Source organism: Pinus tabuliformis, chromosome 2_1, assembly GCF_031772625.1.
Source record: "Pinus tabuliformis cultivar Carrire ecotype Pingquan chromosome 2_1, CPIR1, whole genome shotgun sequence".
Classification (NCBI taxonomy): Eukaryota; Viridiplantae; Streptophyta; class Pinopsida; order Pinales; family Pinaceae; genus Pinus; species Pinus tabuliformis.
In genome coordinates this window covers 462,539,195-462,611,283 of record NC_142299.1, presented here as the reverse complement: position 1 = coordinate 462,611,283, position 72,089 = coordinate 462,539,195, and the positions used below count along the sequence as shown (strand labels likewise).

At 37.4% G+C, this 72,089-nt stretch overlaps 1 protein-coding gene across 1 annotated transcript; it reads left to right on the top strand.

The window, feature by feature from the left end:
• Nucleotides 1-17,731: 17,731 nt before the first annotated feature.
• LOC149200924 (ubiquitin-conjugating enzyme E2 27-like) lies at nt 17,732-59,152 on the top strand. Its single transcript, XM_089402823.1, has 5 exons — nt 17,732-18,088; nt 20,260-20,308; nt 26,682-26,841; nt 26,964-27,053; nt 58,725-59,152. Exons 1-5 carry the CDS (start codon nt 17,908-17,910, stop codon nt 58,830-58,832), a joined length of 588 nt encoding a protein of 195 aa, XP_089258949.1. The 5' UTR covers nt 17,732-17,907; the 3' UTR covers nt 58,833-59,152.
• Nucleotides 59,153-72,089: the final 12,937 nt, after the last annotated feature.

Below are 72,089 nucleotides of genomic sequence, written 5' to 3'. Positions count from 1 at the left end.
TTAAGAAATTACTTAATAAACCACATTTGCTAAGTAATTTATAATTAAACCCATGAAGAATAATTAAACAAATCACTATTTATTTCATTATCTTCTAGGAATAATTAATTAAATCATTGTTTAATTAATATTCCGTGTCATATTTGACCGAGTTATGAAAAATCAACAAATAAATTATTAATTATCTTATTTTTCTCTAGGAATAATTAATTTATCACTAATTAATTATTATTCCATGTCAAATTTGACTAAATCCCTAAGGATTAATTAAATAAATCATTATTTGTTTATTATTCCCTAACCAATTTCTTGAGATGATAAATAAATCATTTATTTATTTATTATTTCTAAATAAAAATTTTAAATATTTTTTCCCTCCTAACCAAATATAATAAAATATTCCAAGTGGTTATTCTAAGAATGGGGTTAATAATATTTTATTATTGCTCATTATTTGAGGATAACTCAATATTTTGTTATAAATAGAAGGGTTTTCCATTCATTATTAACTTTTGATCATTTTAATTGTTGCACCCATTATTTTAACTCTGATTATTATCACTATCGCACACCATTTTTCTTTCCATTTGAGTTCCCATTGAACTCACTTTTTATTTGTTGGGTTTACACATTATAGAGGAGAGAGACTCTATCAAAAAGCTGAAGACATTTGAGGATAGCCAAGAACCCATCCCATAGAGGGGGACTCGTAACATTTATTTGTTCCCTTCACAGGTGTTATAATAAAATCTATTCTTTGTATATCTAGTTTCCATTGGATTATTGGAGTTATTACTGTTTCATTTTGTTGTTTAACTATGGTTGTGGCATAGATCAGGACTTTGGCAGGTTTTGTTTCTATCATTTGCTACAAATCTACAATGTTTAGTAGCCATTTATATTTTTGAGATTGTTTGTCATCCAAAGTCTTAAGTGTTTTCTTTTCGTACACCTTTGAGGAGAAAACACTACAACAACAACGTGTACACAAAACCACACGCACAACATGTACGCGACACCACACGTACACAACGCCACATGCACGACATGTACACAGTACCACACGCACGACATGTACGCGACACCACACGTACACAACGCCACATGCATGACATGTACACAACACCACCTGCACACAATGCCACTTGTACAACATGTACACAACACTACATGCACACAACATGACTTGTACAATCATGCACACAACACCATATTTACATAGCGCCATATGTACAACATGCACGCAACACCACCTGTACATAGCACTGCATATCCAACATGTTCATAACATCATCTGTACACAACACTGCATACCCAACATGCGCACAACACCATATGCAATATTCGCACGACACTATCTGTACCATCATGTACATAACATTGCATAAACAACATGTACACACACTATATATACACAACACCACATGTACACATACCATAGATGAAACATGTACAACATATACAACATATGCACAACAGTAGTACCACACTGTCTCTACCAAGCAACCTTGCTTCGAGTGCCTTATCCATGCTTGTTCCAGCATGCCGCATACCACATTGCTTTCATTTCACTGATGTATCCCTTGGTATAGCCTGTCCATAACTTAGACATAATATAATCACATGATATCAACTCATAACCACATGATACTGACCTCATAGATTTGTCATGACTACTCTTCCCACTTTATTCTTCATAAACCAGGAATCTCTTCATACCATTCACCTGCATAAGCAATCATTCCTCCACAAGAATGATACCTGACAATCCTGTCAGACGAAGACATAGATACATGCGTATATAATTTTTAGAATAAAAAAATCATCATCCTGCCAGACAACGACATACATATACACATACATGTATACATATATAAACATCAACATAATCATGATCATAACATAATTACTAGATATCAAGGTCAAAGTTAAGAGAACTTCCTTTATTCATGTACAACATGCACGACATTGAGAACAACAGTTCCCAACATAGCCAATGCATCTGACACCTCATATCCATTTACTTTACCTTTTTTGGTTAGCTTTCTCATGTCTATACTGCCACCATCCATTTACCACAATGGACCCATCCAGTCTAACCCACTGCACAGTCTTACCTTATGTTGCGTTTACTCATGCACCGAGCTTCATCCAGGTCTTACATTACCTGCTAGGTTTCGTTAAGCTCTCCCTGAGCTCCATTAAATTTCCTATTTTCGCAACCAATTCCTAAGATTCTCAAAACAATAAAAGGAAAACAAAAAAAAAAACAAACAAGAATAAGACCTTGAAAACCAATAATAACACGACTCCGCAACTAAAGTGGTATGGCCATACACCAGACATAAACAAAGCCACAATCAAACACAACAAATCACCAAAGGACCCAAAGTACAAGACTAACAACTGACACCATGACTCAATCCCCAAGGTTCCAAGTACTCCCAAAGGAAAGCTCAACGTGATGCTTCTTCAAATTTCATGGAAATTTCTTTTGCCATGCAACTCCCTACATCATACTTCCATAAACACATAACTGTCAGTGCATAAATAAATATAACAATACACCATTGATATTAACTTGTTGCATCAAGCACGTTGCTTGCAACTAAACACATCCAAGCCATATCTCAAGGGACTCCAATTCTCTTGACAGATCCACCTATAACTAGAGACTAGTTATTGTACCTATCAAATACATGCTCATGAATATAGCACATATCCACATGATGTCAAAAAATATTAAGGTTAAGAAGACTTCATGTATGTGAAGCACTCATTCATTTGGAATTAGGGTTTCCAAGCATAGCCAAAGGAATTTTTGTCCAATTCCTTTCTTTTACCTTTTTACCTTGTTGCAATCGAGGCTTATTGTGCGTTGTCACGTCACCCTACTGTTAGTTGTGTAAACACATCAACTATTACCTTGTTGTGCTAATACTAAGTGTGTTTCCTACAACTGCTCACACATGTAAACCACATGTTCCAAATATCAAGGCAATCATATCTATCAATTTGAAATCAACCTTTGCCAAGACTAACAATCATGTCATAATCCATAGTCAACTCATTGTCGTTAGACATAACGCTACAACTTTCAACTACATATCAACTGTCTCAACACATATGTGTTCATACAATCATCTCAAAACAAGATCATTAGAACTCATATATTATGCAACTCATCAAACATTCAACCAACATACAAACATACCATGTTAAATAAATCAACTAGATGTCATAATAGGCACCAAACACTCAACACCAAATAGACAACATGATCAAGAATGAAGCACCAAGTATACTACATAGTCAAACTCATACCTTAGTGTACCTCAAGGGAGGCTATCTTATTTGCACAACCAATCTAGTTAGCAAGATATAGCTTTACAACATGTCAACTCAAACATAAATAAGATCACGATATCCATAACATTAACTAACTAACATGTTCACATCATAAATTCATAAGCATTTATTGTTCAGGCATAACAACCATGTGTGCAAAGTCATCACAAATATGTTGGCGCATACCTGAATATTGTAACCATAACCATCTGCATAGTCCAATCCAATTTAACAGGATACATATAACATCAAGATATTGATGTTATAACCTTTATCGTTAAGTTAACTAACCTATAACAAGAATCAATTAACATATAACATGCTCAACAACATATGACCTAATCATCAAGTTATCTAACATAAAACAACAATAGCAATGTATACATCCACAAGTTACTATCATTCTTAACTATCTGACACTTGTGCATATGACTATAATAATCAATTATCATATATCATGTATGTAACCATAACATCAAAAACATGTACATAAACCTAATGCATATAACAATCCTTAACTTACATACCTATACGACAAACATACAATACCTGTATGATGATCTGCTCTTATCCCAAAGTCTAATGCTACAACCTCATTATGGTGATCTGCATCTCCTGCTCTATCTCAGCCAATACATTAGCATCATAACAACCAATAGCATAATGATGACCTAAATTGCATACCATGACTTCACAAGGCATGTTTGACCTACTATTCGTGCATAACTATATCCAAGGCCATACATGCATAACCACTACATATAGACATATACCACATGAGTACAAAACCATATACACATCATTCTAGCTAGGTCCAGCCATCAATGCATGACCATATCGACTACACAAACCATGACCTCATGCATGACAACAACAACCACATCACCACTTGATAACATGTGAACATTAACGTGCATAACAATACATAATCAACCATACACACATGAAGACATACTCCACGTCAACACCTTCAACCTTCACATGGCGACATCACTACAACCATGATCAACACCATGCAAATGCAACAAGCACATGGACTACATGCATAAGAGACACATAGGCAACCAACATGGATGCATGACCAACACATAACCCAAGGACAGCGCAACTCGGCTCTAATACCACTCTGATACACCCTCCTCCCACATCTACCCAAGAAACTGCTAGTTGGGGTAAGCATGTGACTAGAGGCCACTATGATAAGACTCAACCTCCTAGGTAACCTTAAGGAAATGGAGTCGACAAAACAAGACCTTACAAACCTCCCTAAGGTACTTTAGGACCCCCTAGAGCTAATCCACCACTCCAAGTGCCCAACCCCTGAGTTAACTTAGCATTTCAATGAACTAAACCCAAAGTCGCTCCCATGACAAGGCATGCATGTGACTGGAACCCTATAGCCACTCCCACAATGCCTGCAAGGAAGAGACTACAGTCTTTTTCAGCCAGTTCTATGCCAGAGACTACGATATTTAAGCCACTTTTTCAGGGCGTATCCAAACCAATGCGTAGAACTTGATCATACTTTCCAAGACAATAAATGACACCAAGGCAAAGCCTCTAACACAAAACTTGATCAAGGACTTGACCTAATGAAACCTAACCATGACAGACATTTTGTCAAACGCTTAGTAAATATGCAACCTACATGTGTAAATAATAGATATGAGCATAAGGGTCTCATACTTATTTGAGATTCACCATGAAGCATTGTTTCCTTATCACTTTAACTGTCATTCCATCAATTAGGTCATAGATACATTATTCATTCATTTACAAGTAAAAACATGATGAGAGCCATACATAATTGTTGTCATAAAACATATACATAACCAACATAATAGGGACATATACATTAATGAAATCACAACCATATACACCACCTATAATCCATCATAATACTCATAGAAATACTAGGAGAAATAACCTTTCATTAATGATGCAAAATTCAAATCCATGATGGGACTTCCACATTCCACCCGATCGTAGAATGGCTGAGCCAAATCTCTCTTCAACCATTCACCCCCGTGCCATATTAAAACAATGAATGTGGGATATCATATAACACATCAATCAAAAACCATCCAGGGCTTCCAAATGCCATCCACTTCAACCCATCAAACAATGATTCCACCTCACGGTCAAACATCACAAAATCAACATTAGATCGGTCTCTATTCAAGCCTTCCAAGGCTCCAGAGCGTTTGTTCCAACTCAGCTTCCAAGACTAGTAACTCTACCCACAACTTACACCGAGCTCTAGAGTGTTTGTCCAACAAAGTCTCCAGGACTAGTAACTCAACCCACAACTTTTACCGGGCTCCAGAGTGTTTGTCCAACCAAGGCTCCAAGACTGGTAACTCAACCCACCAAGGGCTCCAAAGCGTTTGTCCAACCAAGGCTCTAGACTAGTAACTCAACCCAAGTTGTTCCAGGGCTCCAAAGTGTTTGTCCAACCAAGGCTCCAGGACTAATAACTCAACCCAAGTTGTTACAGGGTTCCAGAGCATTTGTTCAACCAAGGATCCAGGGCTAGTAACTCAACCCAAGCTAAATGGAACATGAGAACCAACCAAAACGAAACAAGTAAATAAACCCACAATCTCCATGGCTATCCAGGAAATGGAAAGGCTAGGCAATCCATTATCAATCCCGACCATCCTCCATGCCAATGACAGGTCACGACCAATAAACCACATGCATGTGCCACGCATGTCAAAACTAGCGAATGAAACATACATGCAACTCAGTATTTGCAAGCAAATTTGATGTGTTGTTGGTCTTGATGCCCTCCTGCACTTTCCTTCTCTTCCCTTGTCTTCTTGCTCCAAGAATCCAAGTATACCACACGAACCAAGAGTGCTCCAAGAAAACTCTAAGTGCCCAAGAATATGAGAGAGAGAGAATAATGAGAGAGCTCCAAAACTGAACTGACCAAGCCTTGCCTACTGATCCTCATAAGCCTTTTTTTATTAATGAGGCCTCTATTTTCTTCATTTTCCTCCTCACATGCAACTTGTGACCTTTCACTTCCTTTTTCTCCTAATTTTCATTATTTTCATAAATAAAATGCCAATAAATGCCTCTTGCCTTTCCAAAGCCTTAGCCATTGCCTTTGCCAATTTACTTAGCCATAATAAACCGAATCAACACCCACTAGGATGTTTCACTCACCATTCAGCTTGGAATATGTGTCCCATCACCGTGGCCTTATATATATATATATATATATATATATATATATATATATATATATATTTACATGGAATTTTCACTTGGGCTATTACAGATACATATTACAGAACTTTTCTTGAAGGTCATCAACAACCCTTTGTAGGGTCTCATGGGCTAATAAACACATAGAACACGCATAATCCTCCATGGAGGAATTCGAGGGAGGAGAGGATGCCTGGCTGAAATAATCCCAGTGAAGATTGAGCCTACTGCATAGACAAAGAAGAAACAAACACCCTAGAATCGATGTAGACAACAAATTACTAGTAGAAGCACAACAAGAAATTCCAAAATCCGCATCCAAATAACACCTAATAAAATCCCAACACCGAGTGCACAAGTGAAATCCCTAATAAACTTTACACCTTTCCTTCACAATCAACTTCCACAATTAAACAAAAGGAAAGTGTCACGAACAACAACTCAAGCCCTAAGAGAATAAATCACTTGACTCAAACTTTCCCTTATATGAACTGAAGCAAGTTTCCCTCACAAAGGAATTAGAGTTACCTTCGGGCCATGGAGCAGAAGCCATAATTAGATTGTTGAACTCGAGAGATCCATAGTTAGCCAGGGAACCTTGCGAGCCTAAAATCTCTTTATACCAAGCAACCCACAAACAAAAGTGTCAAACCCACAAATTCCTAATTTCCAGGTAAAGGACCCGGGCCCTAAGAAGGGTCACCTCACACAACCTCTTAAAGAAACCTCGATTAGACGCTACAACTTAATTCTCAGGTAGAGACTAACTCCCAATCTTCACCCATCGAAGAGGTAAGTAAATTCCTAAGGTTGATGCCTTCATGAATGAATCCATAGAAGAGTTTGACGTCCATTTAAGTTCACTATGCCTATCACACCATACGAATTGCATCATTTTTCCATTAATGTCACTTGTGTGACATCCAAGAGAATCATCATACTTTTGCGTTGAAGGTGATTCCAATGAGTTGGTAGAGGATCAATGCAGCTTTGAACGTGCGAGGAGATATAAAAACCACCAGCCTGACGATGAAATTCCTTTGTTTCCACATTCTTTAATTTCCCGAGGGAAGATATTAACCGAAGCAACCTCCTTTCATGAATTATTTGGGAAGAAAGAATAGTGGCATGAAGAGTTGACATGAAAATAATGATGAGAGGGAGATGGGAAAAGACAAGTGTGAGGGGAGCAGAACAATGAAGTAAGAAGAGGGAAGAAGGGGAGGGGGAGGGGGGTAGGGAAGTGGAGGAGGGGTTGATTAAGGGAGAAGGGGAAAAGGAGGAAGCCCAAGGAGGAGAAAAAGGGATGGAGGAAAACAAGGAGGAGGAGGAGGAAAAACCAAACTTCAAACCAACAAGTCAAAACCAAGAGGGGAGAAAAGGAGAGCCTAATCCAAAAGGTCATAAAACTTAGGGAATTGGATGATATCTGACATTGTCACCAACATATTTTCATCCAGTGTGCAAGTCTTGTTTGCATCCAAATCTGCTTCAACATTATTTATCCTAAGAATGTGATAAACTTCTTTTGAATGAAAATACTTTGCCAAGCCTTCGATTCTATGAAGGATATGAGATAGAGAATTTTCCATAGGTGAAATTTCTTTTAAAATATATAAAAAATAATTAGAGAATCACCAAGGATGATTATATCAGTTATCCCTTTCTCCTTAGTGATACTCAGGCCTTAAAAGTGACTATACATTTATGCTTGGTTGTTAGTATTTTTTTCCCAAACTCCATGCGAACTTGATTTAATTGATTCCAGCAGGATTGATTATAATCCCTCCCCCTCGTTCCACCCCTTTCAAATATAATATTTGAAATCAACAATTAGTTTTTGAAAATTTTGATTTGTATATCATTTTATGATATTAACAAATTTTGAAAAATATTTACAGACATTAAAAATAATTAGATCCAATACTATACTTAAATGAATAAACAATTATATATATTGCTTTCACGAATACTAGTACACATTTAATAAAATACTTTATTTTAATTCCAAATTGAAGGACTACAACTGAAGTGGTAACTAGTGGGTTTAATTCCCTCTCGACCCAGGTTCTATTCTTCGGAGACATGTTAGCATGTGTGGCAAAAGATTGAACATGTTGAAAATCATGACGAGTAATTCCTATAAACTCGAAGGGGTAAGAAAAATTGAATATCTTGACATTGAGGTGAATAAACTCGAAGGGGTAAGAAAATTTGAATATCTTGACATTGAGGTGAATAAACTCTAAGGAGTAAGAAAATTTGAATATCTTGACATTGAGGTGAATAGTGATGGCTATTGTGATTTGATCCTTCCATTTTGGTTGATCCTTCCATCTTGGCTCTTGCTCAAAACAATCCTCGAAATTACTAATTCACCAAATACTATTAAAAAATCCAATATAAGCCTCCAAAGTAATACTATATCATAAAAATGCATAATACTTTAAACATAAACACAATAAAATTTTATACTTTGCCGAAAGAATCACTTCAATGATGAGTACAATGCCCAAGAAAAACATCCTAGTTGGTGACACTTGAGTTAGCGAAGATGTTCGATCCCTCGAGGTCCCAAGTTCGAATCCTCCCTACATGAAAAATGTACTTCAAAGTATAAAAAAAACAAAACAACAACTACTTAAAAATTAAAAACAAAAAAAAGTGATATATACGAAGTCCAAATAAATCTTCAAACCTAACTTATACCATGTCCAAATAAGTCTTCAAAACCCATTTAACTTGTCCCATAAGAATATATAACATTAATATTAAGAATAAGAATATATAATATTAATATTAAAAATAAGTATTTAGTTGGTTCCCTTAAGCTAGGTGTCTCATTTGGTTTTTTTTAATATTAAGAATTAAGAATATATAACATTAATATTAAAAATAAGTATTTAGTTGGTTCCCTTAAGGTTACGTGTCTCATTTGGTTTTTTTCCACAGAAGGGGTGTTTCATTCGGGTATTTTACTATTTATTAAAAGGGTTAAGTGGATGAAAGTGGAATAATTTGTAAAAGTTTAGTTGTTTTTTAGTAATCATTATTCTTTACGTAAGGTGAATTTCCACATCAGGTTCATAATCTAACATGTATTTCATTTGTATGTTATTGAAAGTTTATCTCGACTTATGTGAAGTTTAGGTTAATCGAAGTTAAAAGTTTTCTTCCGGTCAAAGTGTAGGTTGGTTTTCAGAAAAAAGTCGTGACTAAAAGTGATAATTAATATTGTCTTATTTATGTTATTCATTTTATTTTATTTTTTCACTTTGGTTTAATATAAAAAGTATTTACGTTATTTATTTTTATTTGTGATAATCGTAATCTTTCATTATATATTGAAAAATTACATATAGTATATGTTTGGCAGCATATGCGTTCATGTCATTTTGGAATATGTCTAGAATATCTACAATCTCATTCCTATGAATGGTTGTATCAAAAATAAAAAAAATCATCACACAGGATGATGTTGTATAGAGTTCAAAACATATATACACCTCGCAGGGTGACATGCATAAATAAACTAGATATCTACATCATCATATATAGCCGAAAATCTGCAAATTTAGGTGCCATCCACCTGATGATATGTCTGACCTATATAAGGTCTGTGATAGTATTACTGTGTAGTACCCCTCTGTTCATGGATTATCTATTGTCCTCTTGGTAGGTGCGTGGCCTCCTTGGAAAGGCCGTCGGCACAATTGTTATGCTCCCTGTAAATATGATGAACAAGTATGGAATTAAATAGAGATTTTAAATGCTTCACTTCATCTAGAATGTTTATAAGTGTGTGTGCGTGGCATCTAGTGTTATTGTTGATCCAATTTATAATAATATTAGAGTCACCAAAGATCTGAATATCTCTGCATTCATGATTTAGAGCAAAATGTAATAGATGTCAGAGAGTGATTAATTCTGCAAAATTGTTCGTTCCTTCACCCAATCCCATTTTGATGATGTAGTAATGTTGGTCAATAAGGTAGAGAAGGAAGACCCCCTGCATCCTTGTTGTTGGGCTGCTCCATCAAAAAAAGCCCATGGTGAGGAGTGGTTTATTGGTTCGGGAGCAGTGGGTCTGCGCAGGCGAGGCGGAGAGTATTCTGGTAGCTCAAGGTAGGATGCTACGATTTTTGCAGTTATGCTCTGTGATCTAATCATGCTGTCCTTGAAAGTCATTTTATTTTTGGCCAGCCATATAGCCCAGCAAATAATCATGGGAAGGCATGGTAGATTTGTCCCTGTGTGCGCACTGTTCCAGGCTTCCCATGTTGTTGTTATACTATCTCCTTTCCATTCTCCCATGAATAAGATCTCAGCAGCTATAGATCTCCATAACCATTTTGTGATATTACAGTTGAGGAACCAATGCTTTGTCGATTCTAAGCTCTGTTTGCATAGGATGCACCAATGAGGACCATACAAGGATCGATGAGTGAGGATGTCCCCGGTGGGTACTTTGTTTCGAAGGATGCACCACAAGAAAAGTCTGGTTCAGGGAGGAGATTTTAACTTCCATATGTTCTGCCACCAATTTTGTATGTTGTCAGGTTGTTTGTCTTGTAGCAGACACAGGTAGCCTTCCTTTGGAGTGTAGATTCCAGATTCTGCCATGCACCACATGAGCTCATCTGGTCCCTCCTTGATACGGATGTGCGACTCACTCAAAGCATTTGTATAGTTGCTCTAGATAAGGTGCCATTGAGGAGGCATGTTTAACTGAGTGGCAGATTTCCATGCTTGAGTAAAAACAAAGGTATTCTCCTAATCCGCAATTTGAGCAATTACCTTGATGTCTTGTTGATTTAGAAGTAGAGTGAGCTCTCTTGGGAGGAGACATCGACCCCCTCCCCTAGTCCAGGGATCCAGACCAATGCGTGCACTAGTACCTGCATTTATCCTCCAGGCCAGGTGGTTTCAAATGAGAGGGAGCGAGAAAAGAAGAGCTTTCCAAACCGAGGATATGCCTGTCCTATTCCATCGAGGCATCCTTATCCAGTCCATAATTTGGAGAGGCCAAATATATTTGTGGTATGAGATGGATGTCCATAGGTTATGCTTGGTAAGGAGAGTCCATCCCATTTTTGCAGCCAGAGCTTGTGCAAATAAGGTTAGATCTTTGAGGCCCCATCCACCCCACTTTTTGGGCAGCGCAATCTTGTTCCAACTTATCCAAGCAAAGACTCTTTTGTCCTGGCCTCCATTCCATAGATATCTGCAACAAATCTGTTTGAGTTGGGCCAGGATACATCTAGGAATCCATGCTAATGCCATCCAGAATATCGGAGTGGCTTCCAAAACAGATTTGATTAGCACCAACCTGCCAGCTCTAGATAAGAAACGATGGCACCAATGAGAGATTCTTTTCTCTAATTTGATGACCAACCAAGTCCAATCTGCTATCTTTTGACTCATGGGCTTGATCCAGAAACCTAAGTATTTGAAGCCCTGATCAAGTGGGCGAGGGCTATAAGGAAAGTGCTGCGAGGCAAAGGTGGATTCCTGAGCAGAGGTATGGGCCATCGTGATAGTGGATTTTGCATGATTTGCCAACATACCAGTGGCCCTGGAGAAAGTGGCAAGGATCTTGTCAAGGGCAATCGAGTCACGAATGCTTCCATCCAGAAAAATAAGGACATCGTCCACGAAAAGGAGATGAGTGAGGTAGCACTGATCATTGATCTTCAATCCAAATAATCTGCCACTTTGCTTTTCATGATAGATTAGCCTACTTAGACATTCCATGACGATCAGGAATAGGAGAGGGGAAAGAGGGCATCCTTGCCTGAGTCCTCTTTCAGCATGGAAAAAAGGAGAGACAAAGCCATTGATGAGGAGACTAAAGGTAGGCGTTGATATGCAGGCCATGATCCATGTGGTAAAAAGGTGCGGGAAGCCCAGGTGGATAAGAAGCATTTTTATGTAAAGCCAGCTTACCCGTCAAAAGCTTTAGCTAGATCGATCTTGAGGATGATCCCCTTGAGTCTTCTGGATCGAATAGAGTGTATGGCTTCTTGTGCAGTGCCGATGGCTTAGTGGATCTGTTGATCTTCCAGAAAGGCAAACTGTTTAGGGAGGATGTGCTGAGACAGGATAGGCCTAATACGATTTGCAATGATTTTTGAAATAATCTTGTAGAGACAGTTGCAGAGGGAGATAGGATGGAAATCATTGAAGGATGCGGGGGAATTAGATTTGGGGATGAGGGCGATAAAAGTAGAATTGATAGCATTGTACATTTTGCCAGAAGACCGACATTCCTCCACAACCTAGAGAAGGTCCTGGGCCAGAAAATCATAGAAAGCCAGGTAAAACTCGATCGTCCACCCATCTAGACCCGGGCTTTTGTCTTTTTTGAACCACTTTAAGGTCCCTTCAAGTTCCTCTAGAGTGACTGGAGAATTGAGTTCAATTGCTGCCTCCTCCCCCACATATCTAGGAAATTGGCCTGCCACTTGTATGATATCAGCCAGATTGGCTTCTTGAGGGGATCTGAACAGATTCTGAAAGTGAGTGGTACCCAACATAGATAGTTTTTTGAAGGTGTCAGCCATCTCTCCATCTGGAAGAGGCATTTTCCAAATTGTATTGGCTATCTTTCTTCCTTTTGCATAATTTTGATAGAACTTTGTGTTTTCATCTCCTGCCTGTAACCATATTGCCCTACTCTTTAGTCTCCATGTTTCTTCTCTTTCCTTTAGTATCTTGTCTCTCTGTTTTTCGAGCTCAATCAGATTTGCTTTCTCTTCTGCTGTGGCAAAGCCTTTGTTTCTGTCATCCAATAGATTGTTCAACTCAGCTTCAATAGCTATTATGGTCTGATCATCCTTTGCTTTTTTCTCCTTTGCCCATGCAATGGATAAATGTTTAAGCTGAGATAGGTTGTGGCAGAAACCTTCAACCATAGTTCTGTGACCAGAGATGGGGTGGGATGTCCAATAGTCCTTGACCAACTTAGTATATCCCGCATCTTGGAGCCAAACGTGGTTAAATTTGAAAGGGGCCTTTGGCTTGGCATCGGGTCCAAGAATCTCCAAATAGATAGGTGAGTGGTCTGATATTCCCCCAGACCCAACCCATTGTCTATATCTAGAAAATTGTTGAAGCAAAGGAACTTTAATCAGGAAACGATCAAGCCTTCTAGCCAGAGTTGCCTCCCCAACTCTTCTATTTCTCCAAGTGGGCAAAGGCTTGATCATGGGGACATCAATGAGATTGTGCTGGTCCAAGATATCCTTGAAGAAATCAGTCATGGGATCAACTTGGGCTTGTGATCCCCAGGATTCCCCATAACCCAGTGAAAAATTTAGGTCGCCCCCAATGATCACCTGATCCACTGATGTGATATCAGTATGAAGGAAGTGCTGCCAAAATTCCTCTCTCCGTTGACAGGGGCCGTATACATTGATGAATCTGATGGACAAGCCGAGCTCGACAGAGAATAGATCCAGTCCAATAAATCCCACTCCTCCCCAAGTGGCAGATACATTAATGGAGCGAGGATTATATCCTATGGTTAATCCCCCTGATCTACCCATAGCATCCAGAGAATGGAAATGCCAACCAGGGTTGATGGTAGATAGGGTTTGATCAATGGATTCAGTAGTGCCCAGGGTTTCCTGCAACATAATAATATCAACGGGCTCATTTTCAAATAACCTCCTCAGGGCTAGTTTTTTGGAGGCACTAGCCATACCTCTGCAATTAAAGGAGAGGCATTTCATGGTGGAACCCTCCTAGGGGTGTTCAATGCTCTAAGAACCCCTTCCATAGTGGATTGTTTACCAAAGACTACTTCAGCCCCGGCCTTCTGGATAGCTTTGGATAGATTAGATTTGCGGCCCCGGGATGATTGGGTGGTCGGTCCAAGGAAGGTGAGACCAAGACCAGTCTAGATGCAAGGATCCGGTATGAGCCGAGAACGTAAGTTGTATGAGTGGGGCAAAACAGGGTGGTTGGTGCCCGAGGATGGAGGGGAGGGCAAAGTAGGGGCGGTGGTGGCGATGATGGGTGGGGGTAAGGAGATCTCACATGTAATGGTGGGTGGCATAATCAATGCTGAAGTAGATTCAAATGATGCACAAACAACATATGACATAGAAGTAGTGAGAGGTCGGGGTGAAGAGAGAGTTGTACCTGCTTTTCTTGCGACCTCTGCAGCAACAACGGCTCTAGCTCGAGTCAGTGGGGGTGAGGGCGTTCTGTAATGCTCCTCCACAGCCTTTGAGGATTCGCCATGATTATGATCTTTGAGGACCGATACCGGGGTGTTGATCTGATTTGCAGTAGCTTTTCCTTTTTGTGGTGATGGTGAGTCGTGGGGTTCCACTGATTTCGTGAGCATAGGGCATTCCTTGAATACATGCCCTACCTTGTGGCACCTCCTACATCGAAAAGGAACCCCCTCGTAGTCCAGAATCTGGACTCTGGTATAATGCCGCCATTTGAGAGTAATCTTCTCTTCCAGACCCTCCCTTGTGTCCAAATGCACCAGGATTCTTGCCAGCGCTCGATTCTTTGACTGCACATAGGTCTTGTCGTAATCCAGATAAGTACCGAGGGCATTCCTGATCCTTATAAACACAACTTCAGACCAATATTGAAGAGGTAGTCCTGGTAAGCGCACCCATATGGGACCTGCACCTATTTGCTCCTGCTCTGGATCGAATAATGGAGACCAACGCTTGAGAAGGACTGGTGCCATCTCAATATGCCAATATTTCGCGAGTACTAATTCTGTGTAGTCCGCCTTGGAGAAGTGCAGCGCGAACCATCCCCTTGCTAGACTCTGGACTTCTGGTAACTCTTGTAGAGTGCCTCCCCAAATTTCTTTTACCCAACTGGTTAGCCTAGCCGCAGAGTATGCCCTTCCTCTTACATGCCCGATGAGAACGTATTGGCCTTGTCTACTACCTCTCCCATCGGAATGTCTTCACCAAAAGTAATAGTGAGGTCCTTCGCTGTGGCTTTCACGCACTTAAATTTCCTTTTGCCCTTTCGCGGCGCCGATGGGTGTTCTTTTAGTGGATCTGATCCCTCAACCGCTTGTGGGATTGATGCTTTGACCTTAATAACCGGAGAGTCGAAACATCCAGAGGGAAGGGAATTAGGGTTAGGTGAAGATTGGGGGTTTGGACAAGGAGGGGGCGAAGGGTTGAAAGAAGGGAGCGGATCAAATGCGGGCGATGGAGGCGAGACAACAGTGAGCAAATTGAGAGTTCCAGGGGATAGAGGAGGGCAATCAAGGCCCGATGATTCCAGGGAGAGTGAACTGAATCGAATTGGTGATGAGGAATATCCAGGCAGCGAGACGATCAACGCAGATACCAGATTTGAGAGCCTAAACTGTTTAGAGCAGTCTAGGTTAGGGTTAGGGCTACGGCTACTGAAGATAGTCTGTCCCTCATATGGGTCCAGGGAATAATTTATCGTCTCCTCCTTGATATCCATTCTGTCCATAGTCGGAAACCGCCACTAAGACTGCCGGAGAAATAGTTGACTGCGAGCACAAGGGCCGGATGTCGACAGGTTGGGAGAGTTAGCAACAGCTACAACAAAATCCATGGTTTACTGCGGTAAAATTGTTTTAGACTGTCTCTTTGCAAGTACGACGATGCGTGCGCTCCACCTGCTCGCCTGCAGCCACATCAGAGCCCAGAACATCCTTGCTCCAGCTAGTCTTTCTCTTCTACCTGAGACACTTGATTGTCTTATTTATGTTATTTAAATTTATAAAAACATAAAGTATTATATTAATTTTATTATATTTTTAAATGAATTAATTTTAATATTTAAATTTAAAAATAATAATTTTATTTTATAATAAATTTTAAATATTAATTTTGTTTAGGATAGTTTAATTGGTAATGGTCGTGAAAATGAAATCTTATTTGGACGTCTTGGTCTCAAATTTTGTGCTATCCCATGGTGAGAAGTTAGACATGATGAAAATGTCGCCTTACCAAGCTTAAAAAAATGGAGTTGTCTATAATGCGACTTTTTGGAGATTCCGGTGACGGAATCCAGCGGAAAAAATTGAGGTTAAATCTTGATTTGTATTATTTAAAATTGTTTTTTAACTGCATATTTGGATTCAGCACCCTGAAAAACCCCTGGGACGCTTTGATGGTGCAGAAACTAGCTATCAAACTTGCGATTCCAATAAATTGCTGCCGGATTTTGACGAGAAAAACCCACCAGAAAAGCTTCCAAAAAGTCGCATTATAGACAACTGCTAAAAAAACACTACCAAACTTAATTATTAATTTTTTTTTCTTATTATTTTTTTTGAAAATTTAAATTTTAACCTGTTATAATTTTATTTATTTTTATTTATAATAATAATAATTTAGTAAAAAAAAATTATAACTTACCAGTGTTAGATTCCAAAATTAGTTCAATTAATCACAGCGAAATCTCTAAACACTCTCAAACTTGAGTTCCATATTGAACTGAGAGAAAGTAATCCATTCAAATAAATCTACTTAATATAAATATTCATAAACATAATCTCGAAAATCCATAAACCAAGTATACTTAAAAAAAATAATAAACAACTTTCAAATAAGCTCGAGTCAAATTGACCAACCTACTCTTAACCAACAAAAGTTAAATATTTCACCAAGTAAACTAATCTTAATCACTAACCCAACTCTGTAACATTATCCGATAATTAGAGGGTCGAGTTGTCCTCGAATCTTTCAACTAGCCAATTATTATCGTTATAAGTTTTGTACATATTATGCCCCTTTCATGGACGTGTAACCCCCGCTGGAAACGTACTTTTTCATAAAAGTAACATCTTTCATGCCAAGATGCGAGTTAACATGCAACTGGGTTGCAGCCATTTCTTCCCACCCTTCGAAGGCCCCTCCAAAGAAGATGGTACCTGCCACTGACCCCACAGATTGACACAATGAAGACCAATCCTGAGTTCAAGAACCAGAGGCCCACTAAACAAAATTAGGCCTTAACGAAAACTTAGGCCCACTAAAACACAATTAGGCCTTAACGAAAACTTAGGCCTATGCTGCCCATGGTCCCCCTACCCCACACTCGTTCAATTCCACATTTATTCCGCCTTTAGGCCTTAACGAAAACTTAGGCCTATGCTGCCCATGGTCCCCCTACCCCACACTCGTTCAATTCCACATTTATTCCGCCTTTAAGTATCTAATGCGATGTGCTCTGGACACTTTGATGATGAGCTTTTTGATGCGTAGTGTGCACCAGCTGCAGACATCTGTATCTTCCAACAGGGCATTGAGTTTGAGTTCGAAATTTAGAGGCGCAGGGCTTCAGACTTTTCATTCATCCGGGTTTTAACGAGCAACAATGTTGGACGTTTCGAGGATACAGAAGGAGCTTACTGAGATAGAGAGGGATAAGAAGACATCAGGGATAAGCGCAAAGCTCTGCGGGGACAATGATCTCGCACACCTCTGTGGAACTATCGCAGGACCTATGGGCACCCCTTATGAGGGGGGTCTCTTCCAAATTGACATCCGCTTACCCGGTAAGTTCTAAGCCTGCCAAGAATCTGGATTCTTGTTTAATTGGATGGCATTCACATTGCCTCTTTTATTTGAAGAGATTCTTTTCAATTATGCTGGATCTGAGATTTGGGTATTGAGAATCAGTGCAGGATTTGATTAATTTTGCCGAATTACTGATACCCAAAATATTCAGGTGTTGTATTTTTTCAAAAATGGGTTAAATCCGGGTTTTATGCTGTTTACGAGGTAAATGCGAAACTTCAAAATGCACAGATTAAGTTCATATAACTGTTATGCTTTTTATATATTTGTCCGCAAGGTATGGAAGGTGGGCGAATAGTTTGGAGTGTTTTCTGAATTTGGCTTAACAGGATCAGTGATTTTCCCATTGTTTTGCTTTAAATTACACCCAAAATTATGCATAGTTTAGAGAATCCAAGCTCAGAGTTAAAATTAAAAGGTAGAGGTTTGGTCTGGATTGTTTCAGCTGGTCTGAAAGGCTCAGTGTCCAGCTTAACCCGGTAGCTATGTATAGTGGTCAGACAATTTGGCTCCTTTTTTCTTCCAGTGTTCTCATTAATCTTACAATACGTAGGACCAATTTTGCAGCGGTAAAATTGAGGCAAATGCTAAGTATGGAGGCAGTAGCCTATAATGAAGCCGAAGTTGCTTGCTAGCTGACCGCTTGGAGGCTAGTGTTTATAAACAATCTTAATTGACTAACCTGATTTTTCTTTGAGCTGGTGATGGCCAGTGCCGCAACAGAACAACATGCTCACCAGGATGTTCTCATTGCAGCATAGGAGTTCTGCATGGATTGATTATGAATTTTTTTATCGTTATGGTGGAATGGGTTGCGAGGATAATGCCCAGACGTATAGATATATCGTATACCTAGGGTAGGTCTTTCAAGACTGTAAAGTAGAAATTTTTAACCATGCCAGAAAATTTTGATGGTGCTTTTCTTTATTTTTACAAGAGTCATATGTTAGAGGTAATGTGTTGTTTGATTTACTTCCTGGTGGAGTTCATCGATTGGTCTTTGTGAGCTTCATTCTGCATATTTTTCAATTGATACTGGTGTCAGAAGGTCTAGTTTGGTATATAAATATGCCTGTTCAACATATCTGGGGACAGATCCTATCATCAAGAGAGTTCTATTTATTGTGGCTTTTTTGTGGACAATATCAAGTTCAAGATGATTATTTTACTTTGGACTTTCATGTAAGACAGGATAAACTTTTTCTTCATCACAAAGAGGATGCTTGTATTTGATAAAATGAATGTTAGGTACATATTGCAGAGCATTCAGAAAGATGCTCCAATGTCATGGTCCGTGAAAATTGAAGTTGATTAAATTTGTGAAATAAAAATGTTGTTGGATGGATTCTCAGGAAAAATGTTAAATATAATCACCTGGTCTGGTTCAGCAGAGGGAGCTAAGCCCTTAATTGAACATGATTATTTTTTAAACTTTTGCATTATAAGATTCTTGCACATGATTTCTGGCTTTACATTGTCAAGCTGAAAATATAGTAAATCCAGTAATTTAATCTTCTCTTTTCCCCACTATTACGAAATGGCTTTTGGGAGCTATGATGTCTCTCTCCCACAGACCTACAAAAGGCATGGTAACGAACTCTTGTCAGGTCCCATTGTTGCAAACTCTTAAAAATAAGTAAATAATGCACCCCATTGTCCACATTAGAACACATACACGTAATGTAAGCTTTCGCCAGAAGCACGGAAAATTTATAAGTGTAGTTCTGATTCTTTAGAAAACTCTAACAAAATGGTCAAACTACGTTTCAGAAGTACTGTCTGTGCAAATTGTCATGCTGAGTGCTACATGTTTCTATATTCAACGAGGTTCTGTAATATGCAAGGAATGACATGAAAGTATCAGCCCTAAATACCTTCAGATTCATGCATGGTACCTGAATGGAGCAAACAGGAACTTGTTTAAACTCATTTTTTTGCAATTGAGAATACATCGGTTCAATTTGTCTCGCTTGCAGGTTTGGCAGAATTGAAAAGTTTTATTGTTCAGTTATGCATAATTTTGGTGTGGTAAAGTCCTTTGAATAATGTGGAGAAAAAGAAGAAATGTTAAAGCAGAAAGAAAGATAGAAGAAAAATAATATATGAAACTTGGATTGATTCTGACAGGATTGCTAACTTTTATGTGCAGGGGCGTATCCATTTGAGCCCCCCAAAATGCAATTTCTGACAAAAGTCTGGTAAGAGCTTATTCACATACATTATTCATGTTGTAATTTAAGTCATGTATTCAACTGTTTCTGAGCTTGTAGACTGCATTTAGAGCTTATATGTGTTTTTTTGGCATTATATTTGAAAGTTGATTTTATACATGAAAAATCTTTAATAATAGGATTAATAGCTCAAAGACACTAGGAAAGGCTATCTAGGGCGATGCCCATTTGGACACATCACTCAAGCATAATATGAAGCGAGATGTGTCATGTTGATGTGATTACTAGGAGTTGGTTAGCCATAGAACTCGACTAGCAATTTCAAAGGTAAAGTAAGAAAACCTTTTAGCCATGCTCTTTGCCCACGACTACATACTTGGTTGAAACTTGACTCTTCTTCCTCCTCCCCAACAGAGTTCTTCGTTTTGGCTGCCTGTATTAAAAGCAACCTAGTTATGATTGGATCAAATCAATTTTGAGAACAACATAGTATAATAAGAAGTTACTGATCTCACAAGCTTAGTCGTGGAACCAATGTTGTAGAAGTCAGAATCAGACTTGGAGGAATTTAATGTTGGTTAACAACATTTTTGAATTATCTTCTTAACTTTTCAATCGTCTAAGTCTATAAATTATAATCATATGCAAATCCCATGTGGGGAGACTTCTATACTACAACTTGAAATCCCAAACTTCAAAAACATGTATTAGTTGTTGAAATCCCAAGATGGAATCATAGACATAGGTTGTTTGGAAGAAGGTGAATAAGCCCTTGCTTGTTGAATTTGAAAAAGTGGTTTATGCCAAAAACAAAGTGGAATGCCTTAGCCAAGCTCAGGAACCCAATTTAAGGGTGTGTTGCCTGTTACAACAAAATATAGCACCCAATATGATGTAAAGTCCCAAGCATCAAAGAGCTAGTCTTGTGTCACTCTGGAAGGCTACCCATTTTCACCTTAGTAGCTCTTTCATACAAAAATAAACAACACATGAAAATTAAGTTGCACGATGGAAGCCTAACATAGAATAGATGGTATATCTGCAATATTCCATAAAGATTGAAAATATGATGTATAGTGTCGATTGCAAACCAAAGGGAGAGCTCCCCAATCCCCAAATTCCTAGCCACCATCACACATGAAAGGGAGAGAAATCTCCTTTATATAGAGTGTGCTAGTCTCTCTTACAATAAAATACATTATTTTTCTAACTACATGACAAGTTCAATAATAATTAAATAATGAAGTAGTTATACACATCCTTCATCAATGGTTAACCATGTCAAGATATGTGGACATCTCTCCAAAAGAGCTCGTCCTCATTCAAAATAGGAATAAAAAGTCATTACATATCTTCAAGAGAGGTTGCACTGCCAAAATAGCCATAATAACCAAATCAAGATGTTAGAGGTCCACACTGATGGTGCCCTCAAGATGCATTCATGCAAAATATAATAAAATATCTTTAACACGGAAGGATGTGCTCCGAGGTCCACTTAAAAGAGCTTATTAAGTGTGCCTTCCAAGAGACATGAGTGAGAAAACAATATAATAATTCTCCAAGGAGAATGCTAAAAAACAACCATCCCAAAATAGCAAGTGGTCCATAAGATGGATGCAACCAATCCCCATGTGTGAATCCCAAGGCAATCAACTCCATGGATGAATGTGCAAAGTGCCAACTAGATAAAATCATGGAGCATTACACAAGGAAAAATGGTTGATTTTAAAAATAGAGTGGAATGTCTCCACATGTGCGTCTTCAAAGATAACACTCCAAATATAAAAAGTAGACCTAATACATGCTTGCAAAGTCATACATGTGACCTTCCTCAATCCCTTAGTCCATACAAGATGCATGTAAGCAGACAATAGTCCGCTTAATATGCTACACATTCCTTAATAAAACTCCTCCATGATAACCTCCAAATAATTTAGTATATAGACCAAGACAAAGAGGTGAGGGTGCTCTCCAACAGAGGTCAAATGATGCCAAGTGTAGCTGAAATATCCATTCATCAATCATGAGAGAGCACCTAGGAGATGTGTGCCCTAGAAGACTGTACCATGCAACTACTTTAACCAACCATGAAATATAAAATATCTTCCATATGAAGTGTGCCTTATGAAGAAGTGCTAAAGTGGTTGAGCCTCATCAAACCATGTGTTGTTTTGCAAATCTATTAAATAGCTCCTCAAACTATGTGCACAAGGAAAGGGGACCTAAAGAAATGTTTCAAGTTGGTTATTAATAAACAATAAAATACTCCTCCATAACCACCTCCTATAATCATGCTCAACAAACCAATGGAGGTGTGCCCTTGAAAGGTGTGTCATCCTCTCAAAATTAGATAAATGATGCGTAATTGCCTTGGAATTTGTGCCAAAGAGAGGAGCTCTCCACAAAAATCCTTAAACAACCTCCAAATAACCTCTCCAAGTGTGAAAGAATGCCAAATGGAGTAGGGCGCTCATGCAAATACCCTCCATCCAGATAGGTTGATGAATTTAACCAAATAGTTAAATCAACTTCAACATGTGTGCACAAATAATGCTATAATACAAACATAATTTGACCTTCCAATAGTCATGAATTGATTAAATCAACATGAACTTGTGTGCCAATAAAGGGGGGTGCGCTCCAACATTTGTTGTACCATGCAAATATGCTGCTCTCCCTAGCAATAACCCCACCATGATAACAACATAATGATAAAATTTAAGCTCAACCTATGCTTGACCTAGGGCACACCACCGAAGTATTATCACATCATAATTCATCGTCCAACCATAGGAAACAGTTAGATCACCAAAATATATGCAGTTCCCCCACCATTTGACTCAAACTTGGGAAAAAAATGTGTCAACAAGGGCACTAACATCATAAAATACATTCCCCCCAGGTGATGTCTAGAAAATGTTACAATGTGAAGTCATATCAACAAGGAAAATCCCACCACCACAGCATGTATCATTCAACGACATCAACATCATAAGAGAAAGGGACAATAGAAAATGCTAACCCACCCAATCATTAAGTATGCCCCCATCACACATCTATAACATGAGAACCATGTAGAACACCCCCTCCTAGTGACAAACCAACATCATAATATCAACACACCTAGAAACTAGGAAATTCCAACATCATGAAATATCTCCCTCCTAACCAATCAACTAATCCCTCAGGTGGCTAGAACCACATCCATGAACAAGATGTGGCACATCCAACTTCCAAGATAAAAAGTATACCAAAACCACGCCATGATGAGATAACATGCTCCATAACCATCAAATATGCAACAAAGGGGTGACCAACAAGGAAAGCACATGTGAGAAGACCAACAAACCAACAAGCATAATTATCTAACCAAGGAGAGGTGAAAACCCCCCCAACCAAAGACCTCCATCAAATAATCTAATTCCAAGAACAAAACGGCTCCATGAATATGTGTCCCCTCAAGTTGATCTAATGCTTCAAGGTATCAACAACAAAACCCACCAATGTGATGAAAATTACAATGTGGAACCCCACATAATATGAGGTGTAACGTGGTTTCCCCCTTCTAGTTCTTTGGACAATATGCTCATAAGCACAAATTTTCCTTCACAATACCTTGGATCTAAAGGATATTAGCTTTGACTGAGCTTGTGTTGGTGCCAACTCGACTATTTTCATTTGATTTAGGACTCTAGGGAATTGTCTTAGAATCTTTTGGCCTAGCTAAGAGATGACTCTCGCCCTTCCCTTGGAAGATCTTCTTGGATGTTGACCTCACAAGATCTTAATTAATTAAGCCCAAGCATTCCAAAGAACAGGTTATGGCATTTAGGAAAGACGATAAGTGGGTAGTCATTTGGGACTACACTCTCTAAGGTGGTCCCGTCCTTGGCCATTCAAATGATAGGCTCGTTGGGGTGGGAGGTTATCTACTGTTTCTATTGCTTATTGGAACTTTAGTAGCACATTTTGTTATTCTTTGTGTATGCTTTGTGATGTGCTCGAGGCATGTGACATCCTTCTCATTTAGAGTCACATGAGTTTCGAACAAACACCATCCACAATCTAGGGCTATCATTCGTTGTTGATTTGTATATAGTTGCATGCAATAAACTCGACAAGTGGAAACATGAAATAAATGAGATAGAAGTCTGAAATTCTCATAATCCTATAGTATTAGAGAGAATTTGGTAGAAAAATAACTAGATCAATCTACAAAACTAGAAAAATCATGAGGAAACCTACTACGAAGAATTTTATGAATTCTCTTATTGGAGATTGTGAAAATTCCAAACTGGAATTTTATTGTAGCAATCGGAAATTATTCTCCTAATTGTTAATTTAATTTAACAAGCTATTTACTGTTTGCTACAACAAATACTAAATAAACAACACTACAACCTACACAAATAAAACTGCGGAAGAATAAACACTAGAAGAAATGCTAGCACACACACATAAAATAACATAGTTATTTTTGGACAATAGTCCCCAAAAAAACCCAACTTGGGAAAACCGGTGCAACAACTGAGGGTTTTATTATTATGCAACAATGAAATAATCTGAGTACAATTGGACGCTGAAATTGGCAATCCTACAGAGAAATACTGGCAAAAATCTAGTGAGGAAATTTCCTCACTCCATAGGCAAAATTGGGCTTTGACCTCAGCTCCAGGTGAGCCGTCCAAACTGGCTTTGCGCAGTTACTGCGTCACACTAGCGCAATCCCTTCTGCACTCAGTTCAAACCAGCTTCTCCTCAAGCCGTCTGGTCTACTGCTGTCTGGGAAAATGTCTCTCCTGGCCTCTGGAACCTCTGTCCAGCTTCCGGCATTGAAACTTATCTTTCCCCAGACTATAGAGGCTATTGCGCTGCCCCAACGTCAACCTCTTTGTGGTTCTTCTGCCTCTCTACAAATGCACTCACAGGATCTGGAAACCTTCCTCTAGCTTCACTGTCTCTACCCCTCTTTCACTTCTTCGATCTCATTAGCGCTCTCTCCGACAACTCACTGTTGCTACTCAGGAAATGGATCTGCTCATGAAAATCAAACTGCTCAAGTGTCTCTCCATCACCACATCGACCTCATCTTATAATCCTGTGTTGGAGCACCAACGGCCAAGGTTAAAACTTAATCAATGGCTAGGATCATCTTGGAGTCGATCTGTGTGAGTTTCTATATGATTCATGCCTTGACTTAATTAATACTGATTAATTAACCATATTCCCTAAGTTTATACTTAGGAAATATTTAAAAACTGGTTAATAATCTAATTAAGTCATTTCGCGGAATTTCTAGAAATGATTTTTGGGTTTTGGAGATCACATGTATTTTAGCCTCTCCACCAAATTTCAAGGCTAGAACACAAATGATGCTACAAAAACTAACAGAGTCAACATTTCTTTAAGTGGGTTTAGTCTTCCATTTCACTTGACTCTTTTCGTAGCAAGGAGCTAGATTGAGGATCACTTTTCTGTTTTCCTCCCTTGCTATGAACTAAATCATACAACACTTAATCATATGGTTTGGATTGTTTTTGTATACATGGTTCTTGATGATATGGTCTAGAGTGTATTCTTTGCCCTTTGATGTTTTATTTCAATTTTATTTATTTACTAGACAATTTGTTATATGACAATATAACTCTGGGTGTTTTGGTCTAAGCCAGCCCATGTATTTTTCTCTTTTTGCATCATTGTTGTGGGGGCTGCATGCATGTCCTGCTATTTTGTATTAAAGTTTTGTACGAACCATTAATATTAATAAGCAAAGGAAGCTTTAATTCAAAAAATATCATGTTTATATATTGGCAGCATTATTTGTCTCTAATTAGTTCACCTTTTGGAAGAAGCTTAATTGTTGTGTCAACTACTTAGGAGATGAATTCCAAACGATGGCTGAGAAAATTAATCTGATAACCTCTATATCAAACTGCCTTTCGTCTATATGGACATATAATACAAATTCATTGTATGCTCTTGCATTTTTGCTCCCTTGTGAAAACAAAACCGAATAGATTTCTAGATTCTCTACATGAGTGACACTAGTTTGTAATAAATGACAACTCATTGTCCAAGCATTTAATGTTTCTAGCTGCTTATATGAATGGAATGAAGAGAGCATAGTATATTCTGTTTGAACTTTGAAGTGAGTCTATTATTGCTTGTTAGATGTTTGGGAAATGTACAGGTACATGACCACAATCTTTGCCTTTCTTGTGACATGTTTGAGGGACGCTGGGAGTTTGCTTTAGATGTATTTTTTTTCGCATTCCTGAGTTAGCTACTGCAGGATGGCACTGCTATAATTATGCATCATCTCAATTAGAGTTTTATCTTAACTGACATTTGAAAGAGACTATTAACTTGTATTTTGCCGTCAATCATGATATCAATGTAGGCATCCTAATATCAGCAGTCAAAATGGTGCAATATGCTTGGATATTCTGAAAGATCAGTGGAGCCCAGCTCTCACATTGAAGACGGCCTTACTTTCTTTGCAAGCCTTGCTTTCAGCACCAGAACCAGATGATCCTCAGGATGCTGTGGTGGCACAACAGGTGGTGTTAGATTACATTCACGTCATTTTAGTTGTCATTCTACCATTTTACTCTTCATATCGTCTTTTGGTTGTTATGTGGATGCTATTCCTTCGCTGAATGTTTGTTTTTTCCCAATGCAGTACCTTAGAGACTATGCAACATATGTGAGCACTGCGCGTTACTGGACTGAAGCTTTTGCAAAGGGAGCATATCTTGGAATGGAAGAGAAGGTATGATCCTACTATATCTTCCAATCATTCATCCTATCTGAAACTCATCCTTTGTAAGAGGTTCCTGTCATGTTCAAAAGATACTCATTTTGGACATCCAGCTTTTAAGGTACGACTGCTTCGTAACATCAAAACAAAACATGAGTGATTCATGTCTGGATGCTACACCAGCTTTGCGTCATAAATTTTATGTTGGACCAGGCATTTTAGACTGAAAATTTATTTCTCTGTTAGGTATTCAAGCTGAAAACGTATTTTGGTTATTGGGGCTCCTGTTTGGAGCAATGATAATCATGCACACCTAGGGTTAGTTTCCCATAGGCCTATGGCAAAACATGAGTGATTCATGTCTGGATGCTACACCAGCTTTGTATCATAAATTTATGTTGGAGCAGGCATTTTAGGCTGAATTTTGAAAACTTATTTCATTGTCAGGGATTCAAGCTGAAAACTTATTTTGGTTATTGGGGCTCCTGTTTTGAGCAATGATAATCATGCACACCTAGGGTTAGTTCCCCATAGGCCTATGGCTTGTGAGTCTGGTTGGAGAATTAACAACCTCAGTTGATGCCTGAGGTCTGGTCTTCTCAACTGGTTTACTTCCTTGAGTTGCAACAACTAGATGTTGGGGCTGCGAGGCCCTGCATTCTATGGCTACTTGACACAACAAATCGACCAGCATGATTAGCCTGTCTTACTGGAGAAACAGGTTGAGATTGTTTGCATCTCAACTTTCCCCACATAAAGTACACAATCTTTTATCTTTGTCTGGTCTCAGGCACGATAGCAGTCTCTGGCATGAAAACAAGTATTCCAAAGGTTAATAAATTAAATAGGTTGGTGGCATTTTTTCCTCCCTGCCTACATTTCTATTAGTTCGTTCAATGTTAAATTATTCTAAAACCAGCTATCTAAGCAAACAGATCAGATCTAATTACTTGCTGGAATTATTAACTCTTGCCTGCTGCAGAAAACCAGAAAAACAATGACACACAATAGACTCCCTTATAGGGAAAATGGCTCTGAGAATTAATCAAACGAACAACAAACCTGAAAATTTCAGTTTGCACAGAAATTGAGGCAGTGTGCTCTGCGATTCTACATTAGTATGGAATCTGTATGGATGGATATGCGTCATATTTTGCTTGGCTGTGTGACTGCTCTTTTCCTTGCTGCTGACTAGCTGCTTTCTCCTTGCGGAAGACTGGCTGCTTTCCTTCTCCTTGCTGAACTACTGCTGAAATCCTTGCCAATGGCTGAAAATCAGATCTTTGATTTTCTCCTTCTCTCACATGACTTATGAAATGAATGCTGTCTATGTGTCTGTCTTTTGCCCTCTCTTTCTTTTATAACTTCGACATGAGCCAGAAACCTAATCTTCGAGGGTTAAGATCTAACCTTGAGATAAATGGATCTCTTTTAATTAAATCATTAAGTGCCCCACTTTAGTCACTTTATCAATTAAAAGTCACTTTAATAAAAAAAAAGGTTCATTTTATCAATTAATTAATAAAGTGAACTTCTAGAAAAAGCATAGGACACATTTATTGGTGATTTCCAAAGTAGAGACCCTCATGGAAAATACCTGTCTGAACTACAAACATTAACACTCCTTAGCGGGGAAGGTATTTTTCAATAACTCCAAGCTTGTTTCGAAACTAGACAAACTTGCCCTTTACTAATGGCTTAGTGAAAATGTCTGCTAACTGCTCCTCTATAGAAATATATTGGAGCTTGACTGCTTCCTTCAACACCCTGTCCTTGGTGAAGTGGTATTTGATCTTAATGTGCTTTGATCTGTTGTGAAACACTGGATTCTCCGAGAGTTTGATACAACTCTGTTTATCGCAATGAATCACTGTCAACTCAAGTTTCTGACCAATTAATCGTATGAGCAACTTGTGAAGCTAAATGGTTTCACAACTAGCTAGATTGGACGCCATGTACTCTGCCTCAGTTGAACTCGGTGCTACCGAGGTATGCCTCCTGCTGAGCTAACAAATGACTGCTGACGCCAAACTAAAGAAGCACTTGGAGGTGCTCTTCTGATTTGTATTACTGCTTGCCCAATTTGAATCTGAGAACCTGTACAACCTCACAACATCTCCACCATGGTACTGTAATCCATATCCTATTGTGCCTGGCAAATATCTGAGCACATGCTTTGCTGAAATCCACTGAGCCTCCCTCGATTCCTCCAGGAACTTGCTCAGGGTGTTAACAAAAAACCTCATGTCTAGCTGAGCGTTGATCATATACATCGAGCCAATTAATTGCCTGTACTATTTGGAGTTTTCCAACTTTGAAACTGAAGAATCAATTTTCTTTAGGTTGGTCACCATTGGAGTGACCATCAATTTGCTCTCCTCCATCCTGAATCCCTTTAGGATCTCTAGAGTGTCCTCCCCTCTTCGAGGAAGATCTCGCTCAGTTATTGACAAACCTCAATTCCCGGAAAGTAATGCATGCCACCGATATCCTTCATCTCAAATTTTGAGGCTAGATCTGACTTGTAACTTGCAATCAGTCTCTTTGCACTTGGCAGAATGAGATTGTCCACATACAACACCAAAATGAGGGCCTCAGATCCAACCAACAAGAAGTATAGGTTGGGATTTGTCTCACTCTTGGTGAAGCTTATGCCTTGCAGATAGCTATCAATCTTGGCATACAAGGCCCTAGGCACTTGTTTGATTCCATACAGGGATTTCTTAAGGCTGCATACATGTGTCTCTCTGTCATGGAACTCAAACCCATGTGGCTGCTTGATGTAGACTTCTTCCCTAATGATGTCATTGAGGAAGTGGGTCTTCGCATCCATCTGGTGGATGCTCCATCCCATCTTAAAAGCTATTGAAAGAATTGCTTGAATAAAGGAGTATCTGGCTACGGGAGCAAAAGTCTCCTTGTAGTCTACTCCCTCTTTTTGAGAGAACCCACAAGCCACAAATCTGGCCTTGTATTTCTCCACACTGCCATCTGTTGCATGCTTTACTTTGTAAAGCCACTTGGAAGTCACAGCTGACTTCCTCTTTGGTACAAGCACAATCTCTTAGACATCATTCTTCATGATGGAGTTGTGCTCCTCCACCATGGCATCTCTCCACACCTACTGGCTGGCTGCTTCCTCAATGCTGGAAGGCTTTGAGTCTATGATGCTGGTAATCAAAGCCATGTATGTCGGAAACTTCCGCGGAGGTCCACTCTCCTTGAAAGTGGTCCTTGGAGGCTCGACATGCTCTTGAGCATCCCACAAGGTTTGCTCTGCTCACCTGGGCCTCTTGATTGGCGTCAAAGGAGTTGACTGCTCCTCTTGCACTAAAGGTTGGCTATCTCTACTATTGGAATACTTTGCCCTCGGCTCCTCCTTTGGTTCCTCCTCTTGAGCCCCCTTTGCAATTATTGGTAGGCCCTGAAATTTCCTAGATGCCAAGTTCTTGAACTTGACATCTTGACTCAACATTGTCTTTCACTAATTCATTAGGAAGACTCTACAACCATGTTGCTTGGGAGCGGGGAGCGAGAGCGAAAACGGGAGCGGGAGCGACCAGCTCCTGGTTTGGGAGCGAATTTTTAAAAATATATATATTTTTTATATTTTTTAATTTTTGATACATATATGTCAACAAAAACATGTAGAATGATGAATTAGACATAAAAAACATAAAAAACATAGATTGATCATTGAACCATATCACATCAATCATCTAGAAATTATAATCGTCATCAACCATGTCCACAAGTTAGTAAAATACATATTACAACTGCAACATATTGAGTCTCATGAATGATGATTCATCAAATTCAATCTTAAAGTTTCAACTTCAAGCTTTCAAAATTGAAAATTCAATAACATTTATCATCATTGATCACCAAAGTTGTACTTGTAAGCTAAGTTTAACCATTACAAGAAGTAATATCTTAGATATTTCTAAGTCCTAACTTCTAACTGTTAACATGATATGAAATGTTATAAATTTATAAAATGAAACATGAATAATGAAATGAAATGAACCAACTTTAGTCTTTCACGAAGCATCATATTCATAATTCACAATCATTACCAATGAGTTATAATTGCCAAGGCCCAACTTCAAACTTCAAATTTTCATTGTCACAGTGATATATTGTTTACAAAAAATATCATTATGATATGAAAGAGTCAAGAGTCAAGAGTCAAGGACTCAAAACTCAACAGTTATGAAAACTAAGTCTAATAGAAACTAAAAAAGACAAGTAAATTGTAAATCTACATGTGGCCCTTGCCACGAGAGTCTCCAGGAGTATAAGCAGGTCGTGGTGGTCTTCTAGGAGTCTCCCGCACAGACCGACGACCAGAACTAGAACCTCCACGTGAGGGTGTAGATGGAGGTGGCGACAACAAAGGAACAAGACTCGAACCTCGAGCACTGCTACTGGATGGTGGAGGTGGAGGTGGAGGTGGCATGGCTGCTGCAATTGCTTCATCTTCATCCCTTAAGTTCCTCTTCCAGTTCTTCAATATGTACAATGCCATCCTCCAAATTGTCATCCTCTGGGTGATTGTCCCAAATTTTATATGTGGGATCCTCATAAGCCCGATCACAGTAATGACTCAACAACCTCAAGTTGTAGTGCACATAAACCAAGCTTTCTGCTCAGTGTTCATTGAGTCTGTTTCTTTTCACATTATGTATGTAGCTGTAGGTGCTCCAACACCTCTCTGCAGAAGAAGTATTTACAACCTGTGAAAGAACTTTTTTTGCCAATTTTGGCAAAAGTCCCTGGCCGCCATATGTTTCCCACCATGTGAGAGTATCAAATCTATCTCTGTCGTCCACTGCATGGAAGTTACCATACAAACTAGTGCCACTGAAGTATCTGCCTATTTCAAGGCGCACAACTGCACATTCCTCCCTGTCAGGTACCAACTTTTCTAATGCTTCCAAATATCCTCTAGTTACCTCTGGATCTAAATGGGGTTTGGTCCTAACCCCACCCCCTGCTGCAGGTTGGTCCAACCAAGATGTAGAGTAGTATTTTGGCGTAAGGATATACGCCAAGCAATGTAGTGGAAGATTAAGTCTATTCCACCATTCACACACACAATCGTGAATCAGTTTGTACAAGTCGGGATCTCTGTTATGAACAATATCTTTTATTTGCCCCAACATGGTATCCATCTGCTCATACACCTCGCCAATCACTGGTTTGTCTGTATCTGCAAAACGAATCATGTGATACATGGGCTTGGTGAAATCCAATACTTGCCTCACACTTGTCCAAAACTGACCATCAAGAGCGGCCTCCTCCACCATTTTAAAACCTCCCCTGTCAGCTGCATTTGTAGCCCTTTCCTTTAATACCTGTCAATGTGGACTTGATACCATGCTAGCCAATGACTCTCTTACCTTCAAAAGGCGCCTGAAGGTGAGGTAATAGCTACCAAATCTAGTCTTTGCAATCTTCAACAACTCCAATCTCGAGTGATTGCGGAAAAGGCCATGGGTATTGCTATGATTTGTAATAAATTTTATCATTTGTTTGCCTTTCTTGTACAAATCACCAATCCATTGGTATTGTTCATTTTTGCTCTTGACAATATCATGCAACAGAAGGTTCAATGTGTGAACCAAACATCCAGACCAAAATATGTTGGGGTATTTATCCTCAATAATTGCTCTCGCTGCCTTACAATTAGGAGCATTATCAGTGATGACTTGGATGACATTGTATGGCCCGATACGGTCAATTGTTTCAAGTAATGCTTCTGCAATGTTGATGGCGGTCTTGAACTTGTCTGAGTAATCATGTGCAGTTAGAAAGGTGGGACCACTAATGGACACAGCAAGAACACTTATCAATGGCTTGCCTTTTACATTTGTCCATCCATCAGATACAATGGACACCCCATGGTTAGTCCAAGAACTTGTCATTCTATTCAAAGAATGTGATATTTTTGCTTTTTCATGATCAAGGCCAAAGGTTCTTGCCTTGTCATACCCAGGGCTCTTGTATCCTTTAGGGGCATCATTTATGGCAGAAACCATTTCGTGCCAATAAGGTGAGCGAAGAAAATTGAATGGTATCCCACATGCATAGAGAAACCTGTAAACCTTTGAATCCACATCATTCCTACACCCCTCATCAAGGAAATCTGATATGGTTCTACGCCTTAAAGATGATGACCCTGTGCCTCCATATCCACTGCCTTGGGAGGATGTTGAAGGAGTTCTTTGTGATTGTGAGCTTGGTTCAAAGAAACCCCTTGATTTTTTTGATTTGTATTGGGCTTCCTCCTCTTCCCTTATGTATTTGGCTCTATCCGCTGCTGACACCGCTGTACAAGTTTTGATTCCTATTTGTTTGTCTCCATCCCATGGCCTTTTCCCACAGAGGTGTCTTCTAGCACGGGTGTATGAACCTGTGTAATCAGTGTTGCAATGGGGGCAATGAAATTTAGTGGTTCCACCCCCTCTCCCTGTTTCAACCCTGTTTAACATATTTCCACAATGGGGTTTGGTCTTGTTTAGTTTTTTGAGGGTCATGTTCACCCTCCTCCAGCTCCTCTTCACCGGGGTTTCATCAATTCAACTTTCTCCAGCTTCTTCATCCCCCTCTTCAGTTTGGCCCCTCCGTTTCCTACTCTCCAGCACCATAATAACCATAAAAGGGACCAAGAAGAGGAAAATGCCAAGAAATATAGCTAGGTCCATGGTGTTTGATGTTTGTAGGGTTTTGAATCTGCAAATTAATTTAATTTATTGGGATTAATTAATTTAATTTATTAATTTAATTTAAATTCATGGTTTTTAAACTAAATAAACTAAATTACTACCTAACTAAATTAAACTAACTAAATTACTAAGTTACTTTCCTCTGCAGGCTTGCTCCTCGCTCCTCGGCGCTTGCTCCTCGCTTCTCCTTGCTCCTTTGCTCTTGCTCTCCAACAAACTCAGCTCAATGAAGTGATAATGAAGTTTTTTTAAGCCCATTGGGCTTTTAAAACATTTTTTTTTTCTTTTAAAATTTAATTTTTTTTTGACGTCCGCGGAATTTTTTTCCGCCAGATCGCTCCCGGCGCCGCCCGAAATGCTCCCGGAGTGATTTTTAATGCTCGGGAGCGATCGGGAGTGATTGCTCCTCGATCGCTCCCGAAAATGGCAGGGAGCGCAAATTTTTTTCAGGAGTGCGCTCCCGAGCCGCTCCCGCCCGGAGCGCGATTCGGGAGCGGGTTCGAGGGGGGGGTCGCTCCCCCGCAACTATGCTCTACAAGATTTCAAATCTTCATTATATCCCACCAGGATTTCCCTCTCAGTTGAGGGCTGCAACTTTGTCCTCTTTTCCACAGGTATGTGGATGTAGACTGGACAACCAAATGTCCTGAGATGTCCTATCTCAGGCTTCTTGCTTGTGAATGCTTCCTTTGGTGCCCACAGAATCCTATGTGGGCTCCTGTTCTTCAAATACACAACTGTGGTGCATGCCTCGACCCACATAAACATTGGAAAACTCTGATAATGGATCGTGGCCTTCACTGCACTGATGGTAAACTGATTCTTCCTCTCTACAACACCATTTTGCTGTGGGTTGTAGGTCACTATCTTCTCGCTCTGGATCCTTGCCTCCTTGTAGAAATCAATGAACTCATTAGAGGTGTATTTACCCCCATTCTTTGTCCTCAACACCTTGATCTTCCTTCTTGTCATGTTCTCCACCTGAGCTTTGAAAACTTTGAAAGGAATGAAGACCTCACCCTTGGTCTTTGTGAAGTAGATCCAGGTCTTCCTGGAGAAGTCATTAATGTGTCCTTACTGAAGATTTAGACATAGGCCCTGCTAAATCAGAATGGATCATATCCAAAATGCCTTTGGATCGAGTCTCGTTGCTAGGGAAAGATGCCTTGGCATTCTTGCTAAGTACATACCCTTTGCACACCCTTTGTTGGTCCAGACTAAACTCTGAAAGCCCAGTGACCATTCGTCTTAGTAATAGTAGACCACTGTGATGGAGATGCCCATCCTCTTGTGCCAAAGCTTGCACATACTCTCATTAGTGTGCACTAGTGTTGGAGCAGGTTGACCCTGGAGTCTATATAGGTTCCCTTCCTGGACTCTAATCCTCATTATAGTGTTTGGATTGGCTCCCTCTAGGCAGATGAACACTTGCCCCCTCTAGAAGTTAACCTCATAACCTTTGTCTTCCATGACTGAGATGGACAAAAGGTTCTTCTTTAGGCTAGGTACATAGAGTACCTCTTGTACATCAAAGGACCCTCCTGACTCAAGCTGGAACTAAACTATCCCTTGTCCCCTCACTGCATACTTGGCATCATCACCAAGCTCAATATGGATCCCTGAGTCATCCTCTACAAAACTACTGAATAACTCTCTAGCCTCTGTCATGTGGTGAGAGGTGCCACTGTCCAAGTACCAGGCGCTTCTAGCAATAATGCTGGTAGAAAGGCAAGACATAAGTGAAAATTCACTCTCAAACTTGGAACTAAGCTCATTCAACTGTTTCTGCTGTCACTGCAACTGTCTGTGACTTTCCCTTACCCTTCTTCCTCTGTGGACACTTAAAAATAAAGTGGCCATTCTTATGGAAAATATAGCATTTGATCTTTTTGCTCATATCTCACTTTTGCTCAGGCTGCTTCCCCTCTCCCTAACTGCCACTCTTCTGGATGGAAGCTTTCCCTTTGGTCTTCTTCGTCTTGCTGACCAGTGATAAGTTTTCATCTGTTGCTCTTTCTCCTCCCTGCTTGCTGGTCCTGGACTCTTTATGAATCTCCTCTTGAATGCAACCATCCTAAAGTCTTTCCCACTTGGAAAGATGCTCTTGGGCATAAATGCCCATGATGAATGGCTCCCAAACCTTGGTGAACCCATTTAAAGCAACATTCACTTGCTCTGCATCCAATATAGCTTCTCCAATATCTACAAATTGGTCAAGGATCTGTGTGAATTCATAATGTAGCTAGTCATATTGTTGGAGGGGTTGATTCTGCACCCTCTGAGCTTAGTTTTGAGAATCATTTTCTGACTCATAGTATCACTTTGAAAAAGTGATAATAGGGCATCAAGATCTCCTTAGATTTGGTCTTTTCTGCAACATGCAAAATTAGATGAACCTTAATAGCTTCAAGGATCATCCTCTATGCCTTATGTCCTTATCCCGTGTTGCCTGCACTGCAAGGTCTACTATTGCTAGTGTCTACCTGGTCCGTGAGGTTTTCATTGGCACTGTAGGAGGGTTGGACACGAGTTTCCACAAGTCTTGCTCCTTCAAGATCACTGAAATTCCTGCCTTCCAGGGCAAGAAATGCGAAACCCCATCAATTTGATCCTCAACTTTCACACTGGTTATTGACATGCTTGTCCTGAGATCTATCTCTCAAGCTTGCTGAAGAAATCTGTAAAACAATAGATCTTCTTTTCTCTTAGAGCAATTCCTTTGATACCATGTTAAATTATCCTAAAACTCGCTGTCTAAGCAAACATATCAGATCTAGTTACTTTTTGGAATTATTAATTCTTGCATGCAACAAAAAATGAGAAAAGTAATCACACACAATGCACAATTATTTATGCTCTTCTAGATCAGTTCATCATTCAAAATTATCTTCAAAACTTACAAGAGCTCCCTTACAGGGAAGATGGCTCTGAAAAATTAATCAAATGAACATCAAACTTGAAAAATTTCAGTCTGCTCAAAAATTGAGGCAACCTGCTCTGTAATTCGTACTAATGTATGGAATCTGCATTGGACAGATGTATGACCTACTCTGTTGGGCTGTATGGCTGCTCTTTTCTTTGTTACTGACTGGCTGGCTTCTCCTTATTGAACTACTGCTAAAATCCTCGTCAATGGCTGAAATCATATCTCTGATTTTATCCTTCACTCATGTAACTTGTGAAATGAATGCTCTTTGTGGGTCTTTGTTCTTTGCCCTTTTCTTCTTTTATAACTTTGACATGAGCCAAAAACCTAATCATCAATGGTTAAGATCTATCTATCTGTGAGATCAATGGTTCTCTTTTAATTAAATCATTAAGTGACCCACTTTAGTCACTTTATTAATTAAAAATCAGTTTAATAAAAAACATTCACTTAATTAATTAATTAATAAATTGAACTTTTAGAAAAACCATAGGATACATTTAATGACGATTTCCATAAGTAGACACCCTTGTGGAAATACCTGTCCGAGCTACAAACACTCACATTTAGAACCTGAAAGAGATTGACAAATCAAATTCTCCTATCAGGCTTTGGGTTTTAAGATTGGTGTGGCCCATGACAAAAAAGATTGCCAATAGGCTAGGCTAGCCATTATAGAAAAGGCAAAACTGTGGTGGGAAGTTTGGAAATTTGAGTCAACATGTCAGTGAAGCGCTGTTGCTTTATTTGTTGAAAAGTCATAAGCTCACTAGGATAACACACCCAAGGCTATCTTGACAGATCCATTGTCTAAGACTTTACTAGTTGATTGCCATGAGTTAGGGTTTTGGAAATAAAAAGAAAGAGACAATTGGTTAGATTTCAAATGGCATGCACATGTCATCCATGAGATTCCCAATTGCCTTGTGCCTAGGTCCTGGTCACATTCCTCGAGCGTAAAAATATTCAAGAAAAGTGTATTGCTTCAGATTCTTCCAAGCAGTGATACTTGTGTCAATAGAGATTGTGTTATGCTCAATTTCGTTTCCTTGTCATAGTGTTTTGGGACTGTTGAATTTTCTAGCTCAGAAGGTACTTCTAGTCACGTGTCTTAACTAGAAGGACCTTGATTTGCCTTTTTAGGAGCTTGCATGTGACATGCAAAGTGTGCAAGTGAGTTGCGCACATGCAAATGTATTGCATGTGACATGCATGAGATATGCATGTAAAGCAATCTAAATTTATGACTTGTATTTGAGTTAAAGTAGAGAAAGCTAAAGATAGGATAGTTAACTAAAGTAAAGTCATTTATCTTCAGTTAAAATGATGAGCTAATTTTGGTAGTCAATATTAGCTTAGGAAAGTTATAAATTGAACCTAAGTGTTGAGTCTAAGACACACAACAATAACACAAGATTGAGATAGGCTTCTCAATAAGCGTGTGCTAGGTCCAAGAGAGCGCAATGAGACTGGTGATAAGTTTTGTAATTTGTATTTTCTCAGTTGAGCCATTATCTAAGGATAGGAGCCCAAGTAAGTTCCATGATTAATTTATTAATGAAGAACTGTTGTTTGGACAAAAATTTGTTTTTGTGTATGTCATTCAAATCAAGTAATTTTGCTTATGCTAAGTATTTTTTGTTAGGAACTTAGCCATGTATTTGTTCAATTAATAATTGTTGGGAACTGAATATTGGGTGTTGGGTTCGAGAAATTCTATCATGGTATCAGAGCCCCAAATATGAATTGATTTCAGAATTACAGGTGTCGGGTTCGTGTTAGATCGCCAAAGGCAGATTGGTTGGGTTCATACGAAAGAAAATTTCGTTTAAGGTGCCGAGATTTTTGTTTGTTTGTTTGTTTGGCCTAGGAGGAGCCTTTTTATTGGTTGAGATTTTTTACCAACAAAAAAAAAAATTCCCGTAATAAAAAAGGGTGAAAATTTATTGTTGGTCATTGGGGTGTGAGATGACTACTAGGTTATGTACGTTGAGAGGATCAGTTTGATGGGGTAGGGAATTTCAGCGCATGGAAGAAGCAAATATTTTGTGTTATTTGAGGAGCAGAAGTTGTGTGACATCGTGGAGAAGGCTTTCCAAATTCCCACATTTTTCTCTTGGCTCTATTTGGTGCAATTATTATCCTCTTTGCTTGCATTAGAAACTGGTAAAGGTAACTGCGTATGAGCCATTTGTCTTGATTGTAGAGGAGTTCAAAGATCGACTATGTGCATGACAATTGAGTTGATCTTAAGAGAATTCAAGTAAAATTTGTGTAAGTATGGGTGAACAAAGCCCCATGGTTAGCTCAATCAATTGAACCATCCATCCATCCAAATTATGTTGCTAATGGCCAAGCCATAGGTCACAAGTTCAAATTTGGTTGAGTTTCTCAATTATGAGTTTCTATTGCAATTGGTGGTTGAGCCGCCCTTCATTTGGATATTTCAGGGAAGAGAGGGTTCTTTTGAGGTTTTGTTTGACAAATAAGTATGGGTGGAAAAAATCGTTGCTTTAGAGTGTAAAATACTACAAAATTACCAACATAGCGTTGAAATATTTAACTAGGTTCAGTCTTCATAATGACATATGTAATCATGATTTTATGTATTTAATGTAAAGAGAAAAATAAATTTATTATTGTTATTCTTGAGGCATGGGTTTCATGCTCAAGGGAATTTTTTTTAAGTCAAAGCAACCATTGAGTGCTTCTAGGGCTTGTTGTTGAGTCTACAAGTCAATTGAGTCATTGTCATGTATGGAAGACCTTTTTGGGCATGTTACATATTGTAATGAAAATTTATTTGAGTAAAAAATAGGGTCAAAGACCCTCCAAGACCTTGTTTAAGTAACAAGTCAGCCGTCGGCCTAAAGATAACAATTCGTACCCCACAAAAGCCTATATATAAGAAGGAACTCAACTTCATTTGGACACTCTCAAGCAAGTTCAATCTCCTCAAGATAGAAGCTAGAAAAGGATGAAAAAGAAGAGCAAGATTGAAGTTTTAGGCCTCTCTCTCTTTCTCGTGTTAGGGTTTCCATAATTGCTGGGCAAGTTGAAGTGCTAGAAAGTTGATGTGCAAGTCGAAGTGCTGGTAAGTTTCTGGGCAAGTTGAAGTGTTGGAGAGCTGCTAGGTTGAAGTTGCAGAGGAAATTGTGTCGAACTTGCTGCTTGGAGACGAAATTGCTGGAAAGAAAGCTCATCAAGGAGAAATGTTGACTTAGTATTGGATGGGTTTGTGTCAAGGCTCTTACGTCTTGGAATTCGTCATTTGAAGATTCTATAAGAAGAAAAGAATTCTTGTGGGTTTTCCTCTCAAGAGGAGATGTTTTGGTCCTTGCTGATTGCCTCCATCTTGTGTCCTCTTGTCTCATTGTTCTTTGTTGTTTGGTCGCTCTTTGATGAAAGAAGAAGCTAATAAAGTAAAGTAAAAATACATCACAAGCAGATATCAAAGTAAAAGAAATCATCTAATCTAGCTGCCCTAAATGTCTCAAGACATAGGTGTACAATTGCAGTGGTCAAACCTTGGTGTGGATCAAAGTGACAAACAATGCTATGTTGTGAATGCATTAATATTCTTGTCATGCAACCTAGTATTGTAATCTGACTACTAAAGCAGAAATTAGGTGACTCTAATCATTGTCACTCAAACTAGCACACTAACTTCATCGCAAAGTGTTGGCGTAGATGGAAAATTTAATAAATTGGGGTATACGAAATAGAAATGTTGAAGATAAATTTCTTTCTACACTGACTCTTCTTTCACAATTTTTTATGAATTAAATTGTCTGACACATAAATATGTTAAGAAACAAAATTCATTGTCTTCCCTCGCTAAATTATCTACAACTTTTCATGATGTAAAGGGTTTGAAGAAATGGTTACTTGGATTGCTTAATTTGTTGAAGCTTTGTGTGTATAATATTTTTGTTGTACAAGTTACTATGTTAATACAAATTCAGAGTTTATTTTGCTACCCAATTCTTTGCACGAATGTCTATGTTATATGATTGGTTGTCTAAGTTGTTAAGTTTTAGCACGTGCCACAATTCAATACTGTTTATAGTTAATAGTTAACTCAGTACTATAGTTTTGCGTTGTGGCTATACTAATATAGTAATAACACACATGTACTTCTTGATGGGTAGAATTAGCATCATAACATTTTTTTTAGATGTATTTTTAGGAGCTTCTTTTACAATTTATGTTAAAGATGTGTCTTCAAACCAAGAAAGAGGTGGGAAACAATTTGCAAAGCCAAATTTAAGAGCTTGAGGAAGGAGTTGCCAATCTCAATGGACAAAGGGGGAATCTATATGGACAAATGATCCATTGCTCAAATGTTGCCGAATTTGACAACTATGATTCCAAATTTATAGATAGTCGTCTCCTAAAGGATCCCAACAAGGCATTCCAATTTTCAACCTAGCAATACTACCCTTGCATTGCCTAATTGGGGATGATCTTAGAGTGTAAATCGAGTGTTAAAAATTGACAGTTAAAGGATGAATTTCCTTTTTTGTAAATTTAGTCTCTCAAGCCTGGAAAAGGGTAAAATAGTAACAATGTAAACTTTGAAACCGGAACTGATACTGTTACCCGTTTCGTAGAGATAGCAAAAAATGACCCGATTTTCAAAAGTGGTGATGCAGAATACACATGTTTTTTTTAGAACATGGTTTTTGGAACTTTAATTTTTTTTCATGTTCAAGGATGAAATCAAGTTTTAGAATGGTAGTGATTTTCATGCTGATTAGTAACAATGTAAACTTTGAAACGGGAACTGATACTGTTAACCGTTTCGTAGAGATAGCAAAAAATGACCCGATTTTCAAAAGTGGTGATGCAGAATACACGTTTTTTTTAGAACATGGTTTTTGGAACTTTAATTTTTTTCATGTTCAAGGATGAAATCAAGTTTTAGAATGGTAGTGATTTTTATGCTGATTTTAAAAAGTGAGTATTCTGCATCACACCCTTTTTTTAAAAGACCTGTTTTTTGACTTTTAATTTTCTAGTGTGTGAAATGTAAATAATTATTTCGTAACCCTTTTTTAAAAGACCTATTTTTTGACTTTAAATTTTCCAATGTATGAAATGTAAATAATTATTTCGTGGCTTTTATTGATTTGCATATTTAAAGAAGAAGGTCGATATTTTACATTTTCGATAGTCTACATATTTATACATCATTAATTAAATTTTCAATCCACATGAAATAATTGTCTCTAAAAAACAAATATAAAAATATATATAAAAAGACAAAAACAAAAAATAAAAAATGTTAAAAAAAATTTATATCATAAACCATAAAAGAATTTGGAAAAAAAGAAAACAATTATAAAAAAAAATATATATATAAAATTAAGTAAGTAAGAAAACAATTATAAAAAAAAAATATATAAAATTAAGTAAGTATATATATAAAATTAAGTAAGTAAATATTGAGAAATAATATATATATATATATATATTAACAAAAACTAGGAAAAAAAATAGAAACAAACTAGTTTAAAGAAAAAAATAGAAAAATAACAAAAAAAAAAAAGTTTAAAAAACTAGTGAAATTAATATTTAAAAAAAAACAAAAAATTAAAAAAAAATAAAATCTCACAAACTATAAAGAATTTGGAAAAAAGAAACAAAATTAATATATATATATATAAGTAGAAATAGAGAAATAAAGAATTTGGAAAAAAGAAACAAAATTAATATATATATATATACAAGTAGAAATAGAGAAATTAAAAAAAACATTGGAAAAAGAAACAAAATTAATAACAAAATTAATATATAAGTAGAAATAGAGAAATTAAAAAAAAACATTAGAAAAAATTAGGAAAAAAATAAAAATAAAAACAAAAACAAAAACAAACTAGTTTTAAAAAAAATAGAAAATTAACGGAAAAAATAAAAAAACTAGTAAAATTAATATTAAAAAAACAAAAAACCATAAAGAATTTCGAAAAAAGAAACAAAATTAATATAAATATATATATAAAAGTAGAAATAGAGAAATTAAAAAAAACATTGGAAAAAAGAAACAAAATTAATATATATATATATATAAAAGTAGAAATAGAGAAATTAAAAAAAATATTGGAAAAAAGAAACAATTAATATATATATATATATATATATATATATATATATATATATATATAAAAGTAGAAATAGAGAAATTAAAAAAAAACATTTGAAAAAACTAGGAAAAAAAATAAAAATAAAAATAAAAACAAAAACAAAAACAAACTAGTTTTAAAAAAAGATAGAAAATTAACGAAAAATAAAATTAATATTAAAAAAACAAAAATAAAATTAAATTATAATTTTTTTTTTTTATTAAAAAAACAAAAATACAATTATCTTTTATTAAATATATCTATTTTATTTAAAACTAAATAAATATTTTTTTTTTAAACAATCTTGTCTTTTATTAAAAAAAAATAAATTTAAACAATTTTTATTATTATTATTATTTAATTTAAAAATTCAAATTATTAAAACTACATTTTATATTTTCTTTTAAAAATTCAAATTATTAAAACTACATTTTATATTTTCAAAAAAAATAAAAAGAATTTATTAAGGAATTTAGACTTCTGTGATCCATAACATTGTCTAAAAAATCTTCGGCAAAATCACATAATCAATCATTTGTCGACGCGTTTCGAACCAACCAGTGTGGTTCATCGTCAGGACAAGTTGACAAACTGATCTGGTTTAGCTTGATTAAATAGAGTGTGCAGAGATTCCAACGGCTATATTGCAACGGCTAATTTTGACCTGAGGATCAAAGTCAAACCCTAGATTTTACTAATAATAGAAGCTAATAATTTATTATTATTAGTTAATAATAAATATTTAATGAAAAACCTAAATTTGATTATTATCTTTAAATTATTTAAATAAATAGTATTAAATTATTATTATTCTTAGAATTTAGTTATAATAGGTAACTGTATAATTATTTAATAATAATTGTTTAAATCACAAGGTCCAATGGTAAATTATGGTAAACTGAATAATGATAAATTATTATTATTATTATTCCAAAAATTATCTAAATAGAATAAATAGTATTAAAATATAGTTACAATAGGTCACTGTGAATTATTAAAATTAAGGGTCCAAGATCCTCTCCAAAATAAATCATTTTTATTAATTATTTTAATGTGATGGCCCATTCGAAATTAAAATAATAAGTTCATACAATAATTTAAGTTTACTAAATAATCTATATTTACCTAATAATATATATTTCTGATATTAAATACGTATTCTAGTTAAATCATTATTATGTAAATCCATAATCTAAATTAGTAATTTATATCTATATTTATTACTAAATTTTTTATTAAAATTAACCCTGTTATTACTTATCAATAAATAGGGAACCAGTCCAAGAAAATAATCTAATCAAATTTAAATATACCCCCTGGGATAAGGTTAATACCTTAATTAGCTCGAAACAACATATTACTAACTCCTGCACTCCATGAAAAACCCACCAAAAACAGAACTGGAGGAGGGGAAAGACAGAAACACTAAGACCTAACAAAAGGGGAAAGAGGAGGCTAGGAAGACAAGGCTGGGACCCAACAACTGCTAATCTTCCAGCCATCATCCCTATTAAGATTGATCGGCCTTTTTTCAATCTCCAGGGCCTCTCTAAATTTACGATGGTGAAACTGCGCAACTTTGGCAATGACTAGAGCATCTTCTATACAGACATGATGCATAGTCTTCCCCGCATGTTCAGCCAGGGCAGAGGACTTAGTCCTACCATGTCTTAAGTCAGCCGAATGCTCACTAATCCGTTGATTGATAGAGCGACCAGTCTCACCAATATAAGGGGTTCCACAGGAACAGGGAATGACATAGACGCCCTTCATGTCCTTAGGGTCAATAGGGTCTTTCACAGACCTGAGGGAGCCACGGATCGTGCGGAGCGGTCTAAAAGTCGCGGGCACATCGTACTTCCTCAGAACCCTCGCAATCCTATCTGTGGTCCCTTGGATGTAAGGCAGGTTCACACCCATGATATGGTCTTTCGGGACTCTTCGGATTGAAGGCTCCTTCTTGGCCCTGAGGAAGGCTTTTTGACCTAGGTACCTATTGTAACCATTCTTCTCAAAGACATCTAGGAGATGAGCCTTCTCTGCTTCCAGGCTCTCCTCATCCGAAATTCTGACAGCACGTGTAGCAAGCGTGCTAAGAACCCCTATCTTCTGAGCGGGGAAATGATGCGAAGACGCATGCAAGTATTGTTCAGTATGCGTCTTCTTTCTAAACACCTGATGAGAAAAGGAACCATCCACCTTCTTAATGATGAGAACATCCAAGAACGGAAGACAACCATTATCTTCTTTTTCCATCGTGAATTTAATGGCGGCGGACTGGTTATTGAGGTGACTGAAGAAACGATCTAGCTCGTCAGGACCATGAGACCAGACAACACCAGTGTCATCAACGAATCTTTTCCAAAGCTTCGGTAAGAGACGAGAGGAGGCCAAAGCCTTAGATTCAAAATCCTCCATGAAGAGATTAGCGACGACAGGGGACAAGGGGGAGCCCATGGCAACTCCGCAAGTCTGCTCATAGAACTCTCCCTCAAAGCTGAAAAAGGTGGAGGTCAGGCAAAGTTCAACTAACTTAGCCGTATCAGGGTCAGTTAGCTTATTAATTACCACCATGGACTGGTTCCCTATTTATTGATAAGTAATAACAGGGTTAATTTTAATAAAAAATTTAGTAATAAATATAGATATAAATTACTAATTTAGATTATGGATTTACATAATAATGATTTAACTAGAATACGTATTTAATATCAGAAATATATATTATTAGGTAAATATAGATTATTTAGTAAACTTAAATTATTGTATGAACTTATTATTTTAATTTCGAATGGGCCATCACATTAAAATAATTAATAAAAATGATTTATTTTGGAGAGGATCTTGGACCCTTAATTTTAATAATTCACAGTGACCTATTGTAACTATATTTTAATACTATTTATTCTATTTAGATAATTTTTGGAATAATAATAATAATAATTTATCATTATTCAGTTTACCATAATTTACCATTGGACCTTGTGATTTAAACAATTATTATTAAATAATTATACAGTTACCTATTATAACTAAATTCTAAGAATAATAATAATTTAATACTATTTATTTAAATAATTTAAAGATAATAATCAAATTTAGGTTTTTCATTAAATATTTATTATTAACTAATAATAATAAATTATTAGCTTCTATTATTAGTAAAATCTAGGGTTTGACTTTGATCCTCAGGTCAAAATTAGCCGTTGCAATATAGCCGTTGGAATCTCTGCACACTCTATTTAATCAAGCTAAACCAGATCAGTTTGTCAACTTGTCCTGACGATGAACCACACTGGTTGGTTCGAAACGCGTCGACAAATGATTGATTATGTGATTTTGCCGAAGATTTTTTAGACAAAAAGAATTTAATTTAAAAATTCAAATTATTAAAACTACATTTTATATTTTCTTTTAAAAATTCAAATTATTAAAACTACATTTTATATTTTCAAAAAAAATAAAAAGAATTAAACATACATTTTTATGTTAAAAAAAAAATTTACATTTACATTTTTTTTAAACCATCTTTTTTTAATTAAAAAAAAATTATAATGTTTTTTTTAAACTTACGTCAAAATATAAATCATAAAAAAAAAAATTAAAACTACATTTTATATTTTCAAAAAAAATAAAAAGAATTAAACATACATTTATGTTTAAAAAAAAAATAATTTAAATTTACATTTTTTTTAAACCATCTTTTTTTAATTAAAAAAAAATTATAATGTTTTTTTAAACTTATGTCAAAATATAAATCATAATTTTTTTTTTTTTTTTAAAACCAATTTTAGTTTTTTAATTTAAAATTTAAAACAAAATTTAAATTTATTTTTAATTTATTAAAACATATTAATTTTTTTTAATTAATATTAAAACATATTAAATTTTTTAATTAATTTTTTTAAAACATATTAAATTTATTTTTTAATGTTTTATTTAAAAAAAAAATTAAATAAAAAACCCCTCCCCCTTTGCCCTAACCCCGCCCCCTATGTTTTATTTAAAAAAAAAAAAAAAAAAAAACCCCTCCCCCTCAGCCCTAACCCCGCCCCCTCCCCGACCTCCTCCCACCGTAAAAGAATTTGGAAACAAAAAAAACAATTATAAAAATATATATATATATAAAATTAAGTAAGTAAATATTGAGAAATAAAATATATATATATATATATATTAACAAAAACTAGGAAAAAAAAATAGAAACAAACTAGTTTAAAGAAATAAATAGAAAAATAACGAAAAAAGTTTAGAAAACTAGTGAAATTAATATTAAAAAAAAACAAAAAATGTAAAAAAAATAAAATATCACAAACCATAAAGAATTTGGAAAAAAGAAACAAAATTATTATATATATATATATATATATAAAAGTAGAAATAGAGAAATTAAAAAAAAAACATTAGAAAAAACTAGGAAAAAAAATAAAATAACGAAAAAAGTTTAGAAAACTAGTGAAATTAATATTAAAAAAAAACAAAAAATGTAAAAAAAATAAAATCTCACAAACCATAAAGAATTTGGAAAAAAGAAACAAAATTAAAATATATATATAAGTAGAAATAGAGAAATTAAAAAAAAAACATTAGAAAAAACTAGAAAAAAAAATAAAAATAAAAATAAAAACAAACTAGTTTAAAAAAAAAATAGAAAATTAACGAAAAAAATAAAAAAACTAGTAAAATTAATATTAAAAAAACAAAAATAAAATTAAATTATAAAAAAAATAAACCAAAAAATGGTTATTTTTTATTAAAAAAAACAAAAATACAATTATCTTTTATTATGTCAAAATATAAATCATATAAAAAAAATAAAAAAAATTAAAACCAATTTTAATTTTTTAATTTAAAATTTAAAACAAAATTTAAATTTATTTTTTATTTATTAAAACAATTTTTTTAAAACATATTAGATTTTTTTAATTAATATTAAAAAATATTAAATTTATTTAAAACATATTAAATTTTTTAATTAATTTTTTTAAAACATATTAAATTTATTTTGTAATGTTTTATTTAAAAAAAAAAAAAAAAAAAACCCCGCCCACCCCGCCCCGACGCCTCCCCCTACCACCCCGCTCCCTCCCCGGCCCCCCGAAACAAAATTTAAATTTATTAAAACATATTAAATTTATTTAAAACATATTAAATTTTTTAATTAATTTTTTTAAAACATATTAAATTTATTTTTTAATGTTTTATTTAAAAAAAATTAAAAAAAAAACCCCCTCCCCCTCCGCCCACCCCCCCTCGCCCACCCCTCCCTCCCCCCGCGCGGGGGAGGCCGGGGGGGGGGGTAGGGCGGAGGGGGAGGGGGTTTTTTTAAATATTTTTTTTTGGGCGGGGGGAGGGAGGGGTGGTCGGAGGGGCCGGGGGGGGGGGGGGGGTAGGGCGGAGGGGGAGGGGGTTTTTTTAAATATTTTTTTTTTAAATAAAACATTAAAAAATAAACTTAATATGTTTTAAAAAAATTAGTTAAAAAATTTAATATGTTTTAAATAAATTTAATATGTTTTAATATTAAATAAAAAAAATTAATATGTTTTAATAAATAAAAAATAAATTTAAATTTTGTTTCGGGGGGGGGGGGCGGCGGGGGCGCCGGGGTGGGGAGGGCGGGGTTTGTTTTTTAAATAAAACATTAAAAAATAAATTTAATATGTTTTAAAAAAATTAATTAAAAAATTTAATATGTTTTAAATAAATTTAATATTTTTAAATATTAATTAAAAAAATTTAATATGTTTTAAAAAATTTGTTTTAATAAATAAAAAATAAATTTGGGATCAATGCAATATCCGAAATGTCATTCTTCATGGTGAGGGTTATACTCCACCATGGCTTCTTGCCATAACTGTTCACATGTATGATGTTGCCTTATTAATAGAAGGATATGCATCAATGATGGAAGACATTAGTGCAACATAATTCAGAAACATTTTAGGATTAGGACTTGCTTTGACAATACAACTTTGGAGCTCCAACTTGCTTCTATGTGTTTTGCAATGTCTGGACATCACCCAGGCTCCCTGGTGAGCTGAAAGGCGTTGAAGCACTGATTCCACCTCCAGAACCTTATTGAACTAATTCTTAAATCCTTGATTTCTTAGGATCAACGTTTAGGAAAACACGTGTTTCTCCTTCCTCAACCGCTCTTGGAGGCTCTTGAGACCATGAGGCTCATGTGTCATTATTAAACTTCATGTCTCAACTCACTACCATCTTTTGTTGTGATGCAATGTAGACTTTGTCATCCTTGGAGGACTCACTATATCAAACAGAACATTATTGAAACTTGAGGTTCCAATTTAGACCTTTTCTCCTCTGGAATATAAATATATACAAGACAACCAAATACGTGGAAGTGTTATTTAGTTCTTACCACTGAATGCTTCCTTTGGTGTTTTGTCGTTGAATACTCTGTGAGGACACTTGTTTGGGTTGTAGATAGTAGTGCATGTCTCTGCCCAAAGGAACATAACCAGATGTAGGTCACTGTCTTAATAATGCACATTTTCTTCCTTTCAGTAACCCCATTTTGTTGTTGTGAAAATTCCAATTGATTAAGCTTCTCCTATTTGTTAATTACTGAACAAATTATTCACTGTTTCCTATAGTAAATATCAAAACTAATACACTGCAACCTTCACTTAATTAAATTACATGCGGAAACAAGAAATTGAGCAAGAAAGAAAATACAACACAATGGCACCGTTATTCTTGGACAAATGTCCTCGGAAAAACCTAGTGTTGGAAAACCGATGCAGCAGCTCCGAGGGTTTTATTATTAAGCAGTAGTAATTTCTGAATACAATCTCTGGATGCCTTCTCGACAATCTAGTTATAGAGAATATCATTGACAGAGAGATTTGAGGTTACATCACACTATCACTAGAAATATTGCTGATCCAACCCTTGAATGAACAACCCTTGGCTGCCTCTGCGTTGTCTTTGCGCAGTGTCTGCATCATCCCACCGTCACACTATCTAGGGACTGCGTCACTCCACCCGGCTGATCGATTTACCTCTGAGATTCAGACTTCAGCTCTCCCAGTCTCACACTCCAACTTCCAGCTTCTGAAATCGAACTATCTAGCAAATTTACGGGTTCCCTTTGGGCTTTTGTGTTGCCTTTGCGTGGCCCTGCGTTAGCCTCTCTAGCTCTGTGCTGCCTCTGCTGTATCTCTCTTTGCCTTCTCTGTTCAGTATTCCCGGATCAGGAGAAATTGCGAACTGGAACTATCCCTGCCCCTCACTGCAAAAATCTCATTTCAAATTTCTCTCCAACAACTACTCTGCTTCAGAAATTCGATCTTCTGAACTCTCTACTCTATGTGTTCTCCAAGTGACCCTCGAGCCTCTTATATCTTTCTATTGGACAACCAACGACCCAGATTAACTTCTAATCAATGGCTTAGATCATTTTGGCTTGATCTCCGTCTTCTTCTAGAAGTTTCATCCATAGTTTAGATTAATACCCATTAATTATTTTAATTTCCGAAGTTTAGACTTAGGGACCCATTAAAAAAATTAATTATTGTAATAAAACTGTATCCGGGTGGGACTTCCCAAAATGATTTCTGGGTATCGAAGAATGCATGCATCTAAGACTCCCTGCAAAATTTGAGACATAGAACACATCCGATGCTACCAGAAATCAACACTCCCTCTTAGCAAGGAATGTGCTCTAGCAATGCACCCTGCTGGAGCATCACCCTATTCCGTAACATCTCCTTTTGCGCTGTTGATGTCTAACATCCTGTCCACCAACTACTGCGCAACTGCTGCATCTGTACTGCTGTTGGCCCTTGCCACTACCAACACTGCATCCATACTGCAACTCCCTCTGAAATTCTGCATTTGTGTTGTTGCTAGCACTGCCATTACCAACTGCATCTGCAGTACAACTTTCTCCAACTACTGCTGCTACTGCATCAACAACGGAAAAGCATCCAAAATTACTGAACAAGTGTTCAGTATGATGTATCTCGTTGCTAGAGTTTTGACTACTGCTAGTCTCTGCGCTGACCCTCTGAAGCCTCTGCATCGTTGTTGATCTTTGCGCTGTGCCATCTGCACTCTGCCAACTCTGCTTTGTGCTGCTCAGCCCCTGGCGCTTTTAGCTACTGCAACTGTCACTCTGACACTCCTCTGCACCAATTGACACTAGTCCATCTTGCTACTACTGATCTGGGCTCCTGTAGCAAGGTATTGATCCAAGAGGTGGACTCCTCAAAGATCCTGCCCATCTGTAGTCCTTTTGAACTACAACTCTAAGTCAACCCACCTCCTTTCTGGAGGTATCTCCGCTGTCATGGCAAACTCCTCCTCGATCCTCTTGGGTGCAGCCTTCTGATTGTGCTTCTCATCCTTGTCCCTCTTCCTAAGAGGACACTATGTTGCATAGGGACCATATTCACCACACTTGAAGCACTTGATCTTCGAGACATCCTTCCTCTGTTTCCCCTGTTCTTGTTGCCCCTTTGATGCGAGGGCTGCATTCTCTTCCCCCTCATTGGGCTTCAATCCACTGCTGCTGCTTCCGTCAAGTTTGCACTTGACCAAGTCTCTCCTCAGCTCCTCTTGCTTAAGAGCTGCCCACATTCCATCCCAATCTGGCAAAGTCGCCCTGCCCAGGATGCTTTGGACAAAGACTTGCCACTCCTTCGAGATTGAGTTAAGGGCCAGTGCAATGTTGCACGAAGCGGGAGCGAAGCGGAAGCGCGGAGCGCGGAAGCGTCATTTTCCAAAAATCTAGGAAGCGAAGCGTCCGCGGAAGCGTCTGCTATATATATATATTTTTTTATATTTTTTTGCATTTATACTCAAAACAAACATCCCAAATACCAAATTAATTGTAGAAGACATGAAAACATGCATATTTTTGCATAAATCAAGATAGATATGGCATCCATGATTCCATTGTAGTTACTAGTATGTACAACAATCATCTATATTCTAGCTATTACAAACATACATCAAATTTTTAAGCATATTATAAAACATAAAACATAAAACATTTAAGCATATTATAAAACATAAAACATAGAGCATATTATGATTTATCTAGCAAGTGAGCAACTGTCAACATTTGTCATGTCCAAAATTCAAATAATAATGTTTACAAAATATGTCACTTGGTCACCGCCAAGCCAAAAAGGTTCAAAATTCAAATTCACAAGTCTACAAGTCTAATGAGTAATCTATGACAAAAAGAAGTAGATTGTGAATATATCTACTAATCTCTCCTCCTTCCACCACGAATAGAACGTGATGGCGGGCCTCCACGTGGTGGCAATGAAGAAGATGGTCCCTGTGTAAGTCGTGGCACTGGAACTGATGAAGAAGAACCCCCTGCTGTTGGTGTTGAACCATGGAACCTAGAAACCAAGGGACCAGAACCAGATGGGGGTGGGGGTGGTGGCATATCAACACCCGTGTCATCATCCTAGAATCGCTCAAAAAATTCATGAAAAAAAAAAAACACTAGTTAACAAAAAAATTAAAAACATGAATTAGAGAAATGCTTTATAAGGGAAAATTGGAAAATTCATACCACAACGGACATACCTGGATAAGAGCATCCTCTAATTGCTCTAGTCGCAACACTCCATCCTGCAAATTGGGCTCCTCTGGATTCTTGTCCCAAGTCAACAAGTCTTTATTAGACTTTGCATCTTCACAGTAATGGGACAACAATCGCAAGTTGTAATGAACATAAACCAAGCTCTCTGCCCGGTCTAAATTCAACCTGTTCCTTTTAACACTGTGGATGAAAGAATAAGAGCTCCAACACCTCTCTGCAGAAGAAGTGTTTACCACCTGTGATAGCACCCGCAATGCCAAACTCTGTAGAAGTGGAGTAGCCCCTCCATGCATGTTCCACCACTCAAGAGCAGAAAAATGCTCTCGATCTTGAATTGCATGCATGCTCCCAAATGGACCAGTGTTGAGCGTATAGTTGCTCACCTGTCTCCGTACCAATGCAGCCTCCTCATTATCAGGGATTAATCTACTCAATGCAGCCATATATTTTTCGTGAACCTCTCTATCTTGGTGTGGTTTTTTCCTGCTTCCCCCCCCAGGTGCTGGTGTTGAAAGCCATGATGGATGATAGTATTTAGGTGTCAAAACATATGCTAATGCATGCAATGGAATATTTAGCATTTCCCATCGGTTTTGCACCTCTACACGAATATAATTGTACAAGGTGGTATCTCTAGGCTCAACAATGTCTTTAATCTGCCCCAACATGCTATCCATTTGCTCATACACCTCCCCAATTACTGGTCGATCTGAATCTGCAAACTTGATCATGTAATAAATTGGTTTGGTGAATTGCAAAACATATTTAACCTGTGACCAAAAGTAACTGTCAAGAACAGTGTCCTTGACTACATTAGCACCATCTGTGTCAGTGTTAATTTCATCCCATGTTTCAGCACACACCAGATTAGTTAAAGCTTGTCTCACCCTCACTAGCCGCCTAAAGGTGAGGTAATAACTAGCAAATCTTGTCTTTGCAATTTTAAGCAATTGCAACTTGGAGTAAGTGCCATAGAAGTAGTTTACCCTTGTATGCCCTGTGATGAATTTAATGAGCTGCTTCCCTTTCCTGTAAACCTCAGCAATCCATCCACATTCTTTGTGTTTCACAATATCATGCATCAAAAGGTTCAATGTGTGAACCATGCACCCAGACCAAAAGATGTGTGGATGAGTACGCTCAATAATTTTTCCTGCTGCCTTACAATTTGCTGCATTATCTGTGATCACTTGAACCACATTATTCGGACCAACATCTTTGATTGATTTCAATAGGAGATCTGCAATGTTTTGTGCAGTTGCACTGATGGAGGAGGAGTCATGACATGCAATAAATACTGCACCACTAGAAGAAACACCAAGAACATTTATCAAATGTTGGTTTCTAATATTTGTCCACCCATCTGATACAATGGATACCCCATAATCCACCCACTCATGTGTAAAACGTGTCAAAGCTCTTTGAACCTTAGCTTTTTCTCTTTCTAATAACACTGTTCTAGCTTTCTCATAGTTGGGGGCCTTGTATCCTTTTGGGGCTTCATTGATGGCCTTTACCATGTCATGCCAATAGGGAGAGCGAAGCACATTGAATGGTACACCGCAAGCACAAAGAAAACGGACTATCTTTCCATCCACATCATCCCTCCCAGCAACATTAAGGAAATCCCCTATTGTTTTTCTACCTCCAGAGGTTGCAGAAGTACCATGAGGAGATGGGCAACTACCAAATTTAGAGGTTGCACTTGATTCAGAATGAGTTTTTTGTTTCTTGTTTTTTTGTTGTGCAGCCATCTCTATTTGGATGTATTTTTTTCTTTGTTCAGTTGAAATGTTTGGGCAAATTTGTACCCCCACAGAACCCTTTTTTTCATCACTGTCCAGCACCCCACAAAGATGCCTCCTCAGACGGGTATATGAACCCGTATATGGTTTTCCTCCATTACAATCATGAGGGCACATAAATTTGTAAGATCCACCACCCTTTCCCCCTTCAAGTTTGGTCACATAGTTCCACAAGGGTGTTGATGTACCTTTCCCATCTTGTGCTTCAGTGTCCCCTTCAAGTTCATCCCCTTCCTCTTCAAACCCTTCCTCCTCATCATACATTGGGTCACTATTATTAGGACCAAGTTCATCCCCTTCCTCTTCCCCTCTATTCCTCACCCTTGCCATCATTAAAACCAAGAGTGGAATGATACATAGAAGCCAAAAGAACACCATCTTGGAATATGGATATAGGTGGTGGACAACCTGTAAATAAAGGAGCAAGTAGAAACAATGGGAAAGAGTAGGAGAGGGAGGAGAAAAATACAATTTTTTTTTCAAAAAAACAAGGGAGTTTGGGGTTTGAACTTACCTCTTTAGCTCTTGTAGATGAAGTCCTCCAAGCTCTTGCTCCAAGCTCCTCCTCCTTCTCCTAGCTCCTCCTTCTTCACTCCTCCAAGCTCTCCTCTCTTCTCCTCTCCTTTCCTCTCTTCTCTTCTCCTCTCCTCTCTTCTCTTCTCCAACTCTCATAAACTCAAAGTGAGAAAATGAGAAGAGAATGGGGGCTTTATTCTTTTCTAAACTCACCCTAAACTCACCCTAAACCCACCCTAACCTCACCCTAACCCACCCCCTCATGCAAACTCAAGTTAACTTTTAAAAAAAATTAAAAAAAAATCGAGTTACATTGCTGCACCCGCGGACTTTTCCGGAAGCGCGGATCCGGAGCTCGTGAAGCGTGCGCTTCCGGGCCGAAGCGAGGCGCTTCCGATGGCCTGAAGCGCCCTCCGAAGCGCGGATCCGGGCCAACGCTTCCTATATTCTAGGAATCGCATAAAAAAACAGGAATCGCGCTTCATAAATTTTGGAATCGCGCTTCGCCTGGAGGTTCCGGAACGCTTCCGTACGGGATGCGATTCCGGCCTAGGATCCGGGGGGGGGGGGGGGGCGATTCCTGCAACACTGGGCCAGTGTAACCATCTCGGAACCTTGAGGTGTTGACCCCACAGTTGCCAGCTCATCTCGGGTCTCCAGAAGCTTCACAAGGAATGGATCAATGCGTTCCCCCTTCTGCATCTGCATAGATCTCAACTTTTGCGCCAAGTACATCTTCTACTACTCAGAAGATCCTTGATGCAACGTAGACAACACATCGCACATCTCCTTAGCAGTGCCTCTGCTAGCGATGTGACAGACGACATGATCCTTCACTCCGTCAAGGATCATTCTCTTTGTCTTCGCCATTTCTCCTCTGTACTTCTTGAGCGATCTAGATCCGTGGGCACAATCACCATGCTATCAATGTAGGCTTTGAGAAAATGCTCATCCAGAAGGCACGACATCCTTGCCTTCTAGATCACATGGTTGGATGCGCCATCCAACTTGTCTTGATATCTCAACCCACTGGCTACCATCTCTGCCAAACGAAAATGTCGAATAACCTCCTCTCTCCTATTGCTTCTCTGCAAATGAGAACTCAAACTTCTTGGCTGGAAGTCCTCTGAGGAAGAATTCCCTCAATTGTGTCTTCCCCTTCCTTTTGATGTCTTTCTGCCCAGCAATTGCTTGCAGAAAATTGCGTCCCATCGGGAACCCCTCTTCACTGAAGCCACTGCTGCGTTGCTCTGTCTGCCACTGACAAATCTCGATCTGGCAATCCTTCCTCTTTGTTGACTCCCTCAGAGAGAGATTTACCACGAAAATCTTGCCCTCCTGGCTTGAACTGTGCAATCCCTCTAGGGATTCGAATAACTGCCTCTGCAGGAATTTCAAATTCCCTTCCTCCTTCAGCGCTGGGCTCTTCTAGTATTGCTCTCTTGTTCCACCTGTAGCTCTGATACCATGTGAAAATTCCTAAATCTAGAATCCCAACTGCAACAACTGATTAAGCTTCTCCTATTTGTTAATTACTGAACACATTATTTACTGCTTCCTACGCTGCAACCTTCACTTAAATAAATTATATGCAGAAACAAGAAATTGAGCAAGAAAGAAAATACAACACAATGACACCGTTATTTTTGGACAAATGTCCCCGGAAAAACCTAGTGTGGGAAAACCGGTGCAACAACTCTGAGGGTTTTATTACTAAGCAGTAGTAATTTCTGAATACAATCTCTGGATTCCTTATCGACAATCCAGTTACAAAGAATATCACTGATAGAGAGATTTGTGAATTTACCTCACACTATCACTGGAAATCCTGGCTGATCCAGCCCTTGAATGAACAGCCCTTGGCAGCCTCTGCGTCAGCCCAATGTCACACTATCTAGGGAATGTGTCACTCTACCCGACTGATCAATTTGCCTCTGAGATTCAGACTTCAGCTCTCTCGGTCTCACACCCCGGTTTCCAGCTTTTGAAATCGAACTATCCAACAAATTTACAGATTCCCTCTGGGCTTCTCCGCTGCCTCTGTGTGGCCATGAGTCAGCTTCTCTGGCTCTGTGTTGCCTCTGTTGTATCTCTTTCTGCCTTCTCTGCTTAGTATTCTCGGATCAGGAGAACCAGGTCACCATCGATTTATCGCTCGACCATAAGGACCGGTAGGGGCTCGACCATAAGGGAGAGGGCCGCCATCGCTGCCATCACCAGCAGGGGCATCTCCCATCGAAACTATCCTTGCCCCTCACTGCAAAAAGCTCACTTCAAATTTCTCTTGTCAGTTGCTCTACTTCAGAAATTCGATCTTCTGAGCTCTACTCGATGTGTTCTCCAAGTGACCTTCAAGTCTCTTCTTATATCTTTTTTTTGGACAACCAATAGGGATTTGAATGATTGCCTCTGCAGGAATTTGAATTCCCTTCCTCCTTCAGCGCTGGGCTCTTCTGGCATTTCTCTCTTGTTCCTCCTGTAGCTCTGATACCATGTGAAAATTCCTAAACCCGGAATCCCAATTGCAACAACTGATTAAGCTTCTCCTATTTGTTAATTACTGAGCACATTATTTACTGCTTCCTACAACAAATATCGAAACTAATACACTGCAACCTTCGCTTAATTAAATTATATGTAGAAACAAGAAATTGAGCAAAAAATAAAATACAACACAATGACACATTTATTTTTGGACAAATGTCCCCGGAAAAACCTAGTGTGAGAAAACCGGTGCAACAACTCTGAGGGTTTTATTATTAAGCAGTAGTAATTTCTGAATACAATCTGTGGATGCCTTTTCGACAATCCAGTTACAAAGAATATCACTCACATAGAGATCTGTGAAGTTACCTCACACTATCACTGACATAAAGATTTGTGAAGTTACCTCACACTATCACTGGAAATCCCCCGCAACCCTGGTTTAAACAATAAGGAGATGGTTCAATTGAGGAGGTAAATGTAGTCCTTAGGCCTAGATACCCTCATTGTGAATGTACAGCTGGATTAACATCCTACTGGGGTCATGCCAGTGTGGAGTCGTCATATCCTGTCCTCTCAAATGGGGCCAACATAGACGACAGTTCTAATGAGGGATCCCCTTTTAGTTTAATGCCACCTCTTTCTTTTAGGTCAAAACCTCAAAATTAGTAACTAAACATCAATGTATTGATGTAGCTCCTTTAGCATACTGCTACAGCTTGTAACGTTTATAGGATGGGTGATTTGCCCATTTTGTTGATTGCTATTGTATGCAGTTTCAGATGCGAGTAAGTAATTATTTTCTTTGAATTTGTTGAGATTATACAAGTGCTTAGGGGTAGTCTTTTGGTTTTTCGATTCATATATACATATACTAGAAAATTGACTTTTTCATTTTGTGCTGTCAAAAATGGGATTTATGAATGCTGGTACTTTAGGAAATTGACTGCTAGGCAGACATCATTTTTCCTTGCTAATATTGTTGTTATGGAGTTGAGCATCAACTGCCAAATGTAATAGACGAGATTTTACAAGTGTGTACACTAGACCCATCACAGTACATTCCAGTTTTTTTAAGCTCATCAAATGTTTGGTATTTCACATAACCTGCAGTATTAGCAATATCATCTCTTTGAGATGAAAAGAACAACCTAATTTCTGTGTAAAAGTGTTTATGTCAAAATCCACTATATGCTGTCATGATGTTTTGGCCTTGTGACTATCTTCTAAGCTATTGTCTCCTTGAGCAAGGTTGTTTCCTTTTCTTTCTAAGTGGGCCATTACATCTGTATAATGTTTTAAATTGTCTTACAATCCCTTATAAGCTATTGTCTCTTTGAGCAAGGTTGTTTCCTTTTCTTTCTAAGTGGGCCATTACATCTGTATAATGTTTTAAATTGTCTTACAATCCCTTGGAATGCTTTCTTATACCTAAATTATTTGACTACTTTAGGGGTTATTTTTATCTTTAAATATTTGCTAATAATTGTCACTAGTTATTTTTTTCCAGGTACAAAAGTTGGTAGAGATGGGATTTCCGGAAGATATAGCGAGAACCACATTAGAAAAATGTGACGGTGATGAAAACATGGCACTTGAGAAACTCTGTAGTGGTTGATATGAAGCTGATACAAATGTTCTAGCTGCTGTTGTCCTTTTGTTTTTCTATACATTGTAGAACCTAAGTCACCTGGTTAGGTTCGTGTTTGAACTCGGTGACAATGGAGTTCAAGAAAAAATTGCCAGGGAAAAAATATATAACAAAATTCGCCATTAAGTTTGAGAAAATACATAGTCCAAAAGTTTCTAATTTTCAAACTTACGTTTATAGACTTACTGTACAAACCTGGGACAAAGTTGTCACCTTTATTATTATAACGTTATGTTTGAAGTTTTTATTTTATTTTCACTTTAATATAACACAAATTTGAATTTGAATTTTATGAATAAATTCAAATCTAATCTAATTTATTGCCGACTATAATCATCAGCGAACATAGTTGGATTTATCCATTGGGACATGATATTAATGAATTTCGATTTTTTTTTTTTTTCCATTAAAGTTTGGTGAATTTATCCCAATTTATTCGTCATGGAATGTAACCCCCCGCCACCCTCCCTCAACAAAAAATGTCCAGCTAAAAACTGTAACCAAGTGTCGAACATATATCAATTTTCACAGTAGCCTTGATTGCACTAATTATTTTTATATACAAAATATATTCAATGCTTAAGGAATTTTCTACGTCGAAGTTCTTCAAGCTCAGTTTTGTGGCAAGTGCTTTAATATGATAATACTTGTGCGAGGTGGAGTTAATGAGTCTTATGACTCCACTAATTGAAGTATTGCATGAAATTAAGACTTTTCTTCTCCAAGTTGTTTTCCAAGAAAGTAAAAATCTTTATTCAGAGATAGAGATTTGTTTCTTGATAGCAGTGTATAAAGGCGAGCTGAGTAAAACCAATTATTTGCGTTCTTAGATTTTCTATTGATTGTTTATGAAAATTGTAAAATATCTGATAACAGAAGAGCAACTTCATTGTAGCTTGAAAATTGTCGCTTAATTCTTTTTGTTTCACTTCCTTTCTTGGATCCAAATATTGGTTGTGAACCTAATGTCTTGATCTCTGGTCAGGAAACTACTGCATTGTTCTTAGGGTCATGATCTTGTGTACAATGTCTCTGCTTGTTGATATTTGGTCTTGCCCTCTTTTTGTTGATCTCTCTTTATAACTCTTGCTCTCTTTGAAGATTTGTTGGAGGCTGAGCCTTCAGTTTGCTCAGAAGAGCTATTTTTTCTATGTGACTCTTCCTCTTTCATTATTGAATATTGATATTCAACCGAGGGTTGTCAAGAATATTCACCTTCGTTGAAATTTATTTAACCATGTTTTACTTTTCCTCCATCCTTTCTATGCCTTAGAGACTGCTGAAGTAATTTGGAAGAACAATAATTGGGAACGGACATATCAAAGATAATGTAATAAATATGAGAGTCTATTACGAAAATCACAAGATGTGTGTACTATATTTACTGACTGAACAATAATTAATCGATGATTTGCAAGGAAGTTGAAACTGGAGTATAAATATATTCCAGGTGTATTTATGGCAATATTTGCTTTTTAATCAAGTGGATATTATTATTATTATCATCAATGTTCCACAGAGATGCCTCCGCTGGAGTGGGGGGTGTACTTTCCACATTTGCCATGCTCCAGAGATGGGGGACATGGGCAAATGTTTCCCACATCCCTCCTTTGGTGAAACTTGGGTAATGTGTGGGGATTTTTTGGGGTGGGGATGTCTTTCCCCAAATGGGGGACAGCTTGGTTTTCTTGGTTTCGGTTTCCCCCTCCTTCAGAAGGGGATGCCTGGACACCCATCCCAATTTTTTGGTCCAACAACGCATGAAGTTAGAACAAAGATAGGGAATGGAGCTAAAATAGGCAATGGAGCTTTGAGGAGTCTGTGACCTTGGTAATTAATGGTAATATTACCCTACCTTTTCTATCATTTTACACTAAAATTTTTAGTGTTACCATTAATTGTTTTGGGATGTTTGAGTGTTTCCAATCTTATTGGATTTCATATGGAGAAAGTAAAATTTCGATTCCATTTAGAATTCAGTACACTTAACAGTTTTTGGGATTTCAGAGTTGGCAGGTTTATGGCGTATCCACTTGATTGCACATAGATGAATTTGCATGGTATGAATGGTTATTGTTGGGATTTCATCATTAATATTTTAATTTTAATTTTATAAATTTAGAGATAGGGAACCCTATGCTAGGGACCTTGATATACACATCCCCTTTGTGTATCTCCCTGTTCTCATGTTCCTTCGTCTCCCTGTTCTCATGTTCCTTCGTCCCAAAAACTTGGTACAACATAGATGATCATCATCTTTCTTTTCAAAACGCTTTGTCCTCAAAGCATTTATTTGATCTTTTCAAAACGCTTTGTCCTCAAAGCATTTATTTGATCCACTCAAGTCTGGGAGATTCTGTTCCATCAAGTTATTTACCTATCTCCCTGTTCTCATGTTCCTTCGTCCCAAAAACTTGGTACAACATAGATGATCATCATCTTTCTTTTCAAAACGCTTTGTCCTCAAAGCATTTATTTGATCTGGGAGATTCTGTTCCATCAAGTTATTTACCTATAACATTTGATGCACTCAATTCTGGGAGACTCTGTAGATGAATTTGCATGGTATGAATGGTTATTGTTGGGATTTTACCATTAATATTTTAGTTTTATAAATTTAGAGTATTTTAGTTTTATAAATTTAGAGTATTTTAGTTTTATAAATTTAAAGATAGGGAACCCTATGCTAAGGACCTTGATATACACGTCCTTATGCTAAGGACCTTGATATACACGTCCCCCTTGTGTATCTCCCTGTTCTCATGTTCCTTCGTCCCAAAAACTTGGTACAACATAGATGATCATCATCTTTCTTTTCAAAACGCTTTGTCCTTAAAGCATTTATTTGATCCACTCAAGTCTGGGAGATTCTGTTCCATCAAGTTATTCACCTATAACATTTGATGCACTCAATTCTGGGAGACTCTGTTCCATCAAGTTATTCACCTATAACATTGGGTATCTCGCATTCAAATAGAGTTATCGAATGTTGGGTGGGGTTTCCAAGAAAAACGTGCAGCTGTTTTATCTTTCAATTTCTAATCTGGTTTCATTTTCTTTATTTGTGCTTCAGTTTTATCCCAATCTTGATGGTACCTTGGGTTTCTGCACCTGAAGAATTATTTGATTTCTGTTGTACAGTCTTTTTTTTTGTTGTAACCCAAAGCTGTCCAGTTGATTGGCTCAGCCTTTAGCCAAAATATCTTTATTTTAGCTGAGAATATGAGAATTCTTGTTCAGTATTTACCTTAGCGATAAACGTTTTTAAGTTATAGGTCATCATGCAATTTTGTTCGGGCTTTGTGTGAAATCTTTTACCACTTGAGTAAAACTTACAGGATCTTGTGATGAGCATGGAAATGCATCTCTTGCGGTTTGTCTCAGAAAGGCTTGTGTAGAACCTTGCCCTCAAAATTCAATATATGTTTTAACTGTTTCGCTACAGAAGTAATAATTGGGACTACAATAAGTGGTTTCTGAGCAACATTGTGGGGTTTATGCTGGTATAATATCTGCTTCTGTTGTCTGAACTTTAGAGGGTCAGTCCATGGTATAATATTTGCTACTGTTATCTGAAGATTTGAGGAGGAACTAATCTTTGCAATAACCATATTATTGTTTTTTTGACAGTAGGATTACTTGTAGTCTACCTGTTGTACATTTGAAACCTTTTTGAAATATTTTCCAGTCTAATTTGCTCAAAATATGATAGGAATTTGTTGGAAACACAAGTTTGAGTTGTGAACTCTCTATAATCCAAGTGTGACAGAGGATTTTCACGGTGCTGAATCCACGTATATAGTCAAAAACACATTTTAAACAACAAAAAATCATGATTTGACCCAAAATTGTTTCGTCAGATTTCAGCCAAAACCTCTAAAATGTATAATAGTTAGACACCACCGTAGATAATTGTCATTGCAGGGTTTAAGAATAGACTAACTTGCTGGGTTTAAGAGTAGACTAACTTTCCAGGTTGGACAGGGGATATCATTTACTTCTTGATAATGCGACCCTTCTCGTTCAAAATTAAATTCATTTTGTTTTTACTCTGGATTTGGCATTTGCAATTAAAGCATTCTCGAAACTTTGAAATCTGTAGCATGTGGATCTGCCAAGGAATTGAGGCAGCTTTCTTTGTATTGTGTAGAGAATATTGCAATTTTCCAATCCATACACTTTGTGTTGCCTTTTTGGTCAGCGATAGAAAAGATGGTGTGTGAATTTCTTGTCTTCAGTGAATCGCTAAATTTTAATTGTCTTACGTTTTCTTCATCTTTTTACTGAAATGTAGTGATAGCATTCTTGGTGAGACTACTATTTTTTATTGAAATGCATTTTTGAATGTGCAAATGGATTCAACTTTGAAAAACATATAGGCACTCACTCTGTACAGAGTTAACAACTCAAATATATCATTCCAACAATTTTTCGCTGTATTTCAGGGAAAACTTATTGGAAAATATGTCTGGGAAAGTGCAAAAATGCAAAACATTTATGCTAATGAAATGATTCAAATGACATGGTTTGTATTTGATGAGCATTATCATATAATTATCAAATGACATGGTTTGTATTTGATGAGCATTATCATATAATTATCGTGCTTCTTGTACAAGATTCCCTCTTGAGTTTTCACAATTGTAGTGATTTTATCCATCTTTTTGTCAAATACGTGTATATTGTCCAATAAAGATGTTTAAATGTTGTAATCCATTCATGTTGAACATTGTCATACTCCTGCAAATTAAGGCCCCCTGATAGATTGATGTGTTTCTGTTGATGGGAGATCATAGATTTTGAGATGATTTCTCTTTTATGTAGTTTTCTACTACGATCGTTAGATTGTTTAATTATCCATCTTTTTGTCAAATACGTGTATATTGTCCAATAAAGATGTTTAAATGTTGTAATCCATTCATGTTGAACATTGTCATACAAATTAAGGTGTATATTGTCCAATAAAGATGTTTAAATGTTGTAATCCATTCATGTTGAACATTGTCATACTCCTGCAAATTAAGGCCCCCTGATAGATTGATGTGTTTCTATTGATGGGAGATCATAGATTTTGAGATGATTTCTCTTTTATGTAGTTTTCTACTACGATCGTTAGATTGTTTAATTATGTACAATCATATAGATTGATGTGTTTATAGATTTTGAGATGACTTCTCTTTTATGTAGTTTTCTACTACGATCGTAGATTGTTTAATTATGTACAATCATATAGATTGATGTGTTTCCGAGATCATAGATTTTGAGATGATTTCTCTTTTATGTAGTTTAATCATGTACAATCATATAGATTAATGTGTTTCCATTGATTGGAGATCATAGATTTTGAGTTTTTTTTTTTTCTTCTTCTACGGTTGTTTAAACATGTACAATCATACATGACTTTTCCACTATATCTTACAAAGATTCATTATCTTTTGCATGATCATAGAATTCTAATTAATAAAATCAATCATGTGAGTGTTTGAGTGGCCCTTTAACTTGTTTATTTTCACAATTTTTTTTTCAAATTCGTATCAGGGGAATTGGTAGACCCCTACTACTTATTACTGCCGAGGCTTAGACTCAAGTTGAAGGGATTGCCCCTATACTCCTAAGCCTAACACAATTGGCCACATGCCACTCTAGGCGGGTTCATTGAGTTTCAAACTTGGGCGAGGCCCCAATATTCATCAACAAATGCTTTTTGGTGTGGGATGTCCATTGTACTGCCTAGTTTGATGGGATTTTTCGCACTGTCTTCACTTAATATCATGACATCATGCTTAGAACCATTTTTTTGGTATTGGGATGACATGCCATTCTTCCACCATCCCCATTTATCCCCCTATACAAATTTTACCATCTCTTCAATATTCTATGGACGTTGATGTGAGAGTTGTTCATCTTCGATGATGGGTGAGGGCTTTGGCTTTACTTTTTAGACAATCTCGAAGCTTAGGGTTGCAACTATGTTCACATGTAGAAGAGAGGTTTGGTGATAATTGGATAATATCCTCTTTGTTCTAAAATTTGCTCATGTTGAATTATAGGTTCAAAAGTAGAGTAGGATAGGGTATGTACAGTTTTATAAAATAAACAATTAAATGGCTATATAGAGGGGACTCTTGCCCCACAAACAAGAGGGTTTGATATATTTATTTGGTGTTTAGCTAGATTATTAGTATAAATAAATCTAAAGGATATTTATGAAAGGATGTATTTTTTAGGTACTAATACTATTAATATGTTATGTTACATGTCAAAGGAAAGATGGAAGTTTAGGCAATGTAACCTAGATGGTAGACTCAAACTTTTGTCATTGGATTAAAGAATGGATGCTAGCATTTAATGTGTATGATGGTCTCATAGGGGTTGCCTTTGACATCTCTTGCTCGATCTTCTTTCCAAGGGAAACATATGTAAATGATACCTCTAGACCAAAATTAGGGTTTAAATGATCTATGGGCTAAGGCATCCCAAACCTTTGCCACAAATAATGATAAGTCTTCAACTTATGACCAAAAATATTGAATGTGTATTACACCCTTGTTAAAAAGCACCCTCAACTAATCTCATAGGCATTGACCCTTGTTAAAGAGTAGCCTCAACTAATTTCATAGGCATTTACCCCTGTTAAAGAGCACACTAAACTAATCTCATCAGCCTTCACCCTTGTTAAAGAGCACTCTCAACTAATCTCATAAGCATTCACTTGTGAGAACAAGAAGGGTGTGGGGTTAAGAATTTGAAAAGTTAACCCAAACATTAGTACAAGGAGAGGATTTGACATGTGGAATGAAGAGAGGCCTCTATGATAGATTCAAAGGGACTTAACTAAAGGTTATGTCAACAATAAGGTGCAAACACGTAAAGAGCTTAGTAGGGTTGCAACCACTATTGAGCAAAAGCCAATAGTCTTTTAGGGTAACGATGTGGTACTAGTCACTCTTTGGAGTTGTTGAGAGTGAAGTCTTTGAAGAGCAACATAGAACATAACTTGCTTGGATGGAACTCTAATTGACCATTGTGTAGTGACAAAAGCTTCAAATAATTGCGATAAACCCTTATAAAATCAATCATGAAAACAAAGGATGTTGAAAGGAACTAGTGTGAAACCTCAAGTTACACTTCAAATTGCAACTTGCTATTGCCCAAATTGTACTAATTGGTGAAAGCCCTAATCCACAAGGTAGAATTCGAGGGGCAACCTCTAGAAAGGTCAACATTGTTGCCTCAATGACCTATCCTTTGTAATTTAGGTCGACTCAAGAGGGGTATTCTTATTAGGATTATTAGGACCGAGTAATGAGGCACAATGTGAAGTTGAGAGTAGCTTTAGTAAAATGGGGTTTTGAAGTTTTTAGGGTTTTTTTAAATTAGTGATGTAAGGACACAAAGATTCCAACTAGGGCAATGGAGTCAAGCTAAATCAAATGGTGATGACGTCACGGAGCAAATTTCCAAAAGGTTGGCCTATTTCTCTAAGGATTAGGGTTTGAGGCTAGAACCAAGGGGAAAGATAATCATTCATCCAATCAAGATCAACAATGAATTTTCAAAGTCTACAAGGGAACTTTAATGGAAGAAAATATTTAACTCCCAATATCATCTCTGACTTGATGAAATTAATTAATACTTCAACAAGGGAACCATAAGGCAAGACAAAGCATCGTACCAAATAATCATGAAATCAACAAAGGAAGGAAAAAGGACAAACATTAGAAATTTTCCTTCCAAGTGATAAAAGTATCCCTCAAATGGATTGATCTTGAAAGGCTTGTAGAAGCCTTGAACATTCCACTATTAATCCTTATGTGTTGGCATTATGATACAGGTATGACACAAGTGTTGTCCTTGATGGCAACTCTCTCAGATGAAAGATCACAATATAGCAGGTAAACAACAAGAATGAAGAAAGACAGGTATACCCAGGTTCACCATTGACCAAGCTGCGTATACACGCTGGTTCATTGTATACAAAGTCGCGTATATGAAAAGGTATATGCAGGTTCACCATTGACCAAGTCGAGTATACACGTATGTTCACTATATACGAAGGCACGTATAACGTACACACGCACTTTCATAGAAGGAAAGGCGCGTACATGTTGGAAAACTAAGTTTTGGTCCGTCGTATTTGGTCCATGGTATTTTGGTATTGATCCATGGTATTTGGTCCGAGGTATTGACCCCAGGTATTGGGTCCAAGGTATCGGTCCTACGTGGTTTTGGACCATGGTAATGAGAGGCCTAAACCTATATAAGGAGAAGAATATCATTAGGCCAAAGCACAAGTGAAAGTGATGAATATCTGATGAAGTGTGAGATCTAGTACGCTGGTTATGGGTTTGTGATGCTTTGCTGGATCTGAACCAAGGATGCACCTATGCGGTTGATGATGGATGATGGATCGGGATCACAAGGCTTGGAATGTATTATCATTATGTGGTTTGATCATGGATAGACTAGATCTGAATTTTTGACGCATGTTTTATTGTATAAATGTTATGATCTGGGTATGATTGATGTCTGGAATAGTTGCAAAGTTATGAGTAAATATTTGTAGATCTGTATGCGGGTTCACTTTGATAAAAGCGTGTATACACGCTGGTTCGCCTCATCAGAGTAGCGTATACAGTATGAAGTATGATATTTGAAGTTGTAGTTGGATCTGGTTGTTGTTGCAGAGTTCTGTGGTTTGCTCTATGTTCTGGTCACTGTGTTTTGTTGATAGGGTTTTAGTGATTCAATATTGGGTGATTCAGATATTGATGATTGGTTGGTGTAATAGTTGTATTGTAGTGGTGATTGATTTTGTGCCTCAATGTTGTTGATGGGTCCAGTATGAAAATTGGATGAAACATGGCCTTCAGATTATGGTGTTGTGCTTCAGGAGTATCCAGTATGAAAATTTATGAAACGTGGTCCCTGGAGGAAGAGAGAAGGTCGTAGCCTTCTGTAGGCCGGTGTCTACGTACTGGTAAAAATATCGGCCAGCATAAGAGCCAGGGGGTTGGAGCTCTCTTCCAGTAGCAGCTGGAAAACGAGTGAAGGTTGAAGCCTTCAGTAGGCTGACGCATACGTACTAGTAAACATATCAGCAAGTACAAGAGCTAGGGGGTTGTAACTCCCTTCCAGTAATAGCTGGAGAATGAGAAAAGGTTGTAGCCTTCTGCAGGTGGGTCCCTGCGTACTAGTAAGAGTCTGCACCAGTACAAGATTGTAAACAGGTTTTTCTTATATTAAAGGAAGACGATAGCAGGTGGTTTTTGTCCTGCATTGGGTTTCCACCTTATATCATGGTGTTCGTGTGTGTTTCTTATGTGTGATGATTTGTTCTGTTTTTACTGCACTTGGTTACTGTTTATATGGTTAATGAGCTTCTAATGCACCGATTAAAGATCAACATATGGAATTAACTGAATCATAAGTTCACTGGATATACGCTAGTTGCATTAATCACAGTGGCGTGTACATGCGAGTTCGCTTAATTTAAGTAGCGTATATGAATTTGATTATGGAAATGAAAATGTTATTGATTTGCTAACACCGATTCACCCCCCCCCCCTCTCAGTGTTATTTCCAACAATTGGTATCATAGGAGGTCCTTTGGTAGAAGCTTGATCGCTTGAAGGAGATCTGTAGAACAATGGGAAAGAAAGCGCGTCAGAAGAAGAAGACAACTCAAAGGAAGAATGGCAGCGTGTCATTAGGTGGAAGCAAGTATTCAGATTCTGAATCACCTCAGATTGAAGATGAACAAGCAAATGAAGCATTAGATAAAATCATAGATCAACAAGATCTATTTAACAAAAGGGTGAGTGCCCTCAAAGAAGTTATCAACTTAAAAGCTCCGTTGGAGTGTGCCTTCAGAGTACGTCAAATGCTGCAGGGGCAGAATGAAGAACAAGAAAATGAGGTTCTCAAACTAAGGCAACAAGTGGAAGAAAGAAGAAACTTTGAAGAAATCTTGAAGAAGCAATATCTGGAAAAGGAAGAACAACATCAGGTTGAGGTAAATAGCTTGAAAGGTAAATTAGAAGTCAAAGATAAACTATTACGATTTCAAGACAATACTAAGATTTTGTATGATATTCTTAGTAGTCAAAGGTCGCCTGCGATCAAAACTGGTCTTCGCTTTTATGAATCTGTTGAAGGTTAATCTAGTTCACAAGGTGAGGCAATAAACTCTAATGCAAAGTCAGAAATGCTCAACAAGGAGATGAGAGGTCAAACCTATCAACAACCAAGGAAAGATAGTCTTTAAAGAAAATATTTTGCTCCTAAATGTGGAGATGATAGACAATTATTTCCTTCGATGACTAATGTTGAATGTTATGTATGTCATAATCTTGGACATGTTGCTGCAATATGCACAAGTAGAATGGTTCAAGACCGTCACACAGAAAGAGAATCACCTTCCAGGTACTTTAAGGGGTATTGTTTTTCTTGCAATATGTTTGGTCACAAAGTTGTTGACTATTACAAAAGGAATATGAAACATGTAAGATGTTATGCATGTAACAAACTTGGATATATAGCAAAGGAATGCAAGAGAAGACTTTGGGCAGCATATCAAAAGGAGAAAACATCATCACAGTTGAAGATATGGAAGAAAAATGAAGTACAATAAGAAATATGTGGCATAGCAGAGTATACAGACATGATAGACTCAGAGGGAGCTGAAGTTGTGGAACCTCAGTGTTCTAAATATCATATACAAGTTTCATAAAGACAAGTCGCGTGTATACACGAGTTCGAAGCTGCACAGTTGGGTATATATTGGTTTGAGGAAAAGAAGTGGGACAGAGTCAAGAAAAAGGGTCTGATATGATTCAGTCAATTATTTGCTCTATTTGATAATGGTTACAATCTACTGATGATGTGTGGTAATGTGTTGGTACTCATAAGATGTTTAGAAGTGCTTTTGATCCTAACTTGATGATGATGATGCCTTGATACTTCCTACTGATATATACATGATCAGATCTGACAGTGAATAGATGGAATAGGTTCAGGGGGAGAATATGCTTCGAATAATGCATTGTTGGCATTATGGTTAAAAGTCTTTGGTGATTATGCTTATGTGGCTAAATGATACATCTTGCTACTTATTGTTGGTTGGCCAAGAGAATGGTATTGCAGGTTACAGGTCTGGATGCTGGTGACAGATGCTTATGGTGAAGATCATATATGATGTATGATAGTTGCTGATGACAATCATGGTTTTTTTTACATTGTTGGTCATTGTTATAAAAGGTCATGTATATCATTTGATGTAAATGTCATGAAAAGACCTAATTTGTAACCCCACTTTGCATGGGAAGGATGATGTAATAATGTCTATTTCAGTCCTGTATAAACATTTGGTAGACCCCCACTTGGTTGGGTGGATGAGTCAAAATGGTGTATCCCCACTTAGTTGGGAGATTGATGTATGAGTCATTGGTGATAGGAAGGTCATACTCACTTAGTTGACGTGTAGAGTCATGTTATTCTTTCGAAAAATATTTTTGCAGACTCGACATGTGCTCAGGGGGAGCATGGACGGATTGATACATCTTAGCATGTACAAAGGGGGAGCTCAATCAGAGATTTCAGCATGTACTCAGGGGGGGTATGGACAACAGAATGTATATCAAGGAGAGAGAATACCTTGGTCCGCCCTTTGCCTTTGATGTCAAAGGGGGAGAGTGACTTGGTGTGGTTGTTGCCATAAAGTCCAAAGGGGGAGATTGTTGGCATTATGATACAAGTATGACACAAGTGTTGTCCTTGATGGCAACTCTCTCAAATGAAAGATCACAATATAGCAAGTACACAACAAGAATGAAGAAAGAAAGGTATACGCAGGTTCACCATTGACCAAGCCGTGTATACACGCAGGTTCACTGTATACAAAGTCGCGTATACGAAAAGGTATACGCAGGTTCACCATTGACCAAGTCGCATATACACGTAGTTCACTATATACAAAGGCACGTATAACGTACACACGCACTTTCACAGAAGGAAAGACGTGTACATGTTGGAAAACTAAGTTTTGGTCCGTGGTATTTGGTCCATGGTATTTTGGTATTGATCCATGGTATTTGGTCCGAGGTATTGACCCCAAGTATTGGCTCCAAGGTATCGGTCCTACGTGGTTTTGGACCATGGTATTGAGAGAGGCCTAAACCTATATAAGGAGAAGAATATCATTCGGCCAAAGCACAAGTGCAAGTGATGAATATCTGATGAAGTGTGAGATCTAGTATGCTGGTTATGGGTTTGTGATGCTTTGTTGGATCTGAACCAAGGATGCACCTATGCGGTTGATGATGGATGATGGATCCGGATTATAAGGCTTGGAATGTATTATCATGATGTGGTTTGATAATTGATAGACTAGATCTGAATTATTGACGCATGTTTTATTTTATAAATGTTATGATCTGGGTATGACTGATGTCTGGAATAGCTGCAAAGCTATGAATAAATATTTGCAGATCTGTACGCGGGTTCACTTTGGTAAAAGCACATATACACGCTGGTTCGTCTCATCAGAGTAGCGTATACATTATGAAGTATGATATTTGAAGTTGCAGTTGGATCTGGTTGTTGTTGCAGAGTTCTGTGGTCTGCTCTGTGTTCTGGTGACTGTGTTTTGTTGACAGGGTTTTAGTGATTCAATATTGGGTGATTTAGATATTGATGATTGGTTGATGCAATAGTTGTATTGTAGTGGTGATTGATTTTGTGTCTCAATGTTGTTGATGGGTCCAGTATGAAAATTGGATGAAATGTGGCCTTCAGATTTTGATGTTGTGCTTTAGGAATATCCAATACGAAAATTTATGAAACGTGGTCCCTGGAGGAAGAGAGAAGGTCATAGCCTTCTGTAGACCGGTGCCTATGTACTGGTAAACATATCGGCCAGTACAAGAGCTAGGGGGTTGGAGTTCCCTTCTAGTAGCAGTTGGAAAATGAGTGAAGGTTGGAGTCTTCAGTAGGCCAATGCCTATGTACTAGTAAACATATCGGCTAGTACAAGAGCTAGGGGTTGTAGCTCCCTTCCAGTAGTAGCTGGAGAACGAGAGAAGGTTGTAGCCTTTTGCAGGTGGTGCCTGCATACTGGTATGAGTTTGCGCCAGTATAAGATTGTAAATAGGTTTTTCTTATATTAAAGGAAGATGACAACAGATGTTTTTTGTCCTGCATTGGGTTTCCACCTTATATCATGGT

What these genes read in the sequence shown, in the direction of transcription:
- LOC149200924 (XM_089402823.1), top strand. Translation starts at nt 17,908, where the DNA reads ATGTTGGACGTTTCGAGGATACAGAAGGAGCTTACTGAGATAGAGAGG. An exon ending in AATTGACATCCGCTTACCCG is followed by an intron (nt 18,089 to 20,259) that starts GTAAGTTCTAAG and finishes TTTTATGTGCAG; the next exon opens with GGGCGTATCCATTTGAGCCC. An exon ending in CAATTTCTGACAAAAGTCTG is followed by an intron (nt 20,309 to 26,681) that starts GTAAGAGCTTAT and finishes ATATCAATGTAG; the next exon opens with GCATCCTAATATCAGCAGTC.